The 71807-nt window shown below is 41.5% G+C and overlaps 1 protein-coding gene across 2 annotated transcripts; it reads left to right on the forward strand.

The window, feature by feature from the left end:
- The first annotated feature begins 752 nt into the window (after positions 1–752).
- Positions 753–36657, forward strand: LOC104847175 (MHC class I polypeptide-related sequence B-like). 2 transcript variants are annotated; one of them, XR_010321645.1, is made up of 7 exons: positions 753–3195; positions 16055–16318; positions 16590–16877; positions 17480–17758; positions 17876–18010; positions 18510–18642; positions 28651–28758. XR_010321645.1 is itself a non-coding variant. In XM_064283197.1 (6 exons), the coding sequence occupies exons 1-6, from the start codon at positions 3126–3128 to the stop codon at positions 28815–28817; spliced, it is 1203 nt and encodes a 400-aa protein (XP_064139267.1). In that variant the 5' UTR covers positions 759–3125; the 3' UTR covers positions 28818–36657. The 2 variants fall into 2 exon arrangements, 1 of the variants encoding a protein (XP_064139267.1); XM_064283197.1 differs by lacking the exon at positions 18510–18642 and having other exon boundaries at positions 759–3195; positions 28651–36657.
- The last annotated feature ends 35150 nt before the right edge of the window (positions 36658–71807 follow it).

Here is a 71807-nt window from a genome sequence, read left to right on the forward strand (position 1 = left end):
CGAATCCAGTCACTGCTTGGAAACCCTGTGGTTTCTACTCTGTCTTATAGGGTCGCTCTGAGTTGGAATGGACTGGTCCGCAAGGACTCAACTCCCTCTTTCTCTCACTAATCTATAAATTGATGATATTCTTAGCACTGCCTTTATCCTTCAGCCAAATCCTACAACACAAGGATGGATCAGGGATTGTGGAGAAGTGAATTTCTTCCCTTGGAAAGAGAGCTCCTTCCTGAAACCCGGAATTCGCCCTAGAGGGTCAGGTCTGCTTGTTCTTGTCAGGCACTTGAGCGTCTGCCAAGTAAAATCCGGTTTTAGAATCAGAAAGTAACACGCAGCTCGCCCCCACTACCGCTTCCGCCCGTAAGCGCCGTTTCTCTGTTCGTTTATCAATCAACAATTTTTATTCTCTTCAGGCCAATGTGAGGTGACGGTGAACTTCAGTCCTCTTGGTAACTACGTGTATCCGGGCAGAGGAGAAAAGCGCGCGCAGCCAAGAGGCAGGCAAAGCCCCACGACAAGCCCTGGCAGTTTGCAGTTTCTGTTTTCTTTCTGGACCCAGCGGTGGCGACTAAAGTCTGTGTGGAGCCCGGCGTCCCGCGCCCCTACGCCCGTGAGTCCAGGAACAAAGGTGAGAGTGGAGGGAGAACAAGGAGTTTATGGGACAGAGCAGAGGGGGCGCAGGCAGGTTGGGGGAGGGCTGCCGACCGAGGTCAATGTCGGAGGGTTGGTGGGGGAGGGGCAGCCCGCCTGAATCCTGCATCCAAGCCCGGAACCGAGCCTTCAAAGAAAGGGGTACTTGGCTGTATGTCTCCTTGCAATCATCTGTAAATGCCTTGGAACAAATTAGTTCATTACTATTATTAAAGCATTGAAAGTGTGGGGAGGGGCGAGCTGAGGGAGCTTGCTGGAGAGCCACCCCTAGGAAGTCCCTTAAAAAAAAAAAATCCCTTAGAGGGGTCCTTATCCCGGAGGACAGGGCTCAGGACCAGCTGTCAGGGTGGCTGGGTTCCATCTCCCTCTCTGCCCCTCACCACCCTGTGACCTCTGGCAGTTAAAACAATCTGAGAATGAATTTTTCTCATCTGTCAAATAAGGACAGGACCCTCAGTCCTTGCTTTACTAAAAAAATCGTGGTGGTCAAGTTAAATACTTAATACATGCAGATGTAAAAATCTAGAGAATGGTTTTAAGTTTGTGAGGCATGACTTACTTCCATGCACAGGGAAAGTGTAGGCTAGGGGCTTTGGGGGAATGTTTAGGAACGTCAGGCAGAGTTCCACTTCAGTAAATCATGTGTTGTGCATCTCCTGTGTGCAAGGCCTTGTGGTGGGCTTTGCAGAGGAATCAGAGATGACACGGACACACTTCTTAATCCTGGGGGGTAGTTCATTGTCCAGTGGGGGAATTACAAGATGGGCTGTAAGGCAGGGCCCAATTGATGCCATCAGGGAGGTTCACACCATGGGCTAGATAAGTGGTCCTAAATCTTGCTTGCACACTGGAATCACTCCAGAGCTTTCAAAGATAGTAAGGCCTGGGTCCAAAGAAAGGGATTCTCATTCAGTAGATTTTGGCCATAGCCTGGGCATAAAGATTCAAAAAGTCCCCAGGTGGTTTTAATAAATAGCCACTTTTGAGGACCACTAGCTAGATGTTCCAAAGACCAAGAGAGGTGTGTGGGGATGAGGCGAAGCTTTCAGGTTGACATTATTGTTATTGTTACTCTTACATAATTCACAAACTGTAAAATTCTCATTTAAAAATTCCCCTTTGAAGTGTACAATTCGCTGGTTTTTAGTGTATTCACCAGGTTGTGCAACCATCACCACTATGCAATTAGAATGATCTTTAAGGATGTAGAAAGGTCTGATGATGGGCCACAAGGCAGAGGTGAGTAAGACTGCTGCAGCAGTGGTTTCCCGGTGGACAGGGTAAGATTGGAGGAGCCCATTTCTGACAGCAAATTAGGGGAGATGTCACCAGGGAAATTGGCTGTGATGCCAGGTAGCAGGTTGGCGCTGCTGTGCTGGGCTTTCCAAGGTAGGACAGAGGCGCTATGTGTTGAATTTAGCAGATGGGGACCCGTAGATGGCTTTGGAATGCTGGGGTTTTATCTGGTGCAGGCATGGTTTTCAGGAGTCTGTGCAGTATTTATTGTAGGCTGAAATGAGATGAAAGCCTGGACTTGGGTGGTGGTAGAGGGTTTGGAAAAGGGGTGGAGGAGCTGCCTTTGAGTACATGAGAGGCAAGAGAAAGGGAGAGTCAGAGGGGATCTAGGATGGTGATGCTGATGAAAGCAATAGGGGCGGGAGAAACTTGTGTTGTGGGATAGATCCAAGGTTTCCTTGTAGACTTGTTGGGATTGAGGGCATTGGGCCTTGGAGACACAGATAACCCTAAGGAGGATTGGTGAATCTCCAGACGGTTGGTGTTGGCGTGGACCATGAGGAGTCACCTCGCTGGTCTTGTAATCACCCAGGGGCTGCCTAGGGAGGCGGCCCTGGGCCAGCACAGACACTTCCGGGATGTGGCCAGAAGCAGGAAGCCTGGTGAATCTGAGACGCTGAGAGGAGTAGGGTATTATGGTGGCAGTAACGTCTCAGGGAATTTGGAGTCTGATTTAATTGTGGAAGGTGCTTCTGAGAGGCAGGGGTGGCTGAAATGGGAAACAGGGGGTCAGTGGTGACATTGACAGTAAGGTTGTGAGCAGTTCAGGGAGGGCGTGTTGAATAATCAGGGGGTTGCCTGGTGTTGAAATTTATCCTGGAAGACAAGGGAGAGCGAGGCAGCAGCGTGGGGTGGCCTGGGTAAGGTAGCTTGCTTGGGAAGACTAGGGCTGCTTCATAAGACGGTGTTGCCATTAGGCGAGAGTGGCGGTGATCTGGTCGTGCTTCTGGGATTAGAGGCGGAGGCGTTCCTTGTTTGTGCCCGTCACGGTGGTAATAGGCTCACTTGAACTTCCTATTGGGTAGTACAAGTGTAGCTCCGCCCTGTGAACTCAGGATTGGTTGAAAGTCGGCGGGTTGGCTTTTGGGGCTCCGGCAGGTATTGAAGACCAAGTGTACCCGGCCGGTGGCAGCACTTTGAGCTGAGCTTCTTCTGGGATCTTGGCGGCCTTGACCGTGATGGGCTCGTGCTGCGTCTTTCCGGTCCTATTCTGGGCTGCCGTTTTTGCACTCCTGGGCCCTACCTCTGGTGAGTGGGGTTCCTTGCGGTCCTCGGCCAAGCTTCAGGAGGGCTTCGGTGAGGGTCACGTAAGCGTCGATCCGGCCCCAGCCGGTCTCTGGTGGGGTGTCTGTGGTGGAGTCGGGGCTGTAAAGGCCGGTTGTCATCTTACCGGGCCCGGCGTTTCCAAATCTTTTCGGTGCTCTTCGGGTCTCGCATCCACCTTCCTTCCTCTCACCCTGCCTTTTCTGAATCCTGGCTGTATCTGCTTCCCCTACAGGGTGTCCGGGCGCTCTTGCCGTCTCGCTTCTTCAGACAGCCCGGTCTTCTGCGGCCCCCGGGGTCCCGGCCGCCTCTTGGGTTGCTGGTTTGAATGACAGGCAAGGCTCTTGGCTGAGGCTCAGAAACCACTTTCCACCCAGTGTGAGGGGCTTGTCAGGCCCCAGGCGCATCCCGCACCTACTACCGCCACGGCCCCCCTCCCGCCCCCCGCAAGGTTCGTGGTTGAGTCAGCCTTTAAAGCAGTGCTTTGGTCATCTAGTGCTGCCGTAACAGAAATGCCAGAAGTGGATGGCTTTAACAAAGAGAAATTTCTTCTCTCACAGTCTAATAGGTTAGAAGTCCCTGTTCAGGGCGTCAGCTCAGGGAAAGGCTTTCTCTCTCTGTGGGCTCTGGAGGAAGGTCCTTGTCCTCAGTCTTCCCATGGTCGAGGAGCTTCTCAGGCTCAGGGACCTCAGGTCCAAAGGACAGGCTCTTCTCTGGATGCTTCTTTCTTGGTGGTATGAGGTCTCCATCTCTCAGCTTGCTTTCCTTTCCTTTATCTGTTGAGAGATAAAAGGTGGTGCAGGCCACACACCAGGGAAACTCCCTTTATCTTGGATCAGGGAGGTGGCTTGGGTAAGAGCGGTATTACAATCCCAGTATAATCCTCTTCTTTTTTTTTTTTTACTTCCTTTTTATTAATTGTGCTTTAAGTGAAAGTTTACAAACCAAGTCAGTCTCCCATACAAAAACTTTTTCTTTTTTCCTGTTCAATTACATGGTATTTATTTATTTGTAACTTCTGTTGTGCTGTAAGTGAATGTTTACAAATTAAGTCAGACTCTCATACAAAAGTTATATACATCTTGCTATATGCTCCTAATTGTTTTCCCCCCAAAGAGCCAGCTCCCTCCCTCCCTCCACTCTCTCTTTTCGAGTCCATTTGATCAGCCCCTGACCACTTCTGCCCTCTCCTCTCCCCTTCAGACAGGAGATGCCAACATAGTCTCACGTGTCTACTTGATCCAAGAAGCTCATTCCTCACCAGTATCATTTTCTATCCCATAGTCCAGCCCAATCCCTGTCTGAAAGTTGGCTTTGGGACTGGTACGTGCCTTGGGCTAACAGAAGACCTGGGAACCATGACTTCCAGGGTCCTTCTAGTCTCAGTTAGACATTAAGTCTGGTCTTTTTACTAGAATTTGGGGTCCACATCCCACTGCTGTCCTGTTCCCTCAGGGGTTCTCCATTGTGTTCACTGTCAGGGCAGTCATCATTTGTAGCTGGGCACCGTCTAGTTCTTCTGGTCTCACACTAATATAGTCTCCGGTTTATGTGGCTCTTTTTGTCTCTTGGGCTCATAATTACCTTGTGTCTTTGGTGTTTGTCATTCTCCTTTTCTCCAGGTGGATTGAGACCAATTAATGCATCTTAGATAGCTGCTTGCTAGCATTTAAGACACAAGATGCCACTCTCCAAAGTGGGACACACAGTGTTTTCTTAATAGATTCTATTATGCCAATTGACTTAGATGTCCCCTGAAACCATGGTCTCCAAACCCCAGCCCCTGCTATGATGGCCTTCGAAGCATTCAGTTTATTCAGGAAACTGCTTTTTGTTTAGTCCAGTTATGCTGACCTCTCCTGTATTGTGTGTTGTCTTTCCCTTCACCTAAGTGTTCTTATCTAATATCTAATTAGTGAAAGCCACTGTCCTTCCCTCTCTCCCTCCGTCCCTCCCTCCCGGCTCTTGTAACAATCAAAGAAAATATTCTTCTCTGTTTAAACTGTTTCTCAAGTTCATATAATAGTGACCTCATACAATATTTGTCCTTTTGCAACTGACTAATTTCACTCAGCACAATGCCTTCCAGATTCCTCTGTTATGAAATGTTTCATGGATTCATCACTGTTCTTTATTGATGCATAGTATTCCATTGTGTGAATATACCATAATTTATCCATTCATCCATCGATGGGCACCTTGGTCGCTTCCATCATTTTGCTGTTGTAAACACTGCTGCAGTGAACATGGGTGTACATATATCTGTTCACGTAAAGCCTCTTATTTCTCTAGGACATATTCAAAGGAGTGGGATTGCTGGATCATAATGGTAGTTCTATTTCTAGTTTTTTAAAGGAAGCACCAAATCGATTTCCAAAAAGATTGTACCATTTTACATTCCCACCAGCAGTGTATAAGTGTTCCAGTCTCTCCACAACCTCTCCAACATTTATTATTTTGTGTTTTTTGGGTTAATGCCAGCCTTGTTGGAGTGACATGGAATCTCACTGTAGTTTTGGTTTGCATTTCTCTAATGGTGAAGTGCTATGGCTGCTAACCAAAGGGTCATCGGTTCAAATCCGCCAGGCGCTCCTTGAAAACTCTATGGGGCAGTTCTACTCTGTCCTGTAGGGATGCTATGAGTCGGAATCGACTCGTGGGCGCTGTTTTTTTTTAATGGCTAATGATCGTGAGCATTGCCTCATGTATCTGTTAGCTACCTGAAGGTCTTCTTTAGTGAAGTGCCTGCTCATATCCTTTGCTCGTGTTTTAGTTGGGTTATTTGTCTTTTTGTAGTTTTGTTTTTGCAGCATCTTGTAGATTTTTGAGATCAGACGCCAATCAGAAATGTCATAACTAAAAACTTTTTCCCAGTCTGTAGGTAATCTTACTCTTTTGGTGGTCTTTGGATAAGCATAGGTGTTTGATTTTTAGGAGCTCGCAGTTATCTAGTTTCTTTTCTGCATTCTTAGTAATGTTTTGTATACTGTTTACGACATGTATTAGGACTCCTAACATTGTCCCTATTTTTTCTTCCATGATCTTTATCATTTTAGTCTTTATGTTTAGGTCTTTGATCCACTTGGAGTTAGTTTTTGTGCTTGGAGTGAGGTATGGGTCTTGTTTCATTTTTTTGCAGATGGATATCCAGTTATGCCAGCACCATTTGTTAAAAAGACTGTCTTTTCCCCATTTAACTGTTTTGGGGCCTTCATCAAATACCAGCTGCTCATATGTGGATGGATTTATGTCTGGATTCTCAGTTCTGTTCCACTAGTCTATGTGTCTTTTGTTGTACCAGTACCAGGCTGTTTTGACTACTGTGGCTGTATAATAGGTTCTAAAATCAGGGAGAGTGAGGCCTCCCACTTTGTTCTTCTTTTTCAATAATGCTTTACTTATCTGGGGCCTCTTTCCCTTCCATATGAAGTTGGTGATTTCCCTCTCCATCTCATTGAAAACTGTTGTTGGAATTTGGTTCAGAATTGCGTTGTATGTATAGATGGCTTTCGGTAAAATAGACGTTTTTACAATGTTATGTCTTCCTATCCGTGAGCAAAGTATGTTTTTCCACTTGTGTAGGTCTCTTTTGGTTTCTTGCAGTAGTGTCTTGTAGTTTTCTTTGTACAGGTCTTTAATGTCTCTGATAAGATTTATTCCTAAGCATTTTGTCTTCTTAGGAGCGACTGTAAGTTGTATTGATTTGGTGATTTCCTCTTCAATGTTCTTTTTGTTAGTGTAGAGGAATCCAACTGATTTTTGTATGTTTATCTTGTATCCTGAAATTCTGCTGAACTCATCTATTACTTTCAGTAGTTTTCTTGAGGATTCTTTAGGGTTGTGTGTATAAGATCACGTCATCTGCCAACAGAGATACCTTTGCTTCTTCTTTACCAATTTGGATGCCCTTTATTTCTTTATCTAGCCTGGTAGCTCTGGCTAGGACCTCCAGCAAATGTTGAACAAGAGTGGTGATAAAGGGCATCCTTGTCTGGTTCCCGATCTCAAGGGGAATGCTTTCAGGCTCTCTCCATTTAGGGTGATGTTGGCAGTTGGCTTTGTATAAATGCCCTTCATTATGTTGAGGAATTTTCCTTCTATTCCTATTTTGCTGAGAGTTTTTATCATGAATGGGTGTTGAACTTTGTTAAATGTCATTTCTGCAACAATTGATAAAATCATGTGATTCTTGTCTTTTGTTTTATTTATGTGATGGATTATGTTGATTGTTTTTGTAATGTTGAACCATCCCTGCATACCTGGTATGAATCCCACTTGGTCATGGTGAATTATTTTTTTGATATGTTGTTGAATTCTATTGGCTAGAATTTTGTTGAGGATTTTTACATCTAAGTTCATGAGGGATCCCAGTCCCAGTGCCGTTGAGTCGATTCCGACTCATAGCCACCAGGGTTTCCATCATGAGGGATATAGGTCTATAATTATCTTTTCTTGTGGTGTCTTTAACTGGTTTTGGTATCAGGGACATGGTGGCTTCATAGAATGAGTTTGCGACTATTCTGTCCTTTTCCATGCTCTGAAATACCTTTAGTAGTCATGGTGTTAACTCTTCTCTAAAAGTTTGGTAGAACTCTGCAGTGAAGCCTTCAGGGCCAGGGCTTTTTTTGAGGGGGGGAATTTTTTAAAATTACCTTTTCAATCTCTTCTTTTGTTACGGGTCTATTTAGTTGTTATACCTCTGTTTGTGTTAGTTTAGGTAGGTAGTGTGTTTCTAGGAATTCATCCAATTCTTCTAGGTTTTCAAATTTGTTCCAGTATAATTTTTCATAGTAATCTGGTATGATTCTTTTAATTTCAGTTGGGTCTGTTGTAATATCGCCCATCTCATTTCTTATTCGGTTTATTTGCATCCTTTCCTGTTTTTCTTTTGTCATTTTGGCCAATGGTTTATCAATTTTGTTGATTTTTTTCAAAGAACCAGCTTTTGATCTTGTTAATTCTTTCAATTGTTTTTCTGTTTTCTATTTCATTCAGTTCTGTTCTAATTTTTATCATTTGCTTTCTTCTGGTGCCTGAGGGTTTCTTTTGTTGCTCTCTTTCTATTTGTTCAAGTAGTAGGGATAATTCTTTGATTTTGGCCCTTTCTTCTGTTTGTATGTGTGCATTTGTTGATATAAATTGGCCTCTGAGCACCGCTTTTGCTGTGTCCCAAAGGTTCTGATAGGAAGTGTGTTCATTCTTATTGGATTCTATGAATTTTTTCATTCCATCCTTAATGTCCTCTATAATCCAGTCTTTTTTGAGCAGGGTATTGTTCAGTTTCCAAGTTTTTGATTTCTTTTCTCTGCTTTTTCTGTTATTGATTTCCACTTTTATGGCCTTGTGGTCAGAGAAGATGCTTTGTAATATTTCAGTGTTTTGGATTCTGCTAAGGCTTGCTTTATGGTGTAATATGTGGTCTATTCCAGGGAATGTTCCACGTGCACTAGAAAAGAAAGTATACTTGTTTGCTGTTGGGTGGAGTGTTCTGTATATGTCTATGAGGTCAAGTTGGTTGATTGTGGCATTTAGATCTTCCGTGTTTTATTAAGCTTCTTTCTGGATGTCCTGTCCTTCACCGAAAATGGTGTTTTGAAGTCTCCAGCTATTATCGTGGAGCTGCCTATCTCACTTTTCAATGCTGATAGTTTGTTTTATGTATCTTACAGCCCTGTCATTGGGTGCATAAATATTTAATATGGTTATATTTTCTTGGCATATTGTCCCTTTAATCATTATATAGTGTCCTTCTTTATCCTTTATGATGGATAAAGTCTATTTTGTCAGAAACTAATATTGCCACTCCTGCTCTTTTTTCGATTGCTGTTTGTTTGATATATTTTTTTTCCATCCTTTGAGTTTTAGTTTGTTCGTGTCTCTAAGTCTAAGGTGTGTCTTTTGTAGGCAGCATATAGACGGATCTTGTTTTTTAATCCATTCTGCCAGTCTGTCTCTTTATTGGTGCATTTAGTCCAGTTACATTTAGGGAAATTATGGATAGGTATGAATTTAGTGGTATCATTTTGATGTCTTTTTTTGTGTGTTGTTGACAGTTTCTTTTTCCCACTTAATTTTATGTGCTGAGTTGATTTTCTTTATATATTGTCCTTTCCTCATATTTGTTGTTGTTGATTTTGTTTCTGCTGAGTCTCTATTTTTCCCCTGTATTTTATTTTGATGAACAGGATAGTTTGTCTCCTTCGTGGTTACCTTATTATTTACCCCTATTTTTCTAAATTTGAAACTAACTTTTATTTCTTTGTATCACCGTATCTTCCTCTCCATATGGAAGGTGTATGATTACATTTCTTAGTCCCTCTTTATTATTTTAATATTGTCTTCTTTTATATAATGACATTGCTGTTACCCTGTTTTCAGCCCCCTTTTTTTTTTTTAATAATCTTGCTTTGTTTTTTTGGATTTCCCTGTCTGAGTTGACTTCTGGTTGCTCTGCCCAGTGTCCTAGCCTTGGGTTGATACCTGATATTATTGATTTTCTAACCAGAGAACTCCCTTTAGTATTTTGTTTGTAGTTTTGGTTTGGTTTTTACAAATTCCCTAAACTTGTGTTTATCTGGAAATGTCTTAATTTCACCTTCATATTTAAGAGACAGTTTTGGTGGATATATGATTCTTGGCAGGCAGTTTTTCTCCTTCAGTGTTTTAAATATGTCACCCCATTGCCTTCTTGCCAGCATGGTTTCTGCCAAGTAGTCCAAGCTTATTTTTATTGGGTCTCCTTTGTTGGTGACTTTTCGTTTATCCCGCGCTGCTCTTAGAATTCTCTCTTTATCTTTGGTTTGGGAAAGTTTGATTCTAATATGCTTGGTGACTTTCTTTTAACATCTACCTTATGTGGAGTTCAATGTGCATCTTGGATAGATATCTTCTCATCTTTCATGATATCAGGGAAGTTTTCTGCCAACAAATCTTCAATAATTTTCTCTGTATTTTCTGTTATCCCTCCCTGTTCTGGTACTCCAGTCGCTCATAGGTTATTTCTCTTGATAGAGTCCCACATGATTCTTAAGGTTTCTTTGTTTTTTTAAATTCTTTTATCTGATTTTTCTTCAAACATACTAGTGCCAAGTGATTTGTCTTCAAGTTCAGAAATTCTGGCTTCCACTTGCTCAGTTTTGCTCCTCTGACTTTCTATTGAGTTGTCTACATCTGTAATTTTATTGTTAATTTTTTGATTTTCTGATTGCTGTCTGTCTATGGATTTTCCCAGCTAATTAAATTTTTTGTGATGTTCCTGAATAATCTTTCTAATTTCTTCACTTGCTTTGTCTGTGTGTTCCTTAGCTTGTTCTGCGTATTGCCTCATTTCCTTCCTGATGTCTTGAAAGGTTCTGTATATTAATCTTTTGTATTCTGCCTCTGGTAATTCCAGGAAGGCACTTTCATCTAGAAGATCCCTGGATTCTTTGTTTCGAGAGCTTGTTGAGGTGACCATGGTCTGTTTCTTTATGTGACTTGACATTGACTGTTGTCTCCGAGCCATCTATAAGTTATTGTATTAGTTTATGCTTGCTTACTGTGTTGTAGCTTCTTGCTTTGTTTTGTTTTGGTATGCCCAGATGGGTTGCTTGAGTGAGCTACCTTGATTATTTTCGCCTTTGGAGCTCTGACGTCTTGTCCCCAGATGGCTAGAGCTGTTATCAGGTATATCAGTCTAGGAGTCCATTCAGTTTTCTTGTATGAATTCAGCTCAGGTTTCCAGGTAGCTGATCATCAAGTGTGATGTAGAGGTTCTGTCCTACAGTCTTAGAGGAGGAGGGGTGATTGGTGTAGGTACTGGTATCTGGTTGCAGCAGGGGGTCACACCCTGAACAAGGCAGGGAGCTGAGAATTGTCCCCCACATGTCTCCGAGGAAAGCATGTCCCTGTTCCCTAGAGCATACAGGTGGGTGAGTTTTGCTGACGGACCGTAGGCACCCAGTGTTTTTGGTTGTAAGAACTGGGAGGTACCAGTTATCCTTGGACCCCTGTTGCGGGTGGCTGGGTGGCCTGAGTGGAGCTACCAGTTCTTAGGCCCCTGATGTGGGTAGGTGAGGACCCTGTTTAACAGGCAAAGCAACGTCAAACATCAAACACCTGACTCTCCACCACAGAGCTAAAATGGTTGGAGTTTGCCAACAAGGGCCTATTCTTCTGAAATAGACCCACACAGGTCCATGCAGAAGGGAAAGGTGCTCAAAGTCCATGGAACGTTTATGCCTGGACAGGAGCCGCTTCTGTCCTGAGCTCCCCTGGTTAGTGGAGCTGGCAAATTATCTTTTCCCCCAATTGTAAATTTTTTCCTTCTCCAAGACTGGGAGGATGGCTCTAGGTGCTCAACAGTGCCTATCTCAGGCCCAAGGAATTCAGCCACTGAAGCTGGCTTGCAGGTGGGGGGGCATGGTAAAATATACTCAAGTACTTAGCTTTTGCCGAGAGCGCCGTTATTCTCTGGTTCTGGAGGTGTGAGTGGGCTGTGTGGCTGGCTGTTTCTCCCTGAGGAAACTGTGGCCAAATGCTAGTACCAGCCTGCTGCCCCTGCTCTGGGAATGGTGCCTGGGTGCTCCCCACTCCTCTCCACTTCTGAACCGTCTCTTCCTCCCCCTGCCACTCTGTTCCTGTTCCAAGCTTTTGTTTGATGCTCAGGGCTCCTAGCTTGTCATAAATATACTCATTTCACTTGTTTTTTCGGGTCTTTGTTGTAAAGAGGGCTTGCCAGAAGCATCTGTCTTTTCCACCATCTTGGTTCTGCCTCCCATCTCATTTCTTATTCAGGTTTTTTTGCTTCCTCTCCTGATTTTCTTTTGTCAGTTTGGCCAATGGTTTATCAATTTTGTTAATTTTTTTAAAGAACAGGCTTTTGGTTTTGTTAACTCTGTTGTTTTTCTGTTCTGTATTTCATTTAACTGCTCAAATTTTTATTATTTGCTTTCTTCTGGTGCCTTAAGGTTTATTTTGTTGCTCTCTATTTGTTCAAGTTGTAGGGATAGCTCTTTGATTTTGGCCCTTTCTTCTTTTTGGATCTGTGCATTTATTGCTGTAAATTGACCTCTGAGCACTGCTATCTCTGTGTCCCAAAGGTTCTGATAGGAAGTGTTTTCATTCTCACTGGATTCTATGAATTTCTTTATTCCAGCCTTGATGTCTTCTATAATGCAGTCATTTTTGAGCAGGGTGTTGTTCAGTTTCCAAGTGTTTGATTTCTTTTCCCTGCTTTTTCTGTTGATTTCCACTTTTATGGCCTTATGGTCTGAGAAGATGCTTTGTAATATTTCAGAGTTTTGGATTCTGCTAAGGCTTGCTTTATGACGGAATATGTGGTCTATTCTAGAGAATGGTCCATGTGTGTTGGGAAAGAAAATATTCTTGGCTGCTGTTGGGTGGAGCGTTCCGTATATGTCTATGAGTTCAAGTTGTTTGATCATGGCATTTATACCTTCTGTGTCTTTAGCGAGCTTCTTTCTGGATGTTCTGTCTTTCACCAAAAGTGGTGTGTTGAAGTCTGCTACTGTTATCGTGGAGCTGTGTATCTCACTTTTCAATGCCAAGAGAGTTAGTTTTATGTATCTTACAGCCCTGTCATTGGGTGCATAAATATTTAATATGGTTATGTCTTCCTGGCATATTGTCCCTTTAATCATTATATAGTGTCCTTCCTTATCCTTTGTGGTGGATTTAACTTTAAAGTCTATTTTGTAGAGATTAATATTGCCACTCCTGCTTTTTTTTGATTGTTGTTTGCTTAATATATTGTTTTCCATCCTTTGAGTTTTAGTTTGTTCTTGTCTCTAAGTCTAAGGTGTGTCTCTTGTAGGCAGCAAATAGACGATTCATGTTTTTTTATCCATTCTGTCCCTTTTGTCTCTTTATTGGTGCATTTAGTCCATTTACATTCAGCGTAATTATGGATAGGTATGAGTTTAGTGCTGTCATTTTGATGTCTTTTTTTGTGTGTTGTTGACAGTTTCTTTTTCCCACTTAATTTTTTGTGCTGAGTAGTTTATCTTTATATATTGTCTTTTCCCCTTACTCGTTGTAGTTGATTTTGTATCTCCTGAGTCTCTTTTTCTTGTATTCATTTTGATGAGTAGGATTGTTAGTCTCCTTTGTGGGGACTTTAATATTTACCCTTGTTTTTCTAAGTTTAAACCTAACTGTTATTTCTTTATATTGCCTTGTCTTCCTCTCCATTTAAAAGATCTATGACTACATTCCTTAGTCCTTTTGTATTGTTTTATTGTGTCTTCTTTTACATAATGACTGCTGCTTCCCTGTTTTGAGCTTTTTTTTTTTTTAATCTTGATTTATTTTTGTAATTTCCCTATCTGTGTTGATATCTATTTGCTCGTCCAGTGTTCTAATCTTGAGTTGATATCTGATGTTATTGATTTTCTAACCAGAGAACTCCCGTTCATATTTCTTGTAATTTTTATTTGGTTTTTATGAATTTGCTAAACTTATGTTTGTCTGGAAATGTCCTGATTTTGCCTTCATATTTGAGAGGCAGTTTTGCTGGATATATGATTCTTGGCTGGCAGTTTTTTTCCTTCCATGCTTTATGTAAGTTCTCCCACTGCCTTCTTGCCTGCATGGTTTCTGCTGAGTAGTCGGAGCTTATTCTTATTGACTCTCCTTTGTAGGCGACTTTTCGTTTATCCCTAGCTCCTCTTTAAATTCTCTGTTTATCTTTGGTTTTGGCAAGTTTGATTATAATATGTCTTGGCGACTTTCTTTTAACATCTACCTTATGTGGAGTTCGATGAACATCTTGGATAGATATCTTCTCATCTTTCACGATATCAGGGAAGTTTTCTGCCAACAAATCTTCAACAATTCTCTCTGCATTTTCTGTTATCCCTCCCTGTTTTGGTACTCCAGTCACTCATAGGTTATTTCTCTTGATAGAGTCCCACATGATTCTTAAGGTTTCTTCATTTTTTAAAATTCTTTTATCTGATTTTTCTTTAAATATATTGGTTTCAAGTGCTTTATCTTCAGTCTCACCAATTTTGCCTTCCACTTGCTCAATTCTGCTCTTCTGACTTTCTATTGAGTTGTCTAATTCTGTAATTTTATTGTTAATCTTCTGAATTTCTGATTGCTGTCTCTCTATGGATTCCTGCAGCTTATTAAATTTTTCATTATGTTCTCGAATAACCTTTTTAATTTTTTCAACTGCTTTATCTGTGTGTTCCTTGGTCTGTTCTGTGTATTGCCTGATCTCTTTCCTGATGTCTTGAAGAGTTCTGTATATTAATCTTTTGTATTCTGCCTCTGGTAATTCCAGGAAGGGACCTGCATCCAGAATATCCCTCGATTCTTTGTTTTGAGAGCTTGTTGAAGCGATCATGGTCTCCTTTATGTGATTTGATATTGACTGTTGTCTACATTCCATCTACACATTAGTTTATTTTATGTTTGCATACTATATCCTAGCTTCTGCCTTTGTTTTGTTTTGATATGCTCAAACAAGTTGCTTGAGTGAGCTTGCTTATTTTCATCTTTGAAACTCCAACGTCCTGTTTACCAGATGGGTAGAGCTCTTACCACGTATATGAGCCTAGGAGTCTATACCCTTTTCTTCTACGGGTTCAACTCAGGTGTCCAGGTAGTTGGTCATCAATAGTGTGGTACAGGCTGTATCCTACAGTGTTATAGGGGCAGGGGTGATTGGTGTAGGTACCGGTATCTGGTTGCAGCATGGGGTCATGCTCTGAACAAGGCAGGGGGCTGACAACTGTCCCCCGAGTGTGAGGAAAGCACATCCTGTTTCCTAGAGTGCACCATTGGATGGGTTCGGCAGATGGACCTTGGGCACCCAAGGCTTTTGGTTGTAAGGACTCTGAGGTACCAGTCATCCTTGGACCCCTGTCGCGGGTGGCCAGGTGACCTGGGTGGAGTTACCAGTCCTTAGTCCCCTGATATGTGTAGGTGAGGACCCTGTTTATTCAGGAAAGCAGTGTCGAACATCGAGCACCGACTTGTCCACCGCACAGCTGAAACAGTTGCAGTATGCCAACAAGCACATATTTTCCTGAATTAGGTCCACACAGGTCCATGCAGGGGGAGAGATATTGAAAGTCTACCCTCTTTCCCCGCTCCAGTGCCTGTGTCTAATCCTGGCCCTCCCTACCACAGGCTTTGGTCCAGTGCAGCTGTTCCCCAAGCCTTCATCCAAATCTATTCCTTTATGGCCTCCTTTTTTCACCTGTGAGGTGTTGGATCCCCTTCCTTCCTGGTGTCTCTGCACCTCTCTCCTCCACCCTGGGACATTGCCACCTGTCTAGGCCAGCACCAAGTTCACATCTCTCACAACCACCCTCCTATGGGACCTTTGCCATCACCCCACATGCCCCCCGACATAGGCTGTCATCTTCTCTCCTGATCTCACTGTAACTCAAGTTCATCCCTGCCCCATGCCCCCCACCAGTCTTTGACCCTCACCACCATCTCCCTGTTCCTCTTACCCTCCTATCTCCCCCAGACCCCACACTGTTCTTGGTCCAAGTGCCCAGTTCCTTGGCCCTTCACCCTACACTTTTGGTTCCCTGACCCCAGCTGGCTGTCTCTGCCTCGTAGCACTGACCTAAATCCTTGTTTTTCCCACTTAGCTGGCTCTGGTCTTTCCCCATAGGGAGTCTTCTCCCAGTACTGCCCATTCACCTGTGATGGTTTTCTAACCCTAACTTTCTTGTGGGTGTGACCAGTCCCCTACCAAAGTCCGTGGGCACACATCTGTACCACTTCCATCACTAGGGAGCCAGGACCGCAGAAGTGTCTATTAAATGTTTAATGTGCAGTTATTTCTAGGAAATGTTTCACCTGCGGCTTCCTCCTTCTCCAGGACACTACAGTCTTCTTTATCAAATCAAGGTGATCTCCCAGGATGGATTTATCGAACCAGGATTCCTGGCTGAAGGATATTTAAATGGAAAGCCCTACCTGCACTATGATCATAAGAAAGATAGGGCAGAGCCCCGGGGGCCTTGGGCAGAAGCCCACCTGGGAGCTGAGACCTGGGACGCAGAGAACAAGGACTTGACAGACATGGGAAAGAAACTAAGAATGACTCTGTCAGACATCATGAAGCTGCAGGATCAGAAAGGAGGTAAGAGTGGGGAGGAGGCAGGGGAATGTGAGGACTGTTCCTCCAAGATTTGGGAAAGAGAGGTGGAGCTCTGTCTCTTTCCACTGGATTTAGTTGAGATGTGGGTGACAGGAATGGGGAGGGGGATCTGTGGAATTCAGCAAGGATATGAGTTGTCTCTCAGGAAAAAAATGGAGGGGAAAGGGAGGGCCCTCTAGAGTAGAGTTTTTCATCTTGGGTGGTGGAGGTGGAGAGATCCAGGGATGGAGAAGTCACTGCTGGGTGGGGGCAGGCTTGCATTCCTTTCAGGAGATGCTGCACTGTGAGATCCAGGAAGACTATAGCTCCATGGGCATCTGGGATTACTGCTACGATGGGGAGCCATTCCTCTCCTATGACCCGGGGACCCAGAGATGGACGGTTCCCCTGTCCTCAACCCAGACCTTGGCACTGGAAATCAAGAAGACATGGGATACAGATGGGGATAAACACAAATATTACCATCACCATGTGCAGGGAGATATTTGCAAAAGACTGCGGAGCTACTCAACCTCTGGCAGAAACTTCATGGAGAGGACAGGTACTGACACTGGGGAAGGGCCTTCATTTCCCCTGTCTTTTGGAACCCCCTCACTTTGCATTACCTGAGAGAAACCTGTCCTGTCCCATGGGACTCGTATATGTCCTGTTGGCACATTGTATTCTGAGTTGCCCACCCTGTTAAAGCCACTGGGTAAAGATGCACAGGTGGGTGGGGGAATGACCTGTCCAGTGTCAACATTCAGGAAAGCAGGGGACCCTCAGAAAGAAAACTGAACCTGGGAAGGTGAATGTTAGGCTGTGGCCCTACCCCATCTGACTCTCAGCCTACCTCACCCTGGAGAGTTCTCTCTTAGCCCCCATGACCCAGGAGCCCCCTAACCACCTCCCCTCTGCAGCATCAAACATGTGGCTCCAGAGAGTGAGGCTATAACCCAGGGCCCCATTCTCCTGTCAGTCTAGGGAATTGGGGGTTGTATGGTCCCAGACTTGGGAGCGGCATGGAGTCTGAGAGCTGGTGGGTAAATATGGCTTCAGAACAAAGTAGGAAAGGTGGAGAGGACCAGACTTGTTCTGTCTCCCTTAGACTTGGAGACAGGGCTTGGCCACGTACCTCACTGGTTCTGCCCTCTCCCCTCCCAGTGCCCCCAGCAGTGAACGTGACTGTCAGTAAGGCCGTGAAAGGCAACGTCACCCTGATGTGCAGGGCTGCTGGCTTCTATCCTCGGAAAATCACACTGACCTGGCTTCAGGATGGGGAACCCCTAAGCACGGACTCCCAGAACCACGGGTGTATCCTGCCAGATGGAAATGGGACCTATGAGACCTGGGTGTCCACAAGGCTCCCCCAAGGAGAGGAGCAGAGGTACAGCTGCCAAGTGGAACACAGTGGGAAGAACGTTACACAGCCTGTGAGCAATGGTGAGCAGGGGCAATCCTGGAGGGTGCTGTGACTTGGTAGTCATGGCCAGGGTGGGGGGAAAGATTAGAAGGCTGATGAGTCTGGGGGGCTCAATGGATAATAAGGTTCTTTTTCAGGTGGGTCCTCAGTACAAGAGAGTGGTGTACTGAAGCCAATCGTTCTTGCTGCTGTTGGTGTTCTTGCTGTTGCTGCTATTGTTTTTGTCCTTTGGCGGTACAAGAAGGAGAAATCCCCAGATGTGGAAAGCCCAGGTGAGGAAACTGCAGCGTGAGTGAGAGTGTGAGGGGCTGTGCTAGGAAATGGGGTTCTTTCATGTCTCCCTCTGCACTGATAGTGGGAGAGAAGACATACCTTCTCCCTCTCCCCAGAGAGTAAGAGGAGATGAAATTTGGGGTATTTGGGAGCTGCATCCTCATCAACACCACTTAGTCTTGCCTATAGCCAAGACCAGGCCAGGGTTCTTCAGTGACCAGCCTGGGCTTCTTGCTACTTGGGTGAGTGGTGCCACATGAGGGTCCTGGGCTCCCCTCTGTGCTCTCCCCTTTCTCCATCTCTCAGGCTCCCAGGCCTGGTCCAGATGGGACGTGAGGGGAATCATGGGCTGATTGACAAGGCCCTGGATGATTGTGGAATCAGAGGGAACAAATAGTACAAGAGTTTATGATCTGTTGGGATGGGGGTCGTTATCTCTCCCAAGAATATGGATGCGATGTGATGACTCTAGTCCCTGTCTGCCTCCCTCCTTCCAAGTGTCTACAGTCCTCATGAGTAAACAAGAAAAAGACCCATCAGCCAAACCAGGGTCACTGCAAGATCCCTGAGCTTCCTGCTTGAAGTCCCCTGGGGAGCCCCCACTTAGCAGATATTTCGGCCTTGAGCACAGGTGGGCATCTCCTATGCATTTGGCAGCTCCTCAGATCCCTCCTGCAGACCTGAGTCCTGCGTTTGGTTTCCTCTGGCCAACTCCTGGCCTGTGCATCTTTCAAGTCCCCATCACACGCCCATGCTCATGTTCCTGGTGATTCTTTGTGGATAACAGAGAGAGGACATGAGGAGATGAGCCCAACCGCTTGGAACGAGACACTAGCCCATCCTCAGGGGAGCTGTGGTCCCTGGTTTTGTCCTGCCTCTGTGGGTTTCCTGTCCCTCCATCTGGAAGACAGTCCACAGGGACTGTTTATGGGGGCATTTGTTCTGTGCTCTGTGGCTCCCCTTGTCCTCTCTGAACCAATTCCCCTCTCTTGTGATAGTCACTGTCCTGTAAATGTGGAGTAAGGGATGGCCAAAATGGTTTCCCAGATAATCAGATTACTTGAGGAGAGAGGAAGAGAGAAAACAGGAAGTTTTTTTTCAGCCAAGAGCAAATGCCATTCACAAAGGTGTGAGAGGGTGAGGTGTCTAGGTGATGTGGTCTTTCTGCTGTGTTCGCCTCTTCTGCATGACAAATGGGAGGGCAGTGACACTGATTTCTTCTCCTTAATTCTAATTTCATTACAGTTTGCCCCTCTGTCCTGGGCAACCTAAGATAGCGAGTCCCCTCCCCCACTGCAAAGACATCCATCCCTGTTGCACTGGGTGGGGGCAGTGCAGGCCTGTTGTTGCCCCTGCTCTCGCCTGCAGCTGTGGTTTCTTGAGGAGCAGAAAGCATTACCTCCATATCAATGGGACATTGGTAGGGAAAAGGATGTGACAGGTATGTGGTAATTTCTCAAAATTCCGGCTTTAGATTTTTTTTTTATTATGCTTTAAGTGAAACTTTTCAATTCAAGTCAGTTTCTCATTCAAAAACTTTACACACATTCTTATGTGACCCTAGTTGCTTTCCCTACAATGTGACAGCATATTCCTCCTCCCCACCTTATATTTCCTGTGTCCATTCAACCAGCTCTTGCCCCCTCTGCCTTCTCATCGGGCCTCCAGACAGGAACTGGCCACATAGTCTCATGTGTCTACTTGAGCTAAGAAGCACACTCCTTGCCAGTATCATTTTATGTCTCATATTCCAGTCTAATCTTTGTCTGAAGAGTCTGCTTTGGGAATGGTTTTAGTGTTGGGCTAACAGAGAGTCTGAGGGCCATGACCTCTGGGGTCCCTCCAGTCTCAGTCAGATACCATTTAAGTCTGGTCTTTTTACTAGAATTTGAGTTCTGCACCCCACTTTTCTCCTGCTTCATCCGGGATTCTCTTTTGTGTTCCCTGTCAGGGCAGTCATTGGTGATAGCTGGGCACCATCTAGTTCTTCCAGTCTTAGGCTGATGGAGTCTCTGATTTCTGTGGCCCTTTCTGTTTTAGGGCTCATATTTTCCTTGCGTCTTTGGTGTTCTTCATTCTCCTTTGCTCCAGGTGAGTTGGGACCAATTGATGGATCTTAGATGGCTGCTTGCTAGCATCACCAAAACGGGATGCACAATGTTTTCTTAATACACTTCATTATGCCAGTTGACCTAGACATCTCCTGAAGCCATGGTCCCCAGACCTCCACCTCTGCTACTCCATCCCTCGAAGTGTTTGGTTGTATTCAGGAAACTTCTTAACTTTTGGATTTGTCCAGTTGTGCTGACTTCCCCTGTATTGTGTGCCCTTCACCTAAAATAACTCTTGTCTCCTGTCTAATTAGTGAATACCCCTCTCCGTCCCTCCTCACCCTTGTAACTGTCAAAGAATGTTTTCTTCTGTGTTTAAACCTTTTCTTGAGTTCTTATAATAGTGGTCTCATACAATATTTATCTTTTGTGACTGACTGTTTTCACTCAGCAAAATGCTTTCCAGATTCCTCCACGTTACGAGGTGTTTTTCACAGATTTGTCGTTGTTCTTTATCGTTGCGTAGTATTCCATTGTGTGACTATCCCATAATTTGTTTATCCATTCATCTGTTGATGGGCACCTTGGTTGTTACCATCTTTTTGCTATTGTAAACAGTGCTGCAGTGAACATGGGTATTCATGTGTGGGCTCTTATCCCTCTAGGATATATTCCAAGGAGTGGGATTGCCAGATTGCATGGTAGTTCTATTTCTAGCCTTTTAAGGAAGCGCCAAATCGATTTCCAAAGTGGTTGTACCATTTTACATTCCCACCAGCACTGTAAAAGTGTTCCAGTTTCTCCAACATTTATTATTTTGTGTTTTTTTGATTAGTGCTAGCCTTGTTGGGGTGAGATGGTATCTCATTGCAGTTTTGATTTGCATTTCTCTAATGGCTAATGATCACGAGCATTTCTTCAGGTATCAGTTAGCTGACTGAAAGTCTTTTTGGGTGAAGTGCCTGTTCATATCCTTTGCCCATTTTTCCATTGGGTTATTTGTCTTTTTGTTGTTTAGGGATTATACCGTGATTAGACTTGTAGCCAAAAATTTTTTCCCTACATGTACATCGCCCTGTAGGCAGCATGTAGAGGGATCGTGTTTTTTTTTTTTTAAATCCGTTCTGCCACTCTCTGTCTCTTTATTGGTGCATTTAGTCCATTTACATTCAGCATAATTATTGATAGGTGTGAGTTCAGTGCTGTCATTTTGAGGTCTTTTTTTTTTGTGTTGTTGACAGTCTCTTTTATCCATTCATACTCTTTTGGTGAAGTCTTTTGATGAGCATAAGTATTTGAATTTTAGGAGCACCCAATTTTTTTTTTTTTCCCAGTGCATTGTTATTGTGCATTGTTAGATAATGTTTTGTATACTGTTTATGGCAATATTAGGGCTCCTAGCATTATCCCTATTTTTTCCTCCATGATCTTTATCATTTTAGATTTTATATTTGGGTCTTTGACCCATTTAGAGTTAGTTTTTGTACGTGGTGTGAGGTTTGAGTCTTGTTTCATTTTTTTTGAAGATGGGTATCCAGTTATATCAGCAACATTTGTTAAAGAAACTGTCTTTTCCGCAATTAACTGACATTGGGCCCTTGTCAAGTATCAGCTGCTCATATGTGGATGGATTGATGTCTGGATTCTCAATTCTGTTCCTTTGGTCTATGTATCTGATGTTGTTCCAGTACCAGGGTGTTTTGACTACTCCGGCGGTATAACAGGTTCTGAAAACAGGTAGTGTGAGGCCTCTCACTTTGTTCTTTTTCAGTAATGCTTTACTTATTGGGGCCTCTTCCCTTTCCATATGAAGTTGGTGATTTGTTTCTCCATGTCATTAAAAAATACCACTGATTCGAATCGGGATTGCATTGTATCTATAGATCGCTTTGGGTATAACAGAGATTTTCACAATGTTGAGCAAGGTATGTTTTTCCACTTAAGTAGGTCTCTTTTGGTTTTTTGTAGTAGTGTCTTGTAGTTTTCTTTGCATAGGTCTTTTAGGTCTCTGGTTAGATTTATTTCTAAGTATTTTATCTTCTTGGGGGCTATTGTAAATGATATTGATTTGGTGATTTCCTCTTTGAGGTTCTCTTTGTTGGTGTGGAGGAATCCAACTGATTTTTGTATGTTTATCTTGTATCCTGATACTCTACTGAACTCTTCTATTAGTTCCAGTAGTTTTCTTGAGGATGCTTTAGGGTTTTCGGTGTATAAGATCGTGTCATCTGCAAACAGAGATACCTTTACTTCTTCTTTGCCAATTTGGATACCCTCTATTTCTTTATCTAGCCTAATAGCTCTGGCTAGGACCTCCAGCACAATGTTGAATAAGAGTGGTGATAAAGGGCATCCTTGTCTGATTCTTGTTCTGAAGGGGAATGCTTTCAGTCTCTCTCCATTTAGGATGATGTTGGCTTTGTGTAAATGCCCTTTATAATGTTTAGGAATTTTCCTTCTGTGCCTATTTTGCTGAGAGTTTTTATCATGAATGGGTGTTGGACTTTGTCTAATGCCTTTTCTGCATCAATTGATAAGATCATATGGTTCTTGTCTTTTGTTTTATTTATGTGATGGATTGCATTGATTGTTTTCCTAATGTTGAACCATCTCTGCATACCTGGTATGAATCCCACTTGGTCGTGGTGAATTATTTTTTTGATATGTTGTTGAATTCTATTGGCTAGGATTTTGTTGAGGATTTTTTTCTAAGTTTATGAGGAATATTGGTCTATAATTTTCTTTTTTTGTGGTATGTTTACCTCGTTTTGGTATCAGGGTTATGCTGGCTTCATAGAATGAGTTTGGGAGTATTCCATCCTTTTCTATGCTCTGAAATACCTTTAGTAGTAGTGGTGTTAACTCTTCTCTGGTAGAATGTGGTAGAATTCCCTAGTGAAGCCTTCAGGGCCAGGGCTTTTTTTTGTTGGGAGTTTTTAAATTACCTTTTCAATCTCATCTTTTGTTGTGGGTTTATTTAGTTGTTCTACCTCTGTTTGTGTTAGTTTAGGTAGGTAGTGTGTTTCTAGAAATTTGTCCATTTCCTCTAGGTTTTCAAATTTGTTGGAGTACAATTTTTCATAGTATTCTGTTATGATTCTTTTATTTTTAGTTTGATCTGTTGTGATATCACCCATCTCATTTCTTATTTGGGTTATTTGTGTCCTCTCCTGTTTTTCTTTTGTCAGTTTTGTTGATCTTTTCAAAGAACTTGCTTTTGGCCTTCTTAACTCTTAAAGTTGTTTTTCTTTTCTCTGTATCTTTTAATTCTTCTCTGATTTTTATTATTTGCCTTCTTTTGGTGCCCAAGGTCTTTTTATGCTGCTCCCTTTCTATTTTTTTCAGTTGTAAGGATAATTCTTTGATTTTGGCCCTTTCTTCTTTTTGCATGCGTGCTTTTATTGCTATAAATTGATCTCTGAGCACTGCTTTTGCTGTCTCAAAGGTTCTGATAGGAAGTGTTTTCATTCTGATTGGATTCTTTATTCTGTCCTTAATTTCCTCCATATCTGAGTAGTTTTTGAGCAAGGTTTTGTTCAGTTTCCATGTGTTTTATTTTTTTTCCTTGCTTTTCTGTTACTGATTTCTACTTTTATGGCTTTATGGTCAGAAAAGATGATTTGTAATATTTCTATGTTTTAAATTCTGTTAAGGCCTGCTTTATGGGCTAGTATGTGGTCTATCCTAGAGAATGTTTCGTGTGCATTGGAAAAGAAAGTATACTTGGCTGCTGTTGGGTGGAGTGCTCTGTATATGTCTATGAGGTCAAATTGGTTGATTGTGGCATTTAGATCTTCCATGTCTTTATTGAGCTTCTTTCTGGATGTTCTGTCCTTCTCCAAAAGTGGTGTGTGAAGTCTCCTACTATTATTTTGGAGCTGCCTATCTCTCTCTTCAGTGGTGTTAGAGTTTGTTTCATGTATTTCGGAGCCCTGTCATTGGGTGCATATATATTTATTATGGTTATATTCTCCTGGCATATTGTTCCTTTAATCATTATATAGCGTTCTTCTTTATCCTTTGTGGTGGATTTTACTTTAAAGTCTATTTTGTCAGAAAGTAATATTGCCACTCCTGCTCTTTTTTGATTGTTGTTTGCTTGATATATTTTTGCATCCTTTGCGTTTTAGTTTGTGTCTTTAAGTCTAAGGTGTATCTCTTGTAGGCGGCATGTAGAGGGATTTTTTTTTTTTAGCCCATTCTGCCATTCTCTGTCTATTTATGGGTTCATTTAGTCCATTTACATTCAGCATAATTATTGATAGGTGTGAGTTTAGTGCTGTCATTTTGATGTCTTTTTTTGTGTTGTTGACTGTTTCTTTCATCCACTTAATTTTCTGTGCTGAGTTATTTTTTTCTTATATATTTCCTTTCCTCTTTTTCACTGTTGTTTCTTTTGTATTTGCAGAGTCTTTTTGTTTTTCTCATTTTTTATTTTGATGTGTACAATTGTTAGTTTCCTTTGTGGTTGCCTTAATATTTACCCCTATTTTTCTATGTTCAAACCAATCTTTTATGTCTTTATATCACCTCGACTTCCTCTTCACAAGAAAGATCTATGACTACATTTTTTAGTCCCTCATTTTTGTTTTAATGTCATCTTTTACATAATGACATCTCTGTTTTCCTGTTTTGAGCATTTTACCTTTGATTTAATTTTGTGATTTTCCTATCTGGATTGATATCTGGTTGGTCTGTCCTGTGCTCTAGTCTTGGGATGTTACCTGATGTTATTGATTTTCTAACCGGAGGACTCCCTTTAGTATGTTTTGGAATTTCGGTTTGGTTTTTGCAAAATCTCTAAACTATTGTTTATCTGAAATGTCCTAATTTTGCCTTCGTATTTAAGGGACAGTTTTGCTGGATGTATAATTCTTTTTAGGCTATTTTTTCTCTTTAAAGCTTTGTATATTTCATCCATTCCTTCCTTGCTCGCACAGTTTCTGCTGAGTAGTCTGAGCTTAGTCTTACCGATTCTACTTTGTAGGTGACTTTTTGTTTATCGCTAGCAGCTCTTAAAATTCTCTTTGTCCTTGGTTTTGGCAAGTTTGATTATAATATGTCTTGGTGACTTTCTTTTTGAATCTGCCCTGTGTGGGGTTTGACGAACATCTTGGGTAGATATTTTCTTATCTTTCATGCTATCAGGGAAGTTTTCTGCCAACAAAGTATCAACGATTCTCACTGTATTTTCTGTTATACTCCCTGTTCTGGTACTCTAATCACTCGTAGGTTATTCCTCTTGATAGAGTCTCACATAATTCTTAGAGTTTCTTCATACTGAAAAATTCTTTTATCTGATTTTTCTCAAATATGTTGGTGTCAAATGCTTTATCTTCCATCTCAGTAATTCTGACCTCCATTTCTTCAATTCTGCTCTCATTCTACTGAGTTGTCTAATTCTGAAATTTTATTGTTAGTATTCTGGATTTCTGTTTGCTGTCTTTATATGGATTCTTGCAGCCTATTAAATTTGTCATTATGTTCTTCTTTGATCTTCGTGAGTTCCTTTAATGCTTCGTCTATGTGTTCCTTGGCTTGTTCTGCCTTTTACCTGATCTCCTCGATTTCTTGAAGAATTTTGTATGTTAATCTTTTGTTTCTCCCTCTGGTAATTCCAGGAAGTTCTCTTCACCTGGAAGGTTTCTTGATTATTTTTTTTGAAGCTTGCTGAAGCCATCATGGTCTGCCTCTTTATGTGATTTGATACTGACTATTGTCTCCGAGCCAGTAATAAGTTATTAATTTTTTTATTTTATGTTTGCTTACTATGTCCTAGCATCTTGTTTTGTTTTGATATGCCCAAATAAGCTACTCGAGTAAACTAGTTTGATTACTGACGCCTTTGAAGCTTTAACGCCCCATCACCAGCTGGTTAGAGTTGTTACTAGGCATATGAGCCCAGGAGTTCCTTCACTTTTCGTGTATGGATTCAGCTCAGGTGTCCAGGTCACCAAGTGTGTGGTGCAGGCTCTTACCTACAGTCTTAGACGAATAGGGGTGATTGGTGTAGGCACAGGTATCTCACTGCAGTAGGGGGTTACATGTTGAGCAAGGTAGGGGGTTGCCAACTGCCCCTGAGTGTCTGTGAGAAAAATGTGTCCCTGTTCCCTAGAGCACATAGGAGGGTGGGTTTTATAGCTGGACAATGGGCACCCAATGCTGTTGGCTGTAATGACTGGGAGGCACCATTTACCTTGTACTCCTGTTGTGGGTGGCTAGGTGGCATGGGTGGAGCCCCCAGTCCTCAGGCTCCTAATGTGGGTAGGTGAGGACCCTGCTTAATAGGTAGAGTGATGTCAAATGCCACAAACCTGCCTCTCCAGCATATAGCTGAAACAATTGAAGTTAGACTTCAGGTACATACCCTGTCCTACTGTGCTAATGAGGTCCTACACTGTTGAAATGGGCTCACAGAGGTCTATGCAGGGGTGAAAGGCACTCAAAATCCATGGACCCGTTATGCCTGTACCTAGGTGAAGAAGCTGCTTCTGCCCTGAATTCTCAGATTAGGGGAGCTGGCAGATTATTTTTTCCCTGTTTGTTAATTTGTTTCTTCTCCAATGCTGGGAGAATGACTTAGGGTACCTGATAGGCTTTACTTCTGGTCCAGCAAAGTGGCTATCACTGAAACAGGCTCGGGACCTGGTACAGAGTGGGAAAGGATCAGGTAAATGTGAGAGGGTTTTTTCCCAAAGGTGTGTGTTTTGATCTGCATGGTAGATTAGACACACGTACTTAAATTTTGCTGATTGAGTCCCGCCTTTCACTGACTATGGAGGCGATGAGTGGACTTTCTGCTGCTTGGTCTCTCCTGATGTGTAAAATGTGTCCTGAACACCACTGCTCATGTCACAGCCCTCGCACAGTGGATCCAGTCTGCAGGGCACCAGTTCCTGCTGGGTCTGGTCTGGCAGCTCCTCACTGCTTTTGAATCTTCTCTCCCTCCCCCTGCCGCTCAGCCTGACTCCTCAACTTTGCTCTTGATATTCAGGGGTCCCAGACTGTCGTATGTAATCAATTCACTTGGTTTTTATGGGGGGTGTTTGTTGTAAGAGGGACCATGAGATGTCTGACTACTCCACTATCTTGGCCCTGGCACCTGCTTTAAGTTTTGATGTCCAGTAACAAGTTTTATGAACTCACTGGGTGATCTTAATAGGATTTCCTACAGTACAGATCTTTAGCACATTTGAAATTGAGTAGAAATTCATGTGTGGAGATCCCTGTCTAGGAGGTTTCCATGTGAGAGATGGCAGTCCCAGGGTGCAAAGGGTGGGGCAGAAATAGGCTCAGGGTGACGTGTCTCAAGAAGGCCCATCTTCCTCATTGAGGAGAAGGTCCACTGTGGGCAATGACCTGTACAGATCCTTGGAAAGAACAGGGCTAGGAAGGCCTGTCCACTTCAGCTGAGCAGCTGACTTGGGGTGTGGCTGTGTTTCCTGTGGCTGAGTGAAATGGTCAACAGCAAGGAAGGCCTGAGTGTAGCTTGAGAGCTTTGTGGGTACAGAGGGTCAGGGGAGTCTCTGCCAACAGAGGGTTCTCTGAGTCAGGGCAGATACAGACCCTGTGGCATCCATGTTTTCCTAGATGGGCCACTGGTCACTCTAAATTTTCCATCTAGGAGCTCCTGGCTCAGGGGGTGGCAAGAGCAGGGGATGGAGAGGTGCTGAGCTGCAGGTGGAGGTCAGTGACTGTACTTGAGCACAAAGGTGGAGCAGGGCCAGGCACTCTTGTATATGAGCTTTTCAGGTGAGGAGGGTGGGACAGTTAATGGAGAGAAGGAACTGTGCATGACCCACGTGACCAGGCCTTGAAGAACAAGGAGTTGGGGCCTTTTTGGGGGTAGGCTACTCACTCTGTTGGGGGATGGGTTGGGGTGTGAGGAGTAGTCTTGCATCTTGTCCTTTTGTTCTGTCATTGTTGCACTCCCTAGGTGACAAGCAGGAATAGGTAACAAGCAGGAATAATTGACAATGTTGCTGGAATGATGAGAGGGGACTAGCAAGGGCTGGGAAAAGAGGTGAAAGGGAGAAGAAAATGGAGTGTTAGCTTCCCTGAGTACAAGGCGGAGTCTATTTTAGGCAAGTCTGAGGATGGAGAATCTCTGAGGGATTGTAAACCAACGTTTTGCAAGAATTGAACTCTCACTGCTGTCCATCTGTCTTTTTAAATTCATTAATTTTTGGCGAAAAGATACGCAAAAAAACCCACCCCCATCCCACAGATTCTAGACATAATGATCAGTGACGTTGGTTAGATTCTTCACATTGTGTCAACATTTCTGGTTTTTCTGTTCCAGTTGTTTCACTTCCATTTACTTAATCTCCCTGCCCCTCTGCCTTCTCATCTATGCTTTACAATAGTTGTTGACCCTCTGGTCTATATGCAGGTAAATTTTTTGTTTTTTTAAAGAAATGCAATATTCAAGGGTGAACTGTTACTTAGTTTAAAGGTGACTTCAGAGGATAGTTTCAATTCAAGGTTTGAGAACTCAGTCTTAGGGCCATAGTCTCAGGGGCTCCCCCAGCTTCAGTAGATCCTCACTGGTTTCTCTTGATGGTTTTCCCTTTGCCCTTTGTCCACAGAGCATGAGCAGCTACAAGACTCGCACCGACACCAGAAGGCAACAGGAGACCAAAATGGCACTATGGAGCTGGGCTCTCATCCTCTGCTGTCAGATTCTGAGTTAGTTGGTTCAACTGGGGGACCAAAGAGTCTGCAGCCAAGCACCCTGGATTCAACCCCTTGCTAGCACTTCCCCATTTAGGAACTTAAGTTTCCTGATCTGTGAAAAAGGAAGAATGAAGCACTGACAGTAATAAATTGTCTGGCCTATGGACAGTTTATTCTTAAGAACAGACTACTGTAAAGCCTGTTGTATTAAATTTTTAAGTTACTGTATTATTATTATTATTTTTATGTATTATTATTATTGCATATTATATTTAAGATATTTTGGTGTATTTGGAAATGTTTCTTAAGTGTTTTATATAAATAAAAAAACTGCAAGGTAAAATATATACTATATTTTTGACTGAGAATGCTAAATAAGAACCATATGTGCCTGTTTTGACTCACCTACAAATTCGAGTTAAAGACAAACTCAGGAACAGATCTCATTTATAACCCAGGGACTGCCTGTATTTCCTCGTGTAATCCCGAGGATTAAAAGTGTGAGGTGTTTACAACCAGTCCCTGTTAGTTATCATTATTTTTGTCATTGTTATCATAAATTAGCTTTGTCCATAGTCTTTTTTCTGTTACACCTCTTTCTGAGCAGCCTGTTCCCAGCTGCTCTGAACCCTGAGGACCCTCACTCCCTATCATAATTGTGCATTATCATTTGTACTGTGTCTATATGATTTTATGTTATCAATATTTAAATGTTCTTTAAATATACATATCCAGCTCTGTGTTTGATTTCTTGTATCCGGGAGGGCACAGAGCATGGGATTTGGGGAGAAGAACTGTGTCTCAATTCTTTGACCCAGCACTGAGAAACCCTCTTCTCTTTGACTGACAGAATCACTGCAAAGCAAAAAGCATTGGGATAGGATGGAATGGGATGCTCTGGGGCCAAAACTGGGGAGCTGACCCTGTGTGGGGAGGAAGCAGCCTGAAGAGTTGGAGCCCTCATGTGATAGAGCAGAGGTGATGTGTGATATCAGGAGAGGGAGGTATCCCGATTATGAAAAATAGAGTCACTCTGTTTCTGGCATGAAGTGACTAAAAATGACTGGAAAGGTGTAAGCTGACTTAGTGAAAGAATAAATGAACCCAGAACGTGGGTGAGCAAATCAATCATCATGACCTCTCGCTCCACCAACGCAGAGTGATTTGGGCAGGGGAGGTGGAGGTGAGGTGTTCCCCCTCCAATTACTCTGTCCTTCCTGACCCCAGGTCTGGGACACAAAAAAGGGTGAGGTTCTTCTTGGCCAGGGCAACCTTAGCCCCATCCAGGTAAGGAAATGGGGCAGAGTCTGAGAGGGGCCCCTCCTAAGCCAGCTCTAGTCAGAGGAGGGAGCCAGGAGTCGACGTCAGGGAGGATGTCATTCACACATTGTGCAGGCGTGCTAATTCACTGAAGAGTTCTTGCATTTAGTCAAACCTCAAGTGTCATTGGTTGCACTCAATCATCATTAAGCACAGCACTTTCATACTCATTCAATGTTTTTATTTTAATCAAAGTTATAGTGGCCCATATTTTAAAGAGTCAAATATCTGTGTAAGATTTCTCACAAAAAATAGTTCTCTTGGCCGTGTCTCGGTTTCTGCCTTCCTAGAGGCAGCTGCTTTGAATGCTTTTAGCTGATTCTTTTGATTTTTACTTCCATATCTCTAAATACCAGGTCTTTACTACTGCTTCTGTATTGTTCAGTTCTACCCATTGTCCATTGCATCGCAAAGTAGCAGGTGCAAAAGTTAATAGTTACTGTTCTTTTTCACTCTACCCATTCCTGTGTCTTCCCAACATATGTATATCGTGAGTATATTTCCTTTTTCATGACAAATGCCATCTTACGTTAACTCTACTTCTCACTTTCTGCAAATCTTATTGTCCTCTTTAAGGTTAATACTTGTTATTCTTTTTGCTTGATTATTTCCAATGTAGCTCTCACTAATTCAACCTTGTTATTTTTTTTCTCTCTGTGTGACTCTTTCTATAAATTAGGGTACTGTCTTTGGCTGGGTTCTCTAGAGGAGCAAGACCAGTGAAGCACACACATACATATATATCTACATATATACGTATATAGAGAGAGAGACGGAGAGATTTAATTCAAGAAAATGGCTCATGCAGTTGAAGAGGTTGGCAAGTCCCAAATCCATGGGTCAGGCATCAGGCTGAAAGCTTCTCCTGACTCATGTGGTTGTAGGGGCTGGTGAACCCAAAATATGCAGGTTAGACAGTAGGCTGTTTGCTTACTGGGCTGCAGGAGCTGGTGAATACCAAAATGTACAGGTCAAATGGCAGGCTACTGGTTCAAAGGATTTCCAGAGCTGATGAATCCCACAATTTGCAGATCAGACGGGAGCCTGATGGTTCCTGTCTCAAGAACCAGAGATGAGAGAATGACAAGTTGGATGGAGGATCCAGAGAGAGTGACCTTTGCTAGATCATCCATATGCTGTATATTGGATATGAGCCACACCGCCAAGGAAACACCCTTTTCAACTGGTTGGCTACTCATATCAGGAAATAGGGGACTGACTACATCAGATCACAAAATGGAGGATGATTACACCATTACATAGCTGCCAAACCACTGAGAATCATGGCCCAGCAAAGTTGACACACAACCTTAACCATCACAGCTACTTTGAATATTCTACCAGTTTTACCTCCTTGGAAATATCCCTCCTGGGCCCTCTGATGTGCTCCCTCCTGCACTGGAGACTTCTGCACCTGGAGCAGACCCACTATCCTAGGATGTCCTTCCACCACCTCCCAGGAGAGTGCTTTTATGTTATGATTCACCTGGCATCCTACTAAATTGTAGACTGTTTCAAAATGTTAGGAGTAGGGCCTATGAGCCTACCTTTCCAACCAGTTTCAGGTGATATTGATGCTGCTGGTCTGCAGGTTTTGCAAGCATCTCTCTTGTCTGTCTTCTGTTGTGTGTCCAATTGTCTGTATCATATGTCTTTCTCTTCTTTTACATATTTTCAGATTTTGGTGGAATTAATATTTTGGTAGCTTATTTTTAAAAAAATATTTTATTTATTTTTGGTGACAATATACACAACCAAACACACATCCATTCACAATTTCTACATGACAAGCTCAATAACATTGGTTACATACTTCATGTTGTGTCACCATTCATAAATCTCTACCCACATTGTTTCATCAGCATTACTTTAGGCTCCCTGCCCCTTAAAGCTCTCATCTGTGCTTTAGATTAACTGCTGTCAGTTTACACTCATCTAGATAATTCTTCATAAAAGTGCTATGCCAGAAGTAAACTTTCTTGTTGTTTACTATAATGATGGCTTCATGGGATAGTTTTAGTTCAAGGTTTAAAGGTTATTTCCAGGCATTAGATTTAGGAGTTCCCCCAGTCTCAATGAACCCGCTAAGTCAGGTTTCCACATGAGGTTGAAGTTCTATTCCACATTTTCCCTCCTTTTGATCAGGATCCATTTATTGAGTCCTTAATCAAAATATTCGGTAATGGTAGCTGAACACCATCCATTTCTTCTGGCCTCATGGTAATGAGTGAATAAGAAAGACTATAGAAGAATTGACGCCTTTGAATAGTGGTGTTGGTGAAGCATATTGGATATACCATGGACTGCCAGAAGAATGAACAAATCTGTCTTGGAAGAAGTACAACCAGAATGCTCCTTAGAAGCAAAGATGGCGAGACTATGTCTCACATATTTTGGACATGTTATCAGTAGGGATCAGTCCCTGGAGAAGGACATCGTACTTGGTAAAGTAGATGGTCTTCGAAAAAGAGGAAGAACCTCAACAAGATGGGTTAATACAGTGGCTACAACAATGGGCTCGAGCAAGCAATGATTGTAACCATGCAGTTATTGGTTCTGTTATACATCAGGTTGCTATGAGTTGGAACCGACTTGACGGCACCCAACAACAGCAACAGCAACACAGTAAGGAAGGTAGTAGTTTATGGAGGCAATTAAACTTGCAGTCCTTTTCCTTCTCCAAATCCTGAGTCTCCTTCCTTTGCTGCTCCAGATGAATAGAGACCAATTGTCTCTTGTGTGGCCACTCTCAAGCTTTTAAGACTTCTGGTAGCTTCTTGGGATAATATACGTATGTTATATTTGCATGTTTCAAGATGTCTATCATAGTTGTTCTGCTTGATTAATAGCTTGGCTGAGTACACAATTCTATGCCTGAAATTATTTTCCCTTGGAATTTTGCTTGTTATGTTTATTTCTTCCCTTGAGGAAAAGCAGATGACTCAGGCATTTACAGTGTAAAAATATCATTTCAGGGCTGCTCACAGTTTTGGGGGAGTAGTTGAGATTCATTGTTATTGTATTTGTTGCTTTAAAAACTGACATTTCAAGGAGGGAGAAAACTTCACATTCAGAGAATACAGGTGAGGAGCAACCTGGGCAACCAGAAATGAAATGGTAGGACTCAGATTTTCCAAGGTAAGGACTACTTTTTTTCTTCTTAATATATCCTTCTTTCCTTCCCACCAGGCCAGTTATAAGCCAGGTTAGGGCGTGGGGCTCTTGGTGGATTGATTTGGTGCAATGTTCTTTTTCTGTGGAGAAGGATAGAGCAGCAGTTAGGTGTCAGGCATGACTTCAATTCTCATCATTCTGGAAAACTGAACTAACAAGGTTTCGGAAGACTCTGGTCTTCGTCTCTTCTTCCCCTAAATTGGTTTGTAATTCAGAGCCTTACTTCATTCTCTTGGCTTCATTTTAATCATCTTTGCATGAGAATCAATGATTCCTGTTTGAACTACATCACAGGATTTAAGACCAGAGGGAATGGAGGAAAGGTTAAGGTTGTGGAGTTCACCCCAAGCCCACATTTGCAGATGATTTCTACTTGCCTACCCTCCCTGTGGAAACCCTGGTGGCATCGTCGTTGAGTGCTACAGCTGCTAACCAAACGGTTGGCAGTTTGAATCCGCCAGGCGCTCCTTGGAAACTCTATGGGGCAGTTCTACTCTGTCCTATAGGGTCGCTATGAGTCGGAATCGACTCGAGGGCACTGGGTTTGTTTTTTTGTGTGTGTTTACCCTCTCTGCAAGCCTAGCTAAGCCCCTTGTATCCTTGCCTTAAGTTCTCAGTGGGGAGCCTTTGTAGTTTGGCTCCTGCCTGGACGTGCAGTGAAGGAGGAGAGAGCAAGTCAGAGATTCTCCACCCTCGCCTCTTGTGACTGCATCATGTTGTGCCGAAATTCTTTCACAATACACTTTCCCAGACATTTTTGTACAGCCGATGTCTGTGCCTATTTTTTTTGGAAGACCCATCATGGAGTGGGGGTGATTTGCATCCCCAATGATACTCTGTGAAATAATTTTTCTTTTCATGGAAAACAGGTGAGATTGACAGACTGTGACTCCTATCTTTTTCCCTTTAAGCAATGTATCTATCACTATGTCTACCTTTACTTAGAACATTTGTACCAGCAAAAAATTAGCAAGATTAATGTCATGAACTCCAAGTTATTGTTACCCAAGTCAACAATTATCAACATTCATCTCATTACATATCTGTTCTCACCTTATTTGCCTGACTCTTTCCCAGCACATGACAGGCATCATTCAACAGGTCTTTGTGGCCCATCCGTGAGATAAACTCCACAACTGTAAAGGAAAGAAGGACATGTAACACCTATAAATTGTTAGCTAAAACCTCTTTTGTTATAAATCATGTTTGCTTGCTTGTGATGAATTTCTAAATATTAGAGAGCAGTTTGTCTTTCATCGTGCCAAAATATTGCTATTGTTGTTTTTAGCTGCTGTCGAATAAGCCCCTGATTCATGGCAACCCCAAGCACGATGGGAAGACTTCAGATTGCATCAGTTTTTCATATAGTTTTTATTAGCTAATTTTCAAAAGTTGATTGCCAGGACATTTCTCCTAGTCTATCTTAGTCAGGAAGCTTCAGCATCATAGCAACATGAAACCCTCCATGAGAATGTCTTAGTTGGATTACACCCCCTTACTCTGCCCTGAATTGATAAAGTAATGGAAACATTCCCCCTCAGTCTAGGTCTTGTTTAGATAGTTGAGGAAGATCACCTCCAAGAACAGAAGAGGAAATCTATTGGATCTCTGTTTGACACTGCATTTAATGGTGAATAAAGTGATCATGTGGGATGTGAGGAAGAGGGTAAAGGGGGGTTAACGGTGATGGAAAAATAGCATTGATTAAGGGTAGGGTTGCACGGCCGATTATTGTAATTGCTGTCCATAAGTTGTACACCTGTAAAAAGTCAAATTGGCAAAAGTTGTGTGATAGGCGTATTTACAAAATAATAATAATAATAATAATAGCTGCTGAAGCTGCTTACTAGTATGTACAACCAAACGCCTCATGGGATTTTGTTTTTTGGTTTGGAGATTTTAGGGTCATGGTTTCACGGAACATCCCAGTTAATTGGCCTTACAACGTGTTTAGTGCTTCTGTTCTACTTCCCAGTTTGTTGTGTAGTGCCCGGGGACTTAAAAACTTGCAAGCACCCACTCAGGGCACAGAATTGGCCTCTATTCACCTGGAGCAACAGAGGAAGAAGGAGAATCAGGAATAGGAGGGTATGGAATGCTTGGGTAATTGCCTCAACGAACAACTACCTGCTTTGCCATGAGATCAGAAGAACTGAATGGTGCCCAGCTACCATTGCTAAACACATTGATCAAAGATTCCATAAAAGAATCCAGGTCCAAAGGGGGACATGTAGAACAGAATTTCAAATTCTTATGGACTCTTAAACTTTCTGGAGCCACGAACCCCTGAAACTATTGCCTTGAGATAATCTTTAAACCTTAAACCAAAAATATACCCTGAAGTCATCTTAAAACTGAATAATAGTTCAGCTTAACTAGTAAAAATGCATGCCTTGAACATCATGCTCTTTTAGAACTATATATGGAATCAAATGGACAATGGCAACTCAAAAAATTAGGTAGGAACTTTAGGGGTCAGTGAGTTTATGTGAATGAGGGAGGAACAACTCACAAAAAGAGGTTGAGAATGGTTGCACAACTAGAACAATGTAGTCAATGTCACTACATTATACATGTAGAAAGGAATTGGTAGATATTTTGCTGCGTATATGAACAACAACAACAACAAAATAAATAAATAAAATTTAGGAAAATAAAAGTCACTGTATAACTTGTGTCTAGTTGTGGTGTCTCTCATTATCCTGTAATTTCATTGTAACTGTACTTATCAAAAGAATCACAGAAAGGGTCTGCCCAGAAAGGAAAGTTGTGATGGTTAAGATTGTGTGTCAACTTGGCTGAGCCATGATTCTCAGTGTTTATATGTAATCATCCTCATGATTGAATCTGCTGTGCGTAGCCAATCAGTTGAGAGGGAGTTTCCATTGGGGGTGTGGCCTGCATCCGAATAAAAGCAGACCTCCCTTTTTTGCTTACCCTGAATCCTGTGCTGCTTCCAGTTTGTCTGACCTCCAGGTCTTGGGACTTGAGCTATCAGCTTATCTGCAGATCTTGGAATTCGAGGATCTTCACAGCCTGAGAGCAGGAGTCCCACTCTCTGACATGCCAGTCTTGGGTTTGCCAGCCCCTGTGGCTATGTGAATTGAGAGAAGCCTCTATCCTGATAAATGGACTTGGAACGTTTCAGCCTCTGCAATTGTGTAAGCCGTTTCCTTGATATAAATCTCTCTCTATGTATATTTATACACTTTACTGGCTTTGATTCCCTAGAGAATCCAGCCTAAGACAATAAAGTCATCCCAAAAATTGTAGCCCTGTGACACCAGAGCCCTCACTGCTGTTTTCATTTATTTATTTTTTAAATTTTATGGTGCTTTGGGTGAAAGTTTACAGCTCAAGTTAATTTCTCATTCAAAAATTTATACACATATTGTTTTGTGACATTGGTTCTAATCCCCTCAATGTGACAGCGTGCTCCCCCTTTTGACCCCAGGTTACTTGTGTCCATTCGTCCAGTTCCTATCTCCTCCTGTCTTCTTGTCTTACTTTTGGGCAGGAGTTGCCCCTTTGGTCTCATACATTTGCTTGGGCTAAGAAGCAAGTTTCTTACGTGTGTTATTTTTGGTTTTATAGGCCTGTCTAATCTTTGTCTGGAGCCCTGGTGGTACAGTGGTTAAGAGCTACAGCTGCTAACTTAAAGCTTGGCAGTTCAAGTCCACCAGTCACTTCTTGGAAACCCTATGGGGCAGTTCTACTCTGTTCTATAGAGTCTTTATGAGTTGGAGCTGACTCAACAACACATAACAACAACAACAAACAATCTTTCTCTAAACAGTGACCTTCGGGAGTGGTTTCAGTTCTGAGTTAGCGGAGTGTCTGGGGGCCATAGTCTCAGGGGTTCCTCCAATCTCTGTCAGACCAGTAAGTCTGGTCTTTTTTTTTTGTGAATTTGAATTTTTTTCTACATTTTTCTCCCACTTTGTCCGAGACTCTCTGTTGTGATTCTTGTCAGAGGGGTAGGTGGCGATAGCTGGGCACCATCTAGTTCTTCTGGGCTCAGGCTGGTGGAGGCTCTGATTTTATGTGGTTGTGCCCTTTCTTGAATAATTCTGGTTGCTTCCCACTTTACTCAATTGATTGTCCTGACCCAAAAGACAGGCATATCTGCAGCTGTTCCCACACTTAGGGAAGAAGACCTCAATTGTGTAAATACATTGTGTAAGTTTCTTACTATATTATTCTACATTATTCATTAAAATTTGTATTTTGACTTCATTTTATTATCTGCACAATAAACCTGGAGTTAGTGCACCTGGAAATCTCATCACCTCTTCTGTAAGCAGGCCCTGCCCAGTGAGTTGAACAGAAGACTGTCCTTGCTTAGAGTTGAAGATGGAAGGAGGGCCAGAGGGGTGGGGCAGGAGATTTTTTACTTGGTAACTAGAGGATTAGTATTATTATCTCTCTCTCCACCATGAAACTCATCTTGGAGCAGGAACTGTGCAGTATCACCCCCTTGTGGTTGGTGGTCTTCCTTTCCCCATTTCTAAAAAAAAAAAAAAAAAAATTTCTAACACATCTTGAAATCAGCCTGTGATTCCTATGTCCCTGGGGGATTTCTTTATGCAACAGTAGGTCTGGCTCACCTTTCCTATAAAGCAGAAAAGGCCTGAGTTGTGACTATGCTGGAGGAGGGACAGTGTCATCTCCATCTCTGGAGAGACCACCACCATGTTTAGGCAAAAGGTTTAGCCTCACTAACCACACAGAGGAAGTCCTGAGACAAGACAGGGCCTGAAGGAGGGGCGAAGACTTGCCCCCTCAACACTAATGGCACAAAAGCATGGAGGTGTTCGAGGTGGTGATGTGGAGAAGGAGACTTCCCCCTCAGCTGTGTATTATTCATGTTCATTCAGGCCTCAAGGAATAGGACATGAACATCTTCTCAGGTGACTGGGCTGGATGCACCCCAGAATGCAGTAGTCTCCAAGAGGTCCTTAGGTTACAATTACTTGATGATTCTTACAGCTCCAAGAGGCAGGTGTGTAGAAAGCTTCGTGGTAAAACAGAAACCATTGCACATTGCTTATTTAATTTTCTTTTTCACTAGCCTTTTTATGTAAACCACAGATGTTGTGGCTGTTGGATACTGTGGAGTTGGTTCCAACTCATGGCAAACTTATGCATAACAGAACAAAATGTTGTTCGGTCCTGTGCCATCCTCACAGTCCATTGTTGCAGCCACTGCATCAATCCACCTCTTGGAGGGTCTTTCTCTTTTTCTCTGACCCTCTACTTTACCAAGCATGATGTCCTTCTCCACGGACTAGTCCCTCTTGCTAACATGTGCATAGTACCTGAGACAAAGTCTTGCAATCCTCATTTCTAAGGAGCATTCTGGCCGTACTTCTTCCACGACAAGATTTGTTCATTCTTCTGGCAGTCCGTGGTGTCATAGATTGGGTTCTCTAGTGAAGCAAAACTAGTGTATGTGTGTGTGTGTGTGTGTATGTGTGTAGAGAGAGATTTATCTCCAGGAGATGGCTCACATGGTTGTAGAGGCTGGCAAGTCCCAAGTACATAGGTCAGGCATAGGCTGACTCATGTAGCTGTAGGGACTGATGAACCCAAGGTCCACAGGTCAGAAGGCAGGCTGCTGGCCCAGGTCCCAAGAACTGGAGGTCAGATGCTGATGAGCTGAATGCAGGATCCAGAACAGAGTGAAAGCCAGTGAGCTTTGCGAAAAAAGTCCACATATCTGAATGCAGGCCACACCTTCAAGGAAACTCCCTTTCAACAGATTGGCTACTCATAACAGATCTCATCATTGAGGTGATTACATCATTAAACAATTGCCAAACTACACTGTAAGTGTCAAATCACTGAGAATCATGGCCCAGCCAAGTTGACACACAATCTTAACCATTACACTTCGTATATTCAGTATTCTTTCTCAGCACCATAAATCAAATACATCAATTCCTCTTCAGTTTTCCATTTTCATTGTCCAGCTTTCCTATGCATATGAGGCAATTGAAAATACCATGGCTTGGGTCAGGTGCACCTTAGTCATCAAAGTGACATTTTTGCTTTTTAACATTTCAAAGAGGTCTTTTGCAGCAGATTTGTCTGATGCAAAACATTGATTGATTTCTTAACTGCTGCTTCCATGGGCATTGATTTTTGAATCTAGTGAAATCGAATCTTGACAACTTCAGTATTAAAAAATAGCACAAATACCAATATAGATAGGCTCCCTAAAAAAAAGCTATCTGTGCCCTTAATAAAAGACAAACGCCCATTAACTACCAAAAAGAACATCTTTTCAAGAAGCCCTCTTCCTTTGTCTCATCTTCATCATAACCTTTTCTCTCCCTCAAATCAAAATACTTCCTTACTTTTATGAATATCAGTTCTTTGCTCAGTTTTATATTTTCATCATTCAAAAGTATAGTTCAGTTTTACCTTTTAAAAAACATGTGATTTGTTCTCTTTTATTCTACAGATTTCTTCTTTATCTCTTTTTTTCTCCTGAAATTTATGTGTCTTGTAAAAGTTCCCATAGTTTGAATTTTGTAGACTCGATCTCTCAGGTGTAGTTTAATATGTCTCTCTAACTTCTCCACCACGAAGGAAGAAGCAGCAAAAGAAGATGGAAAGAATACGCACAGTCACTGTACCAAAAATAATTGGTTGACATTCAACTATTTCAGGAGGTAGCATATGATGAAGAACTGATGGTACTGAAGGAAGAGGTCCAAGCTGCACCTAAGGCATTGGTGAAAAACAAGACTCCACGAACTGATGGAATATCAATCAAGATATTCAGCAAAGAGATGCAGTGACGTGCAACCAGAGATATGCTGATGTCAGATGGGTCATGGCTGAAAGTAATGAATATCAGAAAGATGTTTACCTGTGTTTTATTGACTATGCACAGGCATTCAACTGTGTGAATCACAACAAATTATGGATAACATTGACAAGAATGGGAATTCCAGAACACTTAATTGTGCTCCTGAGGAACCTGTACCTAGACCAAGAGGTAGTCGTTTGAATAGAATAAGGGGGTACTGCATGGTTTAAAGTTAAGAAAGATGTGCATTAAGGTTGTACTCTTTGCTGGACTGTAAAAAGAAGAACATGGCATCAGGATTGGAGGAAGACTTATTAACAACCTGTGATATGCAGATGACATAACCTTGCTTGCTGAAAGTGAAGAGGACTTGAAGCACTGATGAAGATCAAACACCACAGCCTTCAGCATGTATTACACCTCAACATAAAGAAAACAAAAATCCTCACAACTGGACCGATAAGCTACATCATGAAAAATGGAGAAAAGTTTGAAGTTGTCAGGGATTTCATTTTACTTGGATCCACAATCAACCCCCATGGAAGCAGCAGTCAAGAAATCAAAAGACGCATTGCACTGGGCAAATCTGCTCTAAAAGACCTCATTAAAGTGTTAAAAAACAAAGATATCACTTTAAGGACTAAGGTGCACCTGATTCCAGCCATGGCATTTTCAATCTTCTCATATGCATGTGAAAGTTGGGCAATAATTAATGAAGACTGAAGAATTGATGCCTTTGAATTGTGGTGTTGGTGAACAATATTGAATATACCATGGATTGCCAAAAGAATGAACAAATTTGTCTTGGAAGAAGTACTGCCAGAATGCTCATCAGAAGCAAGTATGGCAAAACTTCATCTCATATACTTTGGACATGTTGTCAGGAGAGATCAGCCCCGGGAGAAGGACATCATGCTAGGTAATGTAGAGGGCCAGGGAAAAAGAGGAAGAGCCTTAATGAGATGGATTGAGACAGTGGCTGCAACAATGGGCTCAAGCATAACAATGATTGTGAGGATGGTGCAGGACAGGGCAGTGTTTCATTCTGTTATACATAAGGTTGTCATGAGTCGGAACAACAACAACTCCAACTTCTGTATTTTGTGTATATTGGTATGTGGATATAGAGTCTTGATCATATTCACATTTGGTTTTTTTTTTTTTTGCAAGAGTACATCTGTTGTGTTGCATTCTTTTATCAAGAAGTATTTAATTTTTTAAATTGTATTTTAGATGAAGTTTTACAGAGCAAATTTCTCATTCAACAATTAATACATATATTATTTTGTGACATTGGTTGCCAACCCCACAAATGTCAACACTCACTTCTTCTCAAACTTGGATTCCCTGTTACCAGCTTTCCTGCCCCCTCCTGCCTTTTCATCCTTGCCCTCTGAGGTGGTGTGCCCATTTAGTCTCATTTTGTTTTATGGGCCTGTCTATTCTTTGGCTGAAGGGTGAACTTCAGGAGTGACTTTAGCACCAAGTTAAAAGGGTGTCCATGGGTCTTTCTCTTGGGATATCTCCAGTCTCTGTCAGACCAGTAAGTCTGATCTTTTTTTGTGAGTTAGAATTTTGTTCTACGTTTTTCTCCAGCTGTGTTCAGTGCCCTCTTTTGCGACCTCTGTCAGAGCAGTCGGTGGTAGTAGCTGGGCACCATCTAGTTGTGCTGGACTCAGTCTGGTGGAGGCTCTGGTAGTAGTGGTCCATTAGTCCTTTGGACTAATCTTTCCCTTGTGTCTGATTTTCTTCATTCTCCCTTGCTTCAGACGGGGTGGAACCAGTGGAGTATCTTAGATGGCACTCACAAGCGTTTAAAACCTTGGACGCTACTCACTGAAGTAGAATGTAGAACATTTTCTTTATAAACTGTTATGCCAATTGAACTAGGTGTCCCCCCAGACTTTTTTTTTTTTTCCTTTTTCGTATGTGTGATGTTAAATTGTCATTAATTTTTAAATGGCTAAATCTGTTATTTCATTAGAGGATGTAGAAAAGCAATATTCTCAGCCTCTTGTTCCTTCCTCATTTACTAGCTGAAAATGTCAGGTGGGTCATGGACAGCAGGGGCATGAAGGTCAACAGGGAGCCCTTTCAGTGTCCTAGTGTAAAGGCCATGGTTCTAGGATAGAAGCTGCAGAGGTGTGAGAAATTAGTGGATTTAGTGTTCATACATTTTTAAGACGGTGTTAGCAGTAATTCACTGGAGAACCACACATTTATTTACTTACCTTTATTCCACTGTTGTTTGGAGGTGGCTTACTGCATCAGATTCAATGTAATAAATATGTATCATTAAAAATCAACACCAAAGTAAATACAAAATTTAAAACACTCACACTAGCATAAAGCTAGAATATTACTGTGTGTTACGGATTGAATTGTGCCCCCCCAAAATGTGTATCAACTTGGCTAGGCTATGATTTCCAGTATTGTGTGATTGTCTACCATTTTGTCATTTGATATGATTTTCTTATGTGTTGTAAATCCTACCTCTATAATGTTAATGAAGTGGGATTAGCAGCAATTATGGTAGCAAGGCAGGACTCAATCTACAGAATTAGGTTGTGTCTTAAATCAGAGAGACAAGAGGACCTCATACTACCAAGAAAGAGGCACCTGGAGCATAGCGCAACCTTTGGACCCAAGGTCTCTGCGCTAAGAAGCTCCTTGACCAGGGAAAGATTGATGACAAGGAATTTCCTCCAGAGCCAGCGGCGAGAGAAAGCCTTCCTTTGGAGCTAACACCCTGAATTTGGACTTACAGCCTACTAGACTGTTAGAGAATAAACTTCTGTTTGTTGAAACCACCCACTTGTGATATTTCTGTTATAGCAGCACCAGATGAGTAAGACACTGGGGAAGCTGGAATGTCAGGAACACTTGCTAAAATGAAGTATTTGCTATTTACCTAGCCACAAATGTTGTTGGCTCACAATATCTACTATGCTTAAAGCATAAGAGAGCCTCAGGGCAGACCCCTATGGCCAGTCCCTTGTCTCTTGCTTTAGAAACGCTTTAAGATTCCTCACTTAGACAGAGTCAAATCAAAGTAACTGCAAGATGATCAAAGATGAAATCACCATAAACCTCAGGAATCCAAAGAGATTCTGCATTTCTCCCTAGAAATGGCCTCCCTGTGCACTGCTGAAGGGAGACGATCCTTTCTGGGGGCCCCAAGGTGTTGGCGTTATTGGGATGTAGCCCTAAATATAGTTGTACTTTTTTTTTTTAATACAGACGCCACCAAGCCTTACAGCGAAATTCAGTAATATAACCTGAGCTAGGATTTTTTTTGAAAGTTAGTTCTATTTGAGGCATTGCATGGGACTTAAACATGTGGTATAAAGACTTTGCGATAATGGTATTACTTTTTAAAAAAAAACAATAGTTTATTGTGTTTAAGGTGAAAGTTTACACAGCAAATCAAGTTCCCATTTAACGGTTTCTACACAAATTATTCAGTGATATTGGTTACATTTTTTGCAATGTCTCATCAATCTCATTCAATTCGTTCTGATTGTATCATTTTCAGTACCCTAGTTTCCCTGCCCTCTTCTCATCTTTGCTTTATAGTAATTTTTGGTCACTTGGTCTTCTATAGATGAATTTTTAAAGAAGCTCATTACTCATGGGTGATAGTCCTTTCTTTTATGAACCAATCTGTTATTTAGCTAAGAAGTAACTTCAACAGATAATTTCATTTTAAAGTTTAAAGAGAATCTCAGGGGAATAGTTTCAGGGAGTCCTCTAGTCTCAACCAGTCCAGGAAGTCTGGACTTTTCAAGAATTTGAGTTCTGCTCCACATTTTTCTCCTGTCGTATCAGGATCCATCTATTGTGGCCCTGACCAGAACGATCACTAGTGGTAGCCAGGACCATCTAGTTCTTCTGGTCCCAGGGTAGGCGAGGGTGTGGTTCATGTAGACTATTAGTCCTGTAGACTACTGTCTTCTCTATTGTTTGGCTTCCTTCTTTCTCTCTTGTTCTGGACAAGTAGACCCCAGTAGTTGTATCTTAGATGGTCACTTGCAAGCTTTTAAGACCCCAGAAACTATGCTTTATGAACTATATTATGCCAGTTAACTGAGTTGTTCCAGGACATTATGGTCCTAAGTCTTCAAACCCAGAAAACCAGTCTCCTGAGGCATTTAGCTATGTCTAAGAACTATCTGTAACTGTGCCCCCTATGTGGTTTATTATATATGTGGATATACATGCATGCACACACATACTTGTATGTACATATGCCTATGGATACATCTATCTGTGGACACATATGTACCCACACATTCATACCCTTACACATATATGCCTATATACCTATTAGTGTAACCACACACATATTTTTTGGTTGTTGTTGGTGTTGTTGCAAAATTATATATGTCATATCCTTTACCAAAAACATCCTTTTCTCTTGTGCACTTCTTAGTGACACCATTTACCTTGGTCAAGCTGTGTGCACTTCAGCCACATTCGATGCTACCTTTCCCATCATCAGAAATAATAAATGTCTACTATCTCGAGAGTGCTTCTACCTCTCTCCCCACCCATTCCTGGTAATCACCAATGAGTGCTGGTCTCTGTATTTATATCTATTCTTGTCTTCTTATAAAAGTGCAATCATGCAATAGTTGTCCTTTTATCATTGACTTATTTTACTCAGCACCATGTACCTTAGAAGCAAGGATGGCAAGACTTTTTCTCGTGTAATTTGGACATGCTATCAGGAGGAATCAGTCCATGGAGAAGGACATCATGGTTGGTAAGGTACAGGGTCAGTGAAAAAGAGGAAGGCCCTCAACAAGATGGATTGACTCAGTGTCTGCAACAATGGCTCAAACACAGCAATGATTGTGAGGATGTCAGGACTGGGCAGTGTTTCATTCTGTTGTACATAGAGTCACTATGGATGGGAACCAACCTGACGTGACCTAACAACAACAATAGCTAATAATCACAAGCATCTTTTCATGTGTTTGTTAGGTACATGAATATCCTCTTTGGTGAAGTTTCTGTTCATGTTCTTTGTCAATTTTTAAATCAGATTGTTTGTGCTTTTGTTGTTGAGTTGTTGAAGTTTTCTATGTATTTTAGAGATTAGATCCCTATTGGATAGGTGGTTCCAGAAGAATTTTTTTCCAGTCTGTAGGTTGTCTTTTTTACTCTTTTGATAAAGTCTTTTGATGAACCTAAGTATTTCATTTATAGGAGGTCCCAGTTATCTGATTTATCTTCTGTTGTTCATGCATTTGTAGTTGTGTTTGATAATCTATTTCTGAAAAAAACCTAGGTCCTATAGTTTTGTCCCTGTGTTTGTTATCTTCCAGGAATTTTATGATTTTAACTTTAACATTGAGGTCTTTGATCCATTGTGAGTTCACTTTTGTGTATAGTGTGAGGTATGAATCCTGTTTCATTTTTCTGCAGATGGATATCCAGTTTTGCTAGCATTTTTTGTTAAAGAGACTCTTTCTTCCCCATTGAATGGACTTTGACTCCTTGTCGAAAATCAGCTGGCTACAGATGGATGGGAAACCCTGGTGATGTAGTGGTTAAGAGCTACGGCTGCTAACCAAAGAGTCTGCAGTTCAAATCCACCAGGCGTTCCTTGGAAACCCTGTGGGGCAGCTCTACTGTGTCCTATAGGGTTGCTATGAGTCGAAATCAACTTGACAGCAACTAGTTTGGTTTTTGGTTTATAGATGAATGGGTTTATTTCTGAGTTCTCAATTCTATTCCATTGGTCTCTATGTCTGTCATTGAACCAGTACCAGACCATTTTGATCATTGTGGCTGTATAGTATGTTCTGAGATTGGGAACTGTGAGGCCTCTTTTTTTGTTCTTCATCAATATTGCTTTGGTTATTTGGGGCCTCTTTCCATATAACATTGGTGATTAGTTTTTCCATTTCACTAAAAAATGTTGGAATTTGGATTGGGATTGTACTATATCTATAGATGGCTTTGGGTTGTTGTTATTAGGTGCCGTTGAGTTGGTTTCATCTCATAACGACCCTATTTACAACAGAATAAAACATTACCTGGTCCCACGCCATCCTCACAATCATTGTTATGCTTGAGGGCATTGTAGCCACTGTGTCAATCCATCTCGTTGAAGGTCTTCCTCTTTTTCAAAGACCTTCTACTTTACCAAGCATGATGTCCTTCTCCAGGGACTGACCCCTCCTGATAATATGTCCAAAGTATGTTAGACATAATCTTGCCATCCTTGCTTCTAAGGAACACTCTGGCGGTACCTCTTTCAAGATATATTTATTTGCTCTTTTGGCAGTCAATGGTATATTCAATATTCTACACCAACACCACAGTTCAAATGCATCAATTCTTCTTTGGTTTTCCTTAGTCCAGCTTTCACATGGAAATGATGTGATTGAAAACACCATGGCTTGGGTCAGGTGCACCTTAGTCTTCAAGGTGACACATTCCCTTCTCAACACTTTAAACAGAACTTTTTTTAAAAAAATTTTTATTGTGCTCTAAGTGAAAGTTTACAAATCAAGTCAGTCTCTCATACAAAAATTTATATACACCTTGCTATATACTCCTAATTGTTCTCCCCGTAATGAGACAGCACACTCCTTCCCTCCACTCTCTCTTTTCCTGTCCATTCACCCAGCTTCTTGCCCCTCTGCCTTCTCATCTCCCCTTCAGACAGGAGATGCCAACACAGTCTCATGTGTCTACTTGATCCAAGAAACTCACTCTTCACCAGTATAATTTTCTATCCCGTTGTCCAGTCCAATCCCTGTCTGAAGATTTGGCTTTGGGAATGGTTCCTGTCTTGGGCTAACAGAAGGTCTGGGGACCATGACCTCTGTGGTCCTTCTAGTCTCAGTCAGACCATTAAGTCTGGTCTTTTTACGAGAATTTGGGGTCTGCATCCCACTGCTCTCCTGCTCCCTCAGGGGTTCTCTGTTTTGTTCCTTGTCAGGGCAGTCATTGGTTGTAGCTGGGCACTATCTAGTTCTTCTGGTCTCAGGCTGATGTAGTCTCTGGTGTATGTGGCCCTGTCTGTCTCTTGGGTTCATAATTACCTTCTGCCTTTGGTGCTCTTCATTCCCCTTTGTTCCAGGTGGGTTGAGACCAATTGATGCATCTTCGATGGCCGCTTGCTAGTGTTTAAGACCCCAGACACCACTCTCCAAAGTGGCATGCAGAATGTTTTAATAGATTTTATTACGCCAATTGACTCAGATGTCCCCCGAAACCATGGTCCCTAGACCCCTGCCCCTGCTACGCTGGCCTTCGAAGCATTCAGGAAACTGCTTTTGGTTTAGTCCAGCTGTGATGACCTTTCTTGTATTGTGTGTTGTCTTTCCCTTCACCTAAAATAGTTCTTATCTACTATCTAATTAGTGAAAACACTTCTCCCTTCCTGGTTCCCTCCCCCTTCTCGTAACCATCAAAGAATGTTTTCTTCTCTGTTTAAGCTATTTCTTGCGTTCTTATAATTGTGGTCTTATACAATATTTGTCCTTTTGCACCTGACTAATTTCATTCAGCATAATGCCTTCCAGATTCCTCCATGTTATGAAATGACTCATGGTTTCATCATTGTTCTTTATAGATGCGGAGTATTCCATTGTGTGAATATGCTATTATTTACCCATTCATCTGTTGATGGGCACCTTGGTTGGTTCCATCTTTTTGCTATTGTAAACAGTGCTCCAGTGAACATGGGTATGCATATATTTGTTCATTTAAAGGCTTTTATTTCTCTAGGATATATTCCAAGGAGTGGGATTGCTGGATCATATCGTGGTTCCATCCTAGCTTTTTAAGGAAGCGCCAAATCGATTTCCAAAGTGGTAGTACCATTTTACAGTCCCACCAGCAGTGTTTAAGTGTCCCAGTCTCTCCACAACCTCTCCAACATTTATTATTTTGTGTTTTTTGGATTAATGCCAACTTTGTTGGAGTGAGATGGAACCTCATTGTAGTTTTGATTCACATTTCTCTAATGGCTAATGATTGTTAGCATTTACTCATGTATCTGTTAGCTACCTGAAGGTCTTCTTTAGTGAAGTGTCTGTTCATATTTTTTGCCCATTTTTTAATTGGGTTATTTGTCTTTTTGTAGTTGAGTTTTTGCAGATTTTAGAGATAGGGCACTGATCAGAAATATCATAGCCAAAAATTTTTCCCAGTCTGTAGGTAACCTTTTTACTCTTTTTGTGAAGTCTTTGGATGAGCATAGGTGTTTGATTTTTAGGAGCTCCCAGTTATCTAGTTTCTCTTCTGCATTGTTAGTAATGTTTTGTATACTGTTTATGCCATAAGTTAGGGCTCCTACAGTTGTCCCTGTTTTTTCTTCCATGATCTTTATCATTTTAGATTTTATATTTAGGTCTTTGATCCATTTTGAGCTCGTTTTGTGCATGGTGTGAGGTATGGGTCTTGGTTCACTTTTTTGCAGATGGATATCCAGTTATGCCAGCACTGTTTGTTAAAAAGACTGTCTTTTCCCCATTTAACTGTTTTGGGGCCTTTGTCAAATATCAGCTGCTCATATGTGGATAGATTTACGTCTGGGTTCCATTGGTCTATGTGTCTTTTGTTGTACCAGTACCAGGCTGTTTTGACTACCGTGGCAGTATAATAGGTTCTAAAATCAGGTAGAGTGAGGCCTCCCACTTTGGTCTTCTTTTTCAGTAATGCTTTATTTATCTGTGGACTCTTTCCCTTCTATATGAAGTTTATGATTTGTTTCTCCATCTCATTAAAAAATGTCATTGGAATTTGGATCAGAATTGCATTGTATCTATAGATCACTTTTGGTAGAATAGACATTTTTACAATGTTAAATCTTCCTATCTTTGAGCAAGGTATGTTTTTCCACTTACGTAGGTCTCTTTTGGTTTCTTGCAGTAGTGTCTTGTAGTTTTTTTTGTATAGGTCTTTTACATCTCTGGTAGGATTTATTCCTAAGTATTTTATCTTCTTGGGGGCTACTGTAAATGGTATTGGTTTAGTGATTTCCTCTTCAATGTTCGTTTTGTTGGTGTGGAGGAATCCAACTGATTTTTGTATGTTTTTCTTGTATCCTGATACTCTGCTGATTAAAGAGATCTTTTGCAGCAGATTTGCTCAATGCAATGCATCTTTTGATTTCTTGACTGCTGCTTCCATGGGTGTTGATTCTGGATCCAAGTCAAATGAAATCCTTGACAACATCAATCTTTTCTCCATTTATCATGACTTTGTTTATTGGTCCAGTTGTGAGGATTTTTGTTTTCTTAAAAAAAGAATTAGTGTACTTTAGATGAAAGTTTACAGAGCAAACAAGTTTCTCATTAAACAATTAACACTCATATTATTTTGTGACATTGGTTGCCAACCCCACAACATGTCAATACTCCCTCCTTCTTGACCTTGGGTTTGCATTACCAGCTTTACACCCCCCTCTTGCCTCCTTGACCTTGCCCTGGGCTGGTATGTGCATTTTGTCTCCTTTTTTTTTTTTTTTATGGGCCTGTAGGGTGAAGGGTGAACCTCAGGAGTGACTTCATTACTGAGCAATAGTGGTATCCAGGGGCCATACTCTCGGGGTTTCTCCAGGCTTTGCCAGAGTAGTAAGTCTGGTCTTTTTTCTTTTTTTGTGAGTTAGAATTTCGTTCTACATTTTTCCCCAGCTCTGTCCTGAACCCTTTATTGTGATCCCTATCAGAGCAGTTGGTGGTGGTATTTTGGCACCACCTAGTTGTCCTGGACTCAGTCTTGTGGAGGCTGTGGTAGTTATGGCCCATTAATCCTTTAAACTAATCTTTCCCCTTTTTCTTTTTCTTTTTTTTTTTTCTCCCTTGCTGCAGACGGGGAGAGACCATTGGTGTATCTTAGATGGCTGCTCACAGGCTTTTAAGACCTCTGATGCCACTCACCAAAGTAGGATGTAGAACATTTTCTTTATAAAACTATGTTACGCCAATTGATCTAGATGTTCCCCGAGACCCAGTAATTTGGATGTGTCTATGGAGCTTCAGTGACCTTGTCTTGGACAAGTTGTGCTGGCTTCTCCAGTATTAGGTACTGTCTTACCTTTCACCAAAGTTACCACTTATGTATTGTCTATTTAGTGTTTTTCCCTCCCACTTTTCTCCTCTCTTTATGGGGTGGGTTGAGCTTCTTGGATAGTTGTCATGGATTGAATTATGTCCTCCCAAAAATGTGTGTTTATCAATTTGGCTGGGGCATGATTCCCAGTATTTTATGGTTGTCCTCCATTTTGTGATTATAGTTTTGGGTTAAGGAGAATTAGGGTGGCATTGTAAGATCCTTACTAAGGTCACATCACCTATCCAATCTAAAGGAAGTTTCCCTGGGGTGTGGCCTACAGCACATTTTATCTCTCAAGAGATAAAAGTAAGAAGGAAGTGAGCAGAGGGGGGGACCTCATACCACCAAAAAAGCAGTGCTGGAAGTAGAGCACATCCTTTGGACCTGGAATCCTTGCATGGACAAGCTCCTAGTCCGGGGGAAGATTGAGGTGAAGGCTGACAAAGAGAAAGCTTTCCCCTGGAGCTGACACCCTGAATTTGGGCTTTTAGCCTACTTTATTGTGAAGAAATAAATTTCTTTTTGCTAAAGCCATCCACTTGTGGTATTTCTGTTATAGCAGCACTAGAAGACTAAGACAGTTGACTTTTCATCTTTCGTGAGACTAGGGAAGTTTTCTGTTAGCATATCTTCAATGATCCTCTCTGTGTTTTCTGTTTTCTAGCTCTGTTATGGAACTCCGATCACAGGTGAATTTTTGCTTTTGATTGTATCCTGCATCTTTTTCAGGGTTTCTTCATTTTACTTTGTTCTTTTCTCTGATTTTTCCTCAAACAAAGTGGTATCCAAGGATTTGTATTCAATTTCGCCGATTCTGTCTTCCATTGTTTCAAATTTGTTCCTAAAACCTATTACACTGTCCGTTTCTGATATCTTGTTTATCTTTCGGATTTCTAATTGCTGTTTTTGTATGATTTCTCATTGTTTATTTATTTTGAAATTTTGTTCCTATATTATTTTTCTGATTTCTTCCATTATTTGTCTGTCTTTTCCATGATTTTATCTATTTTTCCCTTATCTTTGTCTGAATTTTTCTTCATCTGTTGGAGAATCCTGAATATTAGAGTTCTGAATACCCTATCAGGGAGTTCCAGTGCCTTTTCTTCTAGCAGAAGGCCATCTGGTGTTTTATTTTGGTCGCTTTCTGGTGTCATTATCTCCTGTTTTTTTTTTTTTAATATACGTTTTGAGATTGCCTGCTGTCTCTGGGGCATTAAGGAATTATTTTCCTTGTTTATTGATTATAGATTTGATTGTTTTGTCCTGCTTTTTTGTTTTATTTGTTTATGTCTGGGCAAGCGGGCTGTGTGTTTTGTTGCTTGCTTTCCTGTGGGTATGATTCTTCTTACCACCTTGTCTGCATGGGTAGGGCCAGTCACTCAACTATGGTGCAGCAGGGCAGGCTTAGCAGTGGTGAAGAGGTGGGGAAGTGTAGTTTGTAGTACGAAATGGGGGTGATGGGGCAGGACTGGGTGGCAGTGCAGGGTGGGATTTTGGCATCACATTGGTACCACTCAGGGGCCTGGGACTTAGCACATGGTGCAGATAATAAACAGGAGGGAAAGGAGAGGATGTGATGTGAAGAGCTAAGTGGGTGGGTGAAACAAGAGAAAGAAGAAGCAAAGGCAAAAAAAAAAAAGAAAGAAGGCAAAAAATGAAGTAAAAAATAATAAAAAGAAAAAAGTAAATAAAACGGCGGTGCAGTAGGATTTGGCAGGTGGGGCAGATCTGGTGAAGCAGTGTGCTGGTGGCACTTTAGCCTTTCCGTGTGGCAGGTGATCCAAGATGTCCTGCCATAAGGCTTTCCCCCACAGAACTTTGCCCATTATTGTCTGCTCCTTATGCCATGGGCCTATTCACATAGTTAGCCCACAGACTACCGCCGAGCTGTTCGACACAGGGTTAAGGGCCAGGGGTCATGGGTGATTACCATTCATGCAGCCTTTAATTCAGTCCGTTGGCTGCTTTGCCTATTGCCAGTTTCAAACCAAATGGTATCAGGGGAGGCTTGCACAGCCACTGCCATCTACAGTGGTGGCATACCTTGGCTACAGCCATCTGTGTACCAGGTGTCTGCTGGCAGCAGGTCTCCCTCTCTCTTGGGTGGGGGGGGCAGCTCTAGTAGAACACTAGCCTGTGCTGGGGGGTCATCTTGATTTGTCACTAGGCCAAGTACAGCCTGTAACCTTGGGACAATGGACTGGTAGAAAGGGCACTGTGCAGTTGCAGGTTTGTGTACCATTTGATCAGCGTAGTTGTCTGGGTGATAGCTGATGATGGCTTGGAAAACAGCCCATTGACCCATCCATTTATGGGCAAAGCTGTGCAAAGAGTGACAGTTTCTGCCCCTGGTAACAGCTCTACCTGGTGGGCAGCATCATAGGTGGCTAACAATTGCATCTCTATGAGACTGTATCAATTTTCTGCCCCCCTCCACAGTTGAGACCAAAAACCTGGGAGGACCTTAGTTCCACCCTGATCTTGCCACAAGGCCCAGCCAAAGCTGACCTCAGTGCTGCTCCCACCTAAGCGGAAGGGTAACCCTTCCTGTATTGTACCCAGCCCTTTCACTTGTGCAACCAACACCTTTGATTTCTCAGAACCTTTATTTATTTATTGTGCTTTAAGTGAGAGTTTACTACCACAAGTAAAAGTTTACAAATCAAGTCAGTTTCTCATACAGAAACTTATGTACACCTTGCTATGTACTCCTAGCTGCTCTTCCTCTAATGAGACAGCACATTCCTCCTCTCCACCCTGTATTCTCTGTGTCCATTCAACCAGCTTCTGTCCCCCTCTGCCTTCTCATCTCCGCTCCAGACAGGAGCTGCCCGCATAGTCTCATGTGTCTACTTGAGCCAAGAAGCTCACTCCTCACCAGTATCATTTTCTGTCTTATGTAGTCCAATCCAATCCCTGTCTGAAGAGTTGGCTTCAGGAATGGTTCCAGTCCTGGGTTAACAGAGGCTCTGGGGACCATGACCCCTGGGGTTCCTCTAGTCTCAGTAAGGCCATTAAGTCTGATCTTTTTACAAGAATTCGAGATCTGCATCCCAGCATTCTCCTGCTCCCTCAGGGGATCCTTTTTTGTTCCTTGTCAAGGCAGTCATCGGTGGTAGCCAGGTACCATCTAGTTCTTCTGGTATCAAGCTGATGGGATCTCTGGTTTATGTGGTCCTTTTTTTTGTGTGTGTGTGTCTCTTGGGCTCATCTCTACCTTATGTCTTTGGTGTTCTTCGTTCTTTCGGGTTCTTCATTGGTGTAGTACCAATACCAGGTGGGTTGAGATCAATTGATGTATCTAACATGGCTGCTTGCTAGTGTAGAAGACCTCATATGCCACTCCCCAAAGTGGGATGAAGAATGTTTTCTTCACATATTTTGTTATGCCAATTGACGTAGATGTCCCCTGAAACCATGGCTTCCAGACCCCAGTCCCTGCAACTCTGGCCTTCAAAGCATTAGGTTGTATTTAGGAAACTTCTTTCCTTTTGGTTTAGTCCAGTTGCACTGACCTCTCCTGTTTTGTGTGTTGCCTTTCCCTTCACCTAAAAATAGTTCTTGTCTACGGTGTAATTAGTGAATACCCCTCTCCCCCCGACCCTTGTAACCATCATATAATATTTTCTTCTGTGTTTAAAATTTTTCTTGATTTCTTATAATTGTGGTCTTATATAATATTTGTCCTTTTGCCACTGACTAATTGCACTCAGCATAATGCCTTCCAGATTCCTCCAAGTTATGAGATGTTTCATGGATTCATCATTGTTCTTAATCATTGTGTAGCATTCCATTATGTGAATATACCATAATTTTTTTAGCCATTCATCGGTTGATGGGCACATTGGTTGCTTCCATCTTTTTGCTATTGTGAACAGTGCTGCAGTGAACATGGTTGTGCATATATCTGTTCTTGTGAAGGTTTTTGTTTCTCCAGGATATATTCCAAGGAGTGGGGTTGCTGGATCGTATGGTAATTCTCTTTCTAGCTTTTTAAGGAAGCACCAAATCGATTTCCAAAGTGGTTGTGCCATTTTACATTCCCACTAGCAGTGTATAAGTGTTTTAGTCTCTTCACAACCTCTCTAACATTTATTATTTTGTGTCTTTTTGATTAATGCTAGCCTTGTTGGAGTGAGATGGTATCTTATCGTAGTTTTGATTTGCATTTCTCTAATGGCTAATGATCATGAGCATTTCCTCATGTATCTATTAGCTGCCTGAATGTCTTCTTTGGTGAAATGTCTGTTCATATCCTTTCCCCATTTTTAAATTGAGTTATTTGTCTTTTTGTGGTTGAGTTTTTGCAGTATCATGTAGATTTTAGAGATCAGACACTGATCAGATCTGTCATAGCCAATTTTTCCCCCCCCAGTCTGTAGGTAAAAAGATTACTCTTTTGGTGAAGTCTTTGAATAAGCATAAATGTTTTGATTTTTGTAAGCTCCCAGGTATCTAGTTTCTCTTCTGGTGATTGTGCATTGTTAGTAATATTTTGTATACTGTTTATGCCATGTGTTAGCATTGTCCCTAATTTTTTCTTCCATTATCTTTATTGTTTTAGATTTTATATTTGGGTCTTTGATCCATTTTGAGTTAGTTTTTTGTGCATGGTGTGAGGTATGGGTCTTGTTTCATTGTTTTGCAGATGGATATCTAGTTATGCCAGCACCATTTGTTAGATTGTCTTTTCCCCATTTAACAGATTTTGGAGCTTTGTCAAATATCAGCTACTCATATGTGGATAGATTTATGTCTGGATTCTCAATTCTGTTCCATTGGTCTATGTATCTGTTGTACCAGTACCAGGCTGTTCTGACTACTATGGCAGTATAACATGTTCTAAAATCAGTAGTGTGAGGCCTCCCACTTTGTTTTTCTTTTTCAGTAATGCTTTATTTATCTGGGGACTCTTTCCCTTCGATATGAAGTTGGTGATTTGTTTCTCCATCTCGTTAAAAAATGTCATTGGTATTTGGATTGGGATTGCATTGTATCTATATATCCCTTTGGGTAGAATAGACATTTTCACAATGTTGATTCTTCCTATCCATGAGCAAAATGTGTTTTTCCACTTATGTAGGTCTCTTTTGGTTTCTTGCAATAGCGTCTTGTAGTTTTCTTTGTATAGGTCTTTTACATCTCTGGTTAGATTTTTTCCTAAGTATATTATCTTCTTGGGGGCTGTTGTCAATGATATTGATTTGGTGGTTTCTTCTTCAACGTTCTCTTTGTTGGTGTAGAGGGATCCAATTGATTTTTGTATGTTTACTTGTATCCTGATATTCTGCAGAAATCTTCTATTAGTTCCAGTAGTTTTCTTAAGGATTCTTTAGGGTTTTCTGTGTACAAGATCATGTCATCTGCAAAAGGAGATACCTTTACTTCTTCTTTGCCAATTTGGATGCCCTTTATTTCTTTATCTAGTCTAATTGCTCTTGTTAGAACCTCCAGCACAATGTTGATTAAGAGTGGTGATAAAGGGCATCCTTGTCTGATTCCTGTTCTCAAGGGGAATGCTTTTGGATTCTCTCCATTTGGGATAATGTTGGCTGTTGGCTTTGTGTAAATGCCATTTATTGTGTTGAGGAATTTTCTTCCTATTCCTATTTTGCTGAGAGTTTTTATCATGAATGGGTATTGGGCTTTGTCTAATGCCTTTTCTGCATCAATCGATAAGATCATGTGGTTCTTACCTTTTGTTTTATTTATATGATGGATTACATTGATTGTTTTTCTAATGTTGAACCATCCCTGCATACCTGATATGTATCCCACTCGGTCATGGTGAATAACTTTTTTGATATGTTGTTGAATCCTACTGGCTAGAATTTTGTTGAGAATTTTTGCATTTAAGTTCATGAGGGATATAGGTCCATAATTTTCTTTTTTTGTGGTGTCTTTACCTGATTTTGGTATCAGGGTTATGCTGGCTTCATAGAATGAGTTTGGGAGTATTCCACCCTTTTTGATTTCTCAAAATCTTGCTGTTGTTTGCTACTCCAATCCCAAGAAAGCACCTTTTTTTACCAGTTGGTAGAGTGGTCTCAAACACTGGGCCAAGTGGGGAATGAATACTCTCCAATAATCCAAAAGACCCATGAAAGCCTGCACTTCCTTTGGAATCCTAGGTGTGGGGTAAGCTTGTGTCTTATCACCTATGACTTCAGGCAACAGACGGGTCTTACCCAACTAGATGAGCCCTAGGAATTTTACTGATGTTCCTGGCTCCTGCACCTTGTGGAGATTCACAATTCACCTTTTCCCCTGTAGGTGATGATTAGGGCATCTAGATGCTTCCTTAACAGAGAAACATCTTCAGCAGTTAACGTGGTGTCAGCAATGTAATGAAACCAATGATCAGCAACAGGGAAGGCAGGAAGAGTCGGATCTCTAGCATCATATCATGGCAAATAGTGGGACTATGTAGATATCCTTGAGGTAGTACTTGGACTGTGCACTGCTGCCCCTGCCAGGTGAAGAGAAACAGGTCCTGGGTGGACAGGGCTACAGGGATGCTAAAGAAAGTATTGGCCAGATTTAACACAGCATGATACACGCCTAGGTCTCTACTAAGGATTTCTAAAGAAGGAGTTATGTTTGAGACTGCATGTATAGGAGGGAACACTTTGTGTAATTCCCTGTAGTCCATGGTCATATGCCAGGACCCATCTGATTTCTTCACAGGCCACACAGGGCTATTAAAAGCACTGTGGGCTTCCCAGATGATACATCTTCTGGGCAACTTGTATTGTTTGATGTCTTTCATGATGGGGGCAGGGTCACTGGTTCCCATTCTACATTTTCCCTCATGACTGCTTTTACAACCTTCACTCACAGTCAGAATTTTCCCACAGACATGGTCAAAGTCAGTCCCATGAGGACATCCACCCCTTGAATTTATTCTCGTATTGGGAAAATATAACCTTGATATGCTTTAGGGGGAGTACGTCCTACTTGCAGGGTCAGGAGTACCTGGTGTATGTGGATGGATTTTCTGCCATACCCATCAGTTGCCAAGGGGGGGTGGTCCTTGAAACCTCTTGGATTTTCCAAAGATTAGGGTGCAGTCTGCACCAGTATGAACAAGAGCTAGCACTCACTACTCATTTGTTCTTGACTAATTTTTTGTGACATCTGCATGGGGCCTCTAGTCTCCCTGGAGAGCCCTGACCTGTGGGTGACCTCAGCCCCATCCCTAGTCCCTGGGCATGGGTAGGTCCACCCAGTGGCAAAGGGTACTTCCTTGAGAGGGGCAGTAGGACCCAGAGGACAATACAGTTGCTCTGGCTTCAGATTTTTCCAAACGCTAATCAAAAGCTTACTTGGTTGCTTACCTCTTTTGTCCACTGCCATTTTGGCAGCCATTAAGTCCACCCACATCTGCCTTCAGGTAATTTACAAGGGGCCCTTGCATGGTCGTCTGGCAGGTTCCTTGGTCTTTCATTTCTTTTCTCCCAAAGCTAGCACCCTTTTCTCTCTAGTCTTCTTGTTTTCACCCAAATCAGCTATGGCTTGTCCCACCTGGTGCAATGTCTGACACACTAAGGGACTGACAGTAGCCACCAGCATGTCATACCAGGAGGATAGAGTTGCTTGCAGGACTCTTGCTTTCATTCCTGCAATAAAAATTCATTGTCTGGCCCCTGGGAGTGTGTGGCACAAATGGTGTGATGCATACTTAACTCCTGAATTAACTGCTTTAACTCTTCTACCGAAGACCATTTCTCAACCCCCTCATTCAGTCATACTTTTCTGCAACACAAGATGAGCCAATCTGTGAGGGTGTGTATGCTCTCTGTATTCCAAGCTGCATGTAAACACTGCCAGAGGGTGGAATGGGTGGTTATACTGCTCATTTTCTTTGCAGCAGCTCCATTTAAATAGGCACCATCTTCCCCAAGGAAATCCTGGTGGCATTGGGGTTAAGAGCCATGGCTGCTAACCAAAAAGTCAGCAGTTCGAATTCACCAGGCGCTCCTTGAAAACCCAATGGGGCAGTTCTACTCTGTCCTATAGGATTGCTATGACGACTCGATGGCAACCGGTTTGGTTTTTGGTTCTATCTCTCCTGATATCCCACAGATGTAGTACCAAGCCGCAATAGTTTCCTTCCCTTTCTTCTAGAATTTCCCACACAACTCAGTCAGCTCATTGAGGGTGTATTCCTGAATTGTCAATGGAACTGGCTGTCGGGATTTCACCGGGTTCCTAAGTAACTTTCATCTTATGAGTAAAGTGCAGCTGTACCTGGAGGGGCCGCCCTGCACTGCCAGACCCCTTCCCCACTATCACTTCCACATTCGATTCACTACTTGATCCACTTTCCCATGGATTCCACTTTTTCCCATCCTAGTCACCTCTTGGAAACCCTGGTGGCTTAGTGGTTAAGAGCTATGGCTGCTAACCAAAAGTTGGCAGTTTGAATCCACCAGGTGCTCCTTGGAACCCTATGGGGGCAGTTCTACTCTGTCCTATAGGGTTGCTATGAGTTGAAATCAACTCAACTGCAACTGTTTTTTTTTTTTTGGTTTAGTCACCTCTCATTAACACTGCTCTAATCCTTGCCCTTGGCACTTTCCTTCCTCCTGCATTTACAAACCTGCAGGAGAGCATCTCTAGTTGCTTGTCCTGCTCTCGGACGTGGCTATTTAATTGCCACACAAGACGGGTGCATATATCTTTCTAATTGTAACTCTTCCTGTGCGGCTCTTATACATGCTTAGCAGCTAGCTAGGCATTGGTGGCCAGCTGAACTGCCCAGAGCAGTGGCCATCCCGCAGCTGCTACTGCTCTCCTAGCTTCCTTTCACACTTATGAAATCATGAATCTCTCCACAACTGTGGTATGCTACTTGGTGTTTTCAGGGTGTTCCCATGCTCATGCCGCAGTTGGCACACCTCAAGCATATGGGCCAGACTTCCCTATATGGAGGTCACTGGCCAACCTGGGACTTCTCCCTTGGATGCCTCAGTTCCACTTGTCATTTCTTCAGTCTCCTTGCTGGCTCATCACTTGTCCAGGCGTGGACCAGTAACTTCCAATTTGCCTCCAAAATTGGAGGATGCTGAGAGACCAAAGAGTCAAGCAACTTTAGTATGGTAGTGAAAGTGTTTTATTAGAGAGACTTAAGAAGAAGGCAGTCCCTGGTGGCTGAAGGACCAAAGCAGATGTCCACTCTCCACAATGGGAGGGCAGAGGTTTTATAGTGGTCAAGGACAATAGTGACTCCAAGCCAGGGATGTTACATATGACTGCCTCAGCAAAGTCACATAACAGGGGCTTGGAAAACAGCAGTAAACTAACAGAAACAGCAGCAAACTAATGGAAAGCATGAGGGCAGCCACGTTCAGACTCACGAAGCCTTTTTTCTGCTTCAGAAAGTCAGACCTGGTCTGTGAAACCCATGAGGCCCTCTCCTGGTGGCTAAGGTCTCTGCACGCTCTGTCATGCCCTAACCAGGGCATCTGGACACCTTGGCCCCTCCCTTAGGTGCCTTCTTCATCTACATGTTATTTCTTCAGGGTTCTCTCCACCACTACCTTCGTACCTACTTATGGAAAAGCACATCCTCATTGCCCTGCATCCTGTCCTTCTGCCACTGCCACTAGGTGGAGCAGGAGAGATCATTGCCCAAGTACATCGTGTTATGTTGTAGAGTCACTGCCGTTGCTCAAATATTCTTGAAATTTCTTTTGATCAGAAAATCAGTCTCATTCTTCAGATTTGCTCCAGAGCCTTTGACTTTTGCAAAGCAAATCGATGCAAAAGGACAAGGTTTGCCCCCCATTTTGTACAGCACCCAAGGATGATATCACAAAACTTGGGTTTAAAACTTGGTTGGACTATAAATGTGACAGTCTTGTGTGGGTGCACATAACTTGTTTTTCTCTCTATGATACATGTGCCTTTTGTATTTGGTACATATATCTCTACTCCATTAAATACACCTCATTAAACAGCATTTTAAGAAAAAAATCAATGCTATGGAAATGTGAAGAATTATCTTAAAGGACAAAATTTCTGAAGGTGAGTTATAATTAATATTTTGTATTTTAAAAATCCATAACTTATTGAGTTTGGGGCTTAATTTTACAATATTTTAAAACCAAAATATTTTTTCCTTGACTCCCCCTGCCCGATATAAACCCAAGTTTATACTAAAAAATAAAATTCCAACATTTCAGAGATAGTGAAACTGTCCAAGTTACCCCACTCCCTGGAGATAACACTGTCAAAACTTTGGAAAGTAATCTTTCATATTTTTCCCATATCGAAAATATATTTTATGTAAGTGCTGTTTGTGGCATTATAATTCGATATGTTCTTAGCCTTTTAAAAAAGTTGGAAAGTATGTCAAATACATCTCTTTTTTTAGCAATCTATTTAAATATTTACTTCTTTCTTTTTCACCTCAAACTGTTTTCTACTTTTATTTATGTTTACGATATAATTTTTAAATAATTAGGAATGTGTAAGGGGTGAAGCAGAGGAAGATTTACGGTGAAGACAAATAAGCTTAAACTTTAGGGGTCCTCACTTACATGGGCCCCTTCCAAGGCCTGAGGGCTCCAGCAACGTAAACACATCTTTTTTTTTTATAGCAATACATTATAATCTAGCTTCTTTTGTTGACCACATAGAATTTCATCTCATGGCTTTTCTTTTTGTGATGATGGAAATGTTCTGTACCCTCATTTGGTAGTGGTGACCTGGGTATGAACAATTGTCAAAACCAAATGAGCTGTACATTTAAAATAGATGTCTTTTCTTGTATGAAAATTCTGCCACAATAAGATTGGTTTTAAGTACCATTCTCTCTCACATTGGTACTTCATTCATTTTTTTTTTTTTTTTTAAATCTTGTTCAGCCTTATATACTTTCAGGTTGAAGGTCATGATGTCTGTAACTTACTAACAAATGGTTTAGCAATAACAGTAATAGCCATATATTTACATAGTCAGAGAGAGATCAAACAGCTGTGGTAAAATGTTAATAAATTATGCAACTAGGAAAAGAGTTTAAAAAGTTAGAAATAAAAAAATTGCATCTTTGCTTTCTGTATGAGTGTTAGCATTTTCTTCAATCATGAATATAGGTAGGAAACCGTAGTAGTAGTAGCCTTATCTCTGACTTTGCAACTACCAATATCACAGATGTGTTCACATCTCATTGCATTGTTGCAGGGAGCTCAATACACATTATTTATACTGATCCCTGCTGTGCAGCTGTGGAAGTTGTTAGGCCTGCTCCCAGAAAGAAGCACATACGTTATTGCATTTTAGTATTTTCAATGACTTATTGTATTTTGATGAGAATCACATCCAAGATCCAAACTATTGTTATTTTTTATTAATAATATCATAATGTAACTCTGATTTTAAATAAGAAAGTGTAAGAAGGCTTGATACACAAAGAATTTTCATAAATACTTGCTGTGCTTAGCACTGTTCAGCCTTGTACTCTTGAAACAAACAGAAATAATTTAAGATACAATATTTGGTATTTTCAAAAGACTTTGGAGCTGTACTCATGGAAAAAAACTTTGTTGCACTTCCTTATGTTTGTTTTATGCTTAAAATAGCTTTTGTTTTAAGTAGAATACAGGGGAGAAAGCTGTAGCATGCTCTGCAGTAGGGAGTCTCTAAGGGTCCAAAATATGCCCTGGGGCCTTAAGTGGATTGCTGTGTCCCATGCGGGACACTGGAAAGGGAGGGGCTTGGAAGACCCCGCCCAGGCCTACATCATCTGCCTTTTCCCACTTTTCTCTTTTCTTCCTTTTTTCATTTATCCTTTTTCTCCTTCTTTCTTCCTCTCCTCTCCCTTTCGTGAACACCTTCCCCCATCTTCCCCTCCCACCATTCTCTCCTTTGTATTCCTTCCCATGTGTATTCCAGCTTCATGGCCATCACACATGACTGGGCTTGCCTCTGACAAGGCCAGGGAGGGACATCAGAGAGGCTCGCAGAGGTGTTAGCCAGTAGACTATGTAAGCATAAAACGCTATTGATGTTTTGTGCTGTCTAGTGGATTCTGACTCACAGGGACCCTATATGTCAGAGTAGAACTGCCTCATGGAGTTTTCCTAGGCTGATTAATGCCTACTATTATCACACTGTGTCAGTGAAATCCCTTCAGTCTTTGATGGAAATCACACTCAGGGTCTAAATTAGGATTCTCACTGATGGTGGACTATTCACGGGATCTTAGTTGTTACTCTTTGACCAGGCTGGCCAAGTCCCAGTTGCAATCAGGATGGCCCAGAGGTGGCACTGTCTCTTCTGGGGCGATGCGAGGATGCAGGAGGTGTTTTTCATGTCTCAGAATCCAGGGTGGGAACAAAGACACAAGGAAAATATAAACCCAAAGGACTAAAGCCCAAAGGACCACATGAACCACAGTCTCAACTAGCCTGAGCCCAGAAGAACTTGATGGTGCCTGGCTATCACCACCAACCGCCCTGACAAGGATCACAACAGAGAGTTCCAGACAGGGTAGGGGAAAAGTGTAGAACAAAATTCAAATTTATGAGAAAATATCAAACTTATTGGTCTGACAGAGACTGGAGGAACCCCCAAAACTATGGCCCCCAGACACTCTGCTAACTCAGAACTGAAACCACTCCCGAAGCCCACTTTTCAGACAAAGGCTAGACAGGCCTATAAAACAAACAATGACACACATGAGGAACATAATTCTTAGTTCAATAAAATATATGAGACCAAATGGGCAACTCATGCCCCAAAGGAAGACGAGAAGGCAGGAAAGAACAGGAACTGAATGGACACAGGGAACCTGGGATGGAAAGGTAGAGTGCTGTCATATTGTGATGATTGCAACCAATGTCACAAAACAATATGTACATAATTTTTTTTTATTGAGATACTAACTTGAGCTGCAAACTTTCACTTAAAGCACAATAAAATTAAAAAAAAAATGAGGCATAATTTTCCTGCCAACGCACTGAAATAAGGGATCAAAATAGAAATTATAAGATAGTTTATAGTACAGTTTATGGGTGGCTATAATACCAAATAGTGATCAGCTGCTAACTGAAGTTTGGCAGTTCAAACCCACTGGCTGATCCTCTGGAGAAAGATGTGGGAGAAAGATGTGTCAGTTGGCTTCCATAAAGATTGCAGCCTCAGAAACCCTATGGGGCAGCTCTACTCTGTTTTACAGGGTCACTATGTGTTGGAATGGACTCCATGGCAGTGGGTTTATATTACCAAATAAACAGCTCTGAAGAGGGGAGAAAATAATTGACAAGTTTACTCTAAATTTAACATATAGCATGTAAAGTCTCTAGAATAAAGATGATAATTAACTGGGGGAAAAAATAATAATCCAGGGTGGGGCCCCTGGAGATAGCCTGTTGGGAGCAGCATTTTCTTACTCAACCACCTAGGAATCAACTAGGGTGCTATATTTTAAAGCAGACACACTTCAGAGTTCCCTCCGGCTCAGTGCAGCCTGTTTGAACAGAAACGGAGACAGCTGTTAAGGCAAAGTGAAAGGGTTTATTTAGTTGGCCAAGTAAAGGAGCATGTGAGGACTCCAGCCACCAAGGCAGCTTCCCGAAACTGCGTGGGGATTAGCTTTTATGAGGTCACCACAGTGATTTAGGAAATAATATTGGAGTCATTATTCCCTGTCCTTGAGCATAGATAATGTGACCCAGCTGGAGCTGGGTTCACAAGGGCTCACGAGGACTCACAAGGACACATCAACTGGGCCCTGAAGTATAAAGACGATACATAAAATGGTTTTGGAAAATATCTTTTAGGGAACCTTTCACACAAGGCAGAACCCAAAAGACATTCCACTCTTACCTTTTCCTATTAACATTTAGTGAATAGAAATTTGTGGGACCAATGAAGACCCTCCTGACTGTTATTACTGAAACCCGTACCAGTGATTGCTGAGAAGCACAATTCAAAACGTAAGATCACAATTTCTAGCCAATCTGTGAAAAGGTGAAGCTTTCAATGGTTTTGCCCATTTTATTGTGTTAATATATACTGATGACCCTGTAATATCCTTTGGACTCGAACAAACATGGCTGTGGCAGTGTGCTTGTCCGTTTTCCCATTCTTGCTTATTCTGAAGTATGCTCTGGACTCAGGCAGCTGTTAGCTCTAGCAGCCTGCTTGTCCACTTCTCAGCTTCCGTCTTTCTGAATATATGCTGAATAAAACTTCCTTTTTGCTTTACTAAACTTTGTGATGTTTTTCCCCTGCAACATTTAATGGTGTAGCCATCAAGAATATCTTTTTTATGAATCCAGTCGAACTTGAGAAGACCTGTACTGTGGAGGAGATGCTGGCAAAAGGAGATCCTATCTTCTGGACTCAAGTGTTCCCACTCCATATCCCTTCAACACCGACAGGGTGAGTGTCCTCAGAAAAGGAGCCTTTGCTTATTCTTTTTTGTTCTCTTTCTCATGTTTTCTTAAGATTTGTTCGGCATATTTGTTTGAAAAACCATTTGGTTGATTAAGGAGAGTCTTTCTTAGATTTTCCCTTGATCGTTTGGTTAAGAGTGACATTTAGTAACTCTTTTGTTGAACTGCAGTTTAGGTCCGGATTCGGGTGTTTGAAACATTGAAGAGGTAATTTGATTTTCAAAGAGCTCTGCATCACCATAAGCCGCAAAGTTTGGGCCTTTTTGTGACTCAGGAAATCTGGAAAATAGTGCTCTGTTTGGCTAGATTTGCAGGGGGAGGTGTTAGCTCCTGGCATGTGTTATGAAATTTATGGGAGAGTGGTTGTTCCATACCTTTTTTATAATATAGTTCCTTAATGAAAAATCTCAATGTTAAAACTAAAATCATCGGCAGCTTTAAAGTACTTTCCAGCTGGAAGAACTAGCATATTTAAGGACTAGGTCTCTAGAAAGCAGAATGAATTAAAATAGAAAAGGTCCAAAAGCTTGAACCTTAGAGGTAATATCTTTGATAAATGAGTGTGTATTTCCCCCGTACTACTGAGACACTGGGTTGGGGTTCATATTTAAAACTGCTATAAACTGAGTGTACTAGAAGTAATTTGAAATTTCAGTGGCCATTTTGGGAAAATGAGCTTTCATTTGTGTTGTCTTTTCCTCTTTGGGAAATTTGTTTGATGCTCAGGTTTTGTCAAAAGTTCTAATATTCTCCATCTGAAGCTCTGGCAAGTTAATAAGTTTTGTCTAGAACCTGTTTTTTCAGTTGAATTGAGTCGATCTTACCCAAAATTGCTACATACACTTTTAGAAACTACGGTCCCCATATCCTTGTTTTGTGTGGTATTGTTCGGTGAGTTCATGTGATCTTTCTGTCTCCTTTTGCTTTGAGAGCTTGCTTCTGGCCTAGAGCGTTGTGTCTAAGTTTCTGTCTTGTATCAGGTTAGAGGCTATGGCTAAGAATTGTTTTTTTTTTTTTTTTAAGGCTGTCTTAGAACCTCAGTTCTTTCCTCATTCAGAAAAACTGCTTCTTGTGTCCATTTTATGACTCAGGCTTTTAGTAGCTACTTGGAGAAACTTTGATATAAATTGGTCTATTTGAAAAGTACACCAAGATCTTTATGTTCTGTATGTCAGTCTTAGAAGCAAAAACTTTCTAAGTAACGTAAGCTAGATATTATATGAAATGTGTTTTATTTAAAGAAAAGGGATAGTTTTGGCTTAAAGTAAAAGTAGCAGTTCCAGAACAGCAAAAGAGAAAGAAATTACTTCTCTTTTGCCTTTCAAAATGTCTAGGTGGATTTAAAGGAATTAGAGTGACCTAATCTTGTCATCTACCACGAGTTAAAAGGTAGGTAGGGTGGGGCAAGATCAGACATTCTCGCCCCCAGCCCTAGTCTCCAAGGTTGTTCAGCTCCAGGGAAGATTTTGAAAGACCCTTTCCAACAAAAGATAAAAAGACAAAAGATAAAAAAAAATTGCTGCTGCACACTCCTGTTCATTGCAGCACTGTTTACAATAGCAAAAAGATGGAAGCATCCCAGGTGCCTATCAATGGATGAATAGATAAATTATGGTATATTCGCACAATGGAATACGACACTTCGATAAAGAACAATGGTGAATCCGTGAAACATTTCATAACATGGAGGAATCTGGAAGGCATTATGCTGAGTGAAATTAGTCAATTGCAAAAGGACAAATAATGTATGAGACCAGTATTATAAGAACTCGAAAAATAGTTTAAACACAGAAGGAAATATTATTTGATGGTTATGAGAGTAGGGAGGGAGGGAGGGAGGGAGAGGGATTTTCACTAATTAGTAGATAAGAGCTATTTTAGGTGAAGGGAAAGACAACGAACAATATAGGAGAGGTCAACACAACTGGACTTAACCAAAGCAAAGCAGCTGCCTGAATAAACTGAACACTTCGAAAGCCAGCGTAGCAGGGGCAGGGGTTTGGGGACCATGGTTTCAGGGGACATCTAAGTCAACTGGCATAATAAACTCTATTAAGAAAACCTTGTGCATCCCGCTTTGGAGAGTGGCGTCTGGGGTCTTAAATGCCAGCAAGCAGCCATCTAAGATGCATCAATTGGTCTCAACCCACCTAGCAAAGGAGGATGAAGAATACCAAAGACACAAGGTAATTATGAGCCCAAGAGACAGAAAAAAGAGACAGAAAGGGCCACATAAATCAGAGACTACATCAGCCTGAGACGAGAAGAACTAGGTGGTGCCCGGCTGTGACCAATCGCCAATCTGACACAAAAGTCCTTGCCTTTTTACCAAGTAAGAATACACCCAAAAGACAAACTTTATCTTCAGCAAGCTTTATTTTGCTTGAGTCAAGCAAAAGGAGTCAGCTGGGGTCTAAGCCTCTCCAAAAGGCTAGGGCTTATATGGGTTCAGTGGAGACAACAGAGTAATGAATATTTAGTGGACTTCTTTCAAGAGGCAGGTACTTCTCAGAATGGTGGTGCATGTTAATTAGGTAGTGCGCGCATCTGGAATCCAAGATGGAACCCACTGATATTCAAGATGGAGTCCTCTCGGCAGCCCTCGGCATCACTTATGGGATATGGCACAAGTGCACTGATCTTTGGCACTACATCACCATCTTCAGAGGGCTAAGGAAGGTTAAACAGCAGTCATGCTTTGTTCTTCTGCCCATGGAGGAGCCTGTAAAGGGGGAAGGGACTAGAAAAACACTAAAAAGGAGATAATGCATAAACCCAACAAAAACAAAAATTTACAATGCATAGGTTGTTTCAACCTTATGTTGACAGGGTGTGGTTCCCATTTACTCAACTTCTAGATGGTAATCTTTTAAGAGCCCTTTTGTTCCACCAGTACAGTTAACCCAATCTGACTCATGGCTACAACTGATGACTTCCCTGACAGGGAACACAACAGAGAACCCCTGAGGGAGCAGGAGAGCAGTGGGATGCAGACCCCAAATTCTTATAAAAAGACCAGAATTAATGGTCTGACTGAGACTAGAAGGACCACAGAGGTCATGGTCCCCAGACCTTCTGTTAGCCCAAGACAGGAACCACTCCCAAAGTCAACTCTTTAGACAGGGATTGGACTGGACTATGGGATAGAAAATGATACTGTGGAGGAGTGAGCTTCCTGAATCAAAGAGACACATGAGACTATGTGGGCATCTCCTGTCTGGAGGGCAGATGAGAGGGCAGAGGGGGTCAGAAGCTGGCTGAATGGACACGAAAAGAGAGAGTGGAGGGAAACAGTGTACTGTCTCATTAGGGGGAGAGCAACTGGGAGTATATAGCTAGGCGTATATAAATTTTTGTATGAGAGACTGACTTGATTTGTAAACTTTCACTTAAAGCACAACAAAAATTTAAAAAAATGCTGCTTGCTATAGCTATCAGAAATTAGGTGAATCCCAATCATAAAAGAACTATAAACAAGTTTTCTGTATTGTAAGGGAGCTCCAAAAAATAGAAATCACAATGAGACACACCTGAGATGGCCTGGAAGAATGTTTCCAACAGTAGCCAGACACTTAAGGTTATTTCCATATCAATGAATTAATCAATTAAACAGAGGCTTTGTGATTTCCAAAGCCAGTAGATAAAATTAGATTGGGAAAATATGAGAAATAGTAAAAGTCAAACAAAAACTTGGAATATTTAAAGAAATCTGATTTCAATTAGTTATGTTTTATGGTATACAGGCTTAAAATAATTTCTAACACCTTTTAGGTAACTTATTGATGTTAAATTGAGTTAATAGATATTTGTCATAATGTAAGCTTATATACTTTTGTTTTTTATACCACAAGAGAAAGGCTATGTATATGTATATTTGGGTCAGCTAATAAGTGAGTTCATTTTTGCCTTTTTAAAAAGGTATGCAGCAAAGACAACATTTAAGAGGTTTATTGAAAGAAGAAGTTTATTTAATGTGGTCAAAAGTTTTATCTGTCTGACAGAAGTTTAATGGTTTAATTGAGATTTTTTAGGAGCTTTTAATGTTAAATAGCTTATAAAACAAAGAATTAGGTTTTCTGCTGTTAAAATAACAAAATTTTCTTTGATTACTGAGTTGAAGAATTAATCTATTTTTTGTGTAATCTGCCTCAAAGACAAAGGTTTGGCCTTTCGTTAGAGAAGATCCCTGAATCGGAAACCAAGCCACATGGCTTTAGGAAAAAAAAGCTAAGGTTTTCATTTTAAATAAGTATTGTTTCACAGTAACTTATGATAAACTCCTGACAAGTTTGGAACTTCATGGAGAGCCACAAAATTTTTATAAAGGAAAATCGTTAAAAAGGGTTATTTAACATGTTATAAATTACATGAAATGTGCTGTTAAAATCAAGAGAAGTGCCTGATTCTTTCTTTTTGGGTTAAAATTTATGTTAGTATTTTCTCTTGTGTTTTTTGCCTAATATTAGACAGCAAACACATAATATTAAGTCATAATTTTATTATTATTTCTTCATTGCTAACTTGGTTGAAACTTCATTTTTTTGAATCTAGCATCTCAAAGCCAAGAGTATGACTGAAGAATTCAAATTATTTACCTGTGAACTTATTTTTTATTACTATTCAGGTATTTAGAGACTTGATAATGTTGGTATATTCTTAGTATATCCCGACTATATGGTGTTATTATTATATCTCAAGATTATTATGTATTGTATCTGAAGCTCTTTAAAAATATGGTTATATTTAGAAATATTTCTGTCTAAAGTTTTTTTAAACTGATTTTATTTGACCTTTATGTCAAGCTTGTATTTAATTTCTATCAGACCTTTCACTATTAAGAGTGTTATATTTATGAATTAATCATGGCCATATTAAGTTTTGTCATCTGCAGATAAGTTTTTATTTTGCTGATTGTCCGAAAACATTTGACCAGAATATCTCCACAAAAAGATAGACTATATTGCATTTGCAAAAAAGACTGTGACTAGGCTCAGTCAAGGTTTCCAGAACTCTTATGCAGAAGCTGATTGCTTCATAGACTGCGATCGATCCAGAATTACACGGAACAGAAATTAACTACATAAGACAGAGTAAACAAAACAATATTATGGGTCTTGTGTGAGAATACTAATGATGTTTTAAGGTCTTTCTTTCTGGAAATAAGAAATGCTTTAAGGTCCTACTTTCTGGATATAAGAAACCATTTTCCTCTTTTCTCCTAAATTATCTAACTAAAGCATTTAGTTATTTTAACATTTGAATTAGAAGTTCCTGTTGGTAAACTTAGCAAAGCTGTAAATATCATAACCAAAGAAGTGTCTGTGTAGGTGGAACAAAGACAGCTGTCAAAAGATTACCATTTAGAAGCTGAGAAAACAAAAATCACACCCTGTCAACATGAGATAAGGTTGAAACAACCCATGAATTACTATCTCCCTCTTAGTGTTTTTCTAGTCCCTTCCCCTTTTACAGGCTCCACATGCACAGAAGAATGAAGTGTGACCACTGTGTAAGCTTCCTTAGCCCACAGAAAATGGTGATGCAGTGCCGAAATCAGTGTGCCTGTACTATATCCCATAATAAGTGATGCCAAGGGCTGCTGAGAGGACTTCATCTTGTATTCCAGATTCACAGGCAACCTAATTAGTACGTACTGCCATTCTGAGAAGTACCCACCCCCTGAAAGAAACCCACTAAATATTATTACTCTACTGTTCCCACGAAACCCACATAAGCCCTAGCCTTGCTTCCCTTTTTGCATCAGTCTTTTGGAGAGGCATAAGCCCCCACTGACTCCTTTTACTTGTCATAAGTAAAATAAACCTGTTAGAGCTGAATCCAAAATTGTCTTCTCTGTGTATCCTTACAATAGAAAGACAAGGACCCATTGAGTCCAGAGGGCCTCTCTTCCCTCGTCAGTAACACTACAATTTTACAAAATGGAATATCCTTAAATTTCCTATTAGTTCTCTCATGGAATTCTTTGTGCCTTAATAAATGTTGCTGTGTTTATATTAATACAAAATCTTAGGTTTTGAAGAATGTAGTTGCTGCTGAGGCACATGAAAAACCGTTACTGATGCTGCTTATGCATAAACAAACATCTCATGAGGTTTGTTTCCTTGGTTCAAAGACCTTAGGGTCATGGTTTCATTGGTTATATCAGATAATTGGCCTAATATTATTGTTAATGTTTCTATTCTACCTCCTAATTTACTGTATGTACCTGGGTTTTTTTTTTTTTTTAACCTGGGATCTTAAAAAACAGATAGTTCCCAATTACCATTTTTTAAGCATTTTTGATCAAAGATTTTATAACAAGATCATGATCCAAAGGAGGGAACCATGAGGGAGTTGTATGTAATTCTCGTGGAATCCAGATTTCTGGCTTTCATGGATATTGGGGCAACCTACATGGGCCATTGCTTTTGGGTGTCTGCCCTTTTTTTTTTTTTAATTTTTATTGTGCTTTAAGTGAAAGTTTACAAATCAGGTCAGTCTCTCATACAAAAATTTATATACATCTTGCTATATACTCCTAATTGCTCTCCCCCTAATGAGACGGTACACTCCTTCTCTCTACTCTCTATTTTCGTGTCCATTTGGCCAGCTTCTGACCCCCCTCTGCCCTCTCATCTCCCCTCCAGACAGGAGATGCCCACATAGTCTCATGTGTCTACTTGATCCAAGAAACTCACTCCTCCACAGTATCATTTTCTATCCCATAGTCCAGTCCAATCCCTGTCTGAAGAGTTGGCTTTGGGGATGGTTCTCGTCTTAGGCTCACAGAAGATCTGGGGACCATGACCTCTGTGGTCCTTCTAGTCTCAGTCAGACCATTAAGTCTGGTCTTTTTATGAGAATCTGAGGTCTGCATCCCACTGCTCTCCTGCTCCTTCAGGAGTTCCCTGTTGTGTTCCCTGTCAGGGTAGTCATTGGTTGTAGCCAGGCACCATGTAGTTCTTCTGGTCTCAGCCTGTTGTCTCTGGTTTATGCGGCCCTTTCTGTCTCTTGGGCTCGTAATTACCTTGTGTCTTTGGTGTTCTTCATTCTCTGTTGCTCCAGGTGGGTTGAGACCAAGTTGTCTGTCCTTTTGAACCTCAAGCTTTGAGAAAAAAACCAAAACTGATTCCTGAAGGCACTTTGAGCCAAACAATAATCCAGATAAATTGCTCTGGGCATTGTGCTATTTTTTTTTTTTTTTAAGAAATTCAGTCTATTTTGAGAAACAGACTCCAAAGATCAGTAATCAAACTCTCACCCTCTTGGTATACAG

This window comes from Loxodonta africana, chromosome 1 (genome assembly GCF_030014295.1).
Source record: "Loxodonta africana isolate mLoxAfr1 chromosome 1, mLoxAfr1.hap2, whole genome shotgun sequence".
Taxonomy (NCBI): Eukaryota; Metazoa; Chordata; class Mammalia; order Proboscidea; family Elephantidae; genus Loxodonta; species Loxodonta africana.

Bases quoted from the DNA above. Each gene is read 5' to 3' on its own strand.
- LOC104847175 (XM_064283197.1), top strand. From the start codon at position 3,126: ATGGGCTCGTGCTGCGTCTTTCCGGTCCTATTCTGGGCTGCCGTTTTT. The intron at 3,196-16,054 runs GTGAGTGGGGTT...CTCCTTCTCCAG, and splicing joins ACTCCTGGGCCCTACCTCTG to GACACTACAGTCTTCTTTAT. The intron at 16,319-16,589 runs GTAAGAGTGGGG...GGGTGGGGGCAG, and splicing joins GCTGCAGGATCAGAAAGGAG to GCTTGCATTCCTTTCAGGAG.